Source organism: Oryctolagus cuniculus, chromosome 5 (genome assembly GCF_051225735.1).
Source record: "Oryctolagus cuniculus isolate XC-2025 breed Fujian yellow rabbit chromosome 5, ASM5122573v1, whole genome shotgun sequence".
Lineage (NCBI taxonomy): Eukaryota > Metazoa > Chordata > Mammalia > Lagomorpha > Leporidae > Oryctolagus > Oryctolagus cuniculus.
The window spans coordinates 136946368-137018456 of NC_142871.1; positions in this window are offsets into that span (position 1 = coordinate 136946368).

Genomic DNA, 72089 nt, shown 5'->3' on the forward strand with positions numbered 1-72089 from the left:
AAGGTTCAGAACCTAATACAAGCCTAACAAGTCCTTGTTCTCTGGAAGAAAGGCCTCAGGTCCCATTCAATTTTCAGGAACAATGTTTTTAAAGATTTAATATGAGATTTTCTCCTATTTTTGTTTTTAGTATTTTAGTTTTAGAGACTAGATTAGAAATTAGTTTAATTCCCCAGAAGGCAAATTTTTCACCTGCAGTATGAAAGAATTCACAAAAACCTCCTCTCCAAACTGGCATTCAAGCTTCAATTTGTGCTTAAAATACATTTCTATAAAAGTAAAATGTAACCTAGGTAAAGTGTGCCCATAGCAGTATAACTAGTTGTTAGATTTAACTGGCTTTATAATTTAAACATTTTAATATGTAAATATTTGCAGCTTGATTTTCTGCAGACAATGATTGTTTGAGCCTAGATTTCAACATTTACAAACCACCATCCACTCACATATTACACACACCATTTATCATAGAACTTTTTCCTGTGTCTTAAGAGAATCTTCCGTTTCTTTAAATATTTCGTCTCCCAATCATTTCCAAATTCAAACAAATGCTAACCCCAATGCCACTCTCAGATTTTTAACCAGCTTCCCAGTCACATGTCAGTGCTTGTCCTAATTGTTCATGTGTACTGACAAAACCTAAATCCTGAACCCCCTCAGAGAGCCAGATAACAGAACACTGGGAGAGGTGTAGTTCACATGAGGACTCCATGTTGATTAGTTTTTAATCCATTTTGATTTATGCTTGACAAAGTGAGGAATATAATAATAAAGTTTTTGAAATAGGATGTTACCAACGGATTTAATGACTACTCTCTTTTCAGATACATTCCTTGACATCACTAGTCTGCCTAGGACACATGATATGCTCTCCAGATGACCAATAAAGGCAACAGTCTTAGCCAGAATTCTATCACTTCTTATTATGGAAGTCTACGAATTCAGTGAACCTAGACCACATATTTTAAGTGTGTGTTACAGCATTTCATTTTATCATAACCTTTTCTGCATAAAATAATATCAATTCTTTTTTTAAAAAAATCAACTCCCATAGCTCAGTATTTTACCATAATTTGTTACTGTATAATCCTACAACTTAAAATAATAATAAACCCAATTAGTGTTTCTCCTGGGCAACTCTTCAAAATAGTGATTCTGAGAACCACAGCTTTTTTCAATCTTCTGCTCCTACTTTAATGGCATTTACTTTCAGCCTGTAGTCCTGGAGAATATTTGGAAATTATTACAATAGTAATGAGTATGAGAGAAACAACTCCCAAGGAACAGTAAAGCCTGGGACCTAGGAATTTGCAAGCATAATGTAGTGAGGAAGGGGAGGATTTGCACAAGGCCTGAGAATGGTTTCTGGGATGTCAAGTTTTGTAAGGGTGAATACTGGGCACTCACTTCTCCAGAAACACTGCTCACCCTAAAGGAACACACTGCCATGGTGTGTATTTTCTTAGAATCTAAGGATGGACGTGTCCCATTCTATAACATGACAGATAAATCTAATATTTACACTTTTCCTGAGACTCATTCGATAGGTCCCTGTACTCAGGACATTTGTCCATGTGTCCAGTGCCTGAATCAGCAGAGCTTGCAGATAACTCTCACCCTGATGCCATCCCAGTCCTGGAGAAATCATGTACCCTGCAAGTCAGTGAGGACTGAGGCCTACACCAGAGCAAATCAACTTTTATACTCTCTATGGTTCTTTACACCATGTAATTTCTCTAATAGATCTCCCCTGTCTCTCCTGTCACTACTTATAGTTTTGGAGCATGTTTCCCTAATGTCTTAATGTACAGTCCATAAATTTATCTCTTTATAGTACATCCTATGAGTTTCTACACATGTACACACTCATGTAGCCACCATTGGATATATAACCATTTCATTATTCACATAAATTTTCTAAACTATGCCTTGGTACTCATTCCTCACAAGAACCAACTTGTCAACAATTGATCGTTTTGTAACTATACGCTTCCATTTCTAAGGATATCTTATAAAATTTACAGAAATGAATACCTGTCTTTTTTTCATTCAGAACAAGGTCTTTGATAGTCATCAATGTTAGTGTGTATATTAATAGTACATTACCATGTTGGCTGAATAGTTGTACAATGAATGAATATACCACAGTTTGTCCTTTCACCAGTTGAAAAGCATGCATGTTGTTAATTTGGGTGATTTGTGATTAAAGCAGCTGTAAACATTCATGTATACATTTTTAGGAGGATGTTACTTTCAATTTTAAAATTATTTTTATTTTCATTTATTCATTTTTTGACAGAGTTAGACAGTGAGAGAGAGAGACAGAGAGAAAGTTCTTCCTTCTGTTGGTTCACCCCCTAAATGGCTGCTACGGCCGGCGTGCTGCGCCGATCCAAAGCCAGGAGCCAGGTGCTTCCTCCTGGTCTCCCATGCAGGTGCAGGCCCAAGCACTTGGGCCATCCTCCACTGCACTCCCAGGCCACAGCAGAGAGCTGGACTGGAAGAGGGGCAACCGGGACAGAATCCGGCGCCCCAACCAGGACTAGAACCTGGAGTGCCGGCGCCCCAGGTGGAGGATTAGCCTAGTGAGCCATGAGGCTGGCCTGGAAATTTATATTTATTAAATAAAAGTTGAAAAAAAATAATGCTTCTATTTTAAGTGTACAGCCCAAATAATTTTGATTTGATTCATCCTGAATAAATACTTTCCTAGCCAGGATGCATACCTTCATCATCTCAGAGAGTTCTCTCATGTCCCTTTGAGGCAATGTACCCATTTCTGAAGCTGGTCAGCTACAGTTATGATTTACAATGCTAATTTGATCTATTTTATAATTTTATGTATATGGAATCACTCTTTAAAAAACTTATTGTTTATAAATTTAAAGTGCACAACATTATATATAAAATATATCTGTATATGTAAATATGTATACTTCAAAAGTTTTGTGGAATGGGATTAGAAGAGTTTAGTTTAATTTGGTGCAAAATAATGCATAATGCACACTTTCTGTGCATTTTTGAAGTGCCTAATATACATGTGTATGATATATATATGCACAAACATGTATATGCATATATAGACGTATATATCTGTGTGTGACAATTCTCGTGCTTTATTGGTCACTCATGTTTCAACATTTTGGCTACTGTGAATAATGCTGCAATGAACATGAGAGCAAAAATATCTTTAAGAAGCTGATTTAATTCCCTTTGGCTGTATACTCCAGAGAGAATGCCATCTTGGCTCCACCCCCCTGAAAAGAATATATTGTTAAAATAGAATTTAATATCTGGTGAAAGTGCTCTTCAGAAAAATGATGGGTGAAGGTATTGGTGTGTAGTGGGTTATGCTTCTACCTGAGATACCTGCATCCCATACAGCAGTGCCAGTTTGAGTCCTGGCTCCTCCACTTCTGATTTAGCTTCCTGTTAAGGCATCTGGGAAGGCACCAGATGATGGCCCAAGTATTTGGGCTTCTGCCACCCATGTGGGAGATCTGGATGGAGTTTATGGCTCCTGATTACGCTTGGCCCTGCCCCGGTTGTGGGCATTTGGGGGCATAAGCCAATAGATGGGAGATTCTCTCTCTCTGCATGTATCTGTGTCTTTTTCCTGTCACTCTTTCAAATAAATAAATATTAAAAGAGCAAAAACTGGAGGAAAGGCATTTTCATTCCATTTGTAGAAAAGCAGAAAGAATTTAGCAGTACAAGATTTGTTATAAGAAATGCTACAATCAGGGGTGAGCATTTGGCATGTAGTTAAGATAAAACTCGGGATGCCTGCATCCTGTGTCTGAGTGTGTGACTTCAAGTCCCACTTTCACTTCATAGTCTATCTCCCTGACAGTATGCACCCTGGGAGAGCTACAGTACTTGGATCCCTACCATCCACATAGGAGACCTTCACTGAGTTCCAGACTCGTGAAAATCAGTTTAGATTATTTTAAAATGTTTATGATAAACTCCAAGTAAATCATGAAGCTTTTAAAATGTAAATTATATGCAAAATAATACAATAATTAGAATCCTAAAAAGTATAATATTAAAATAAGAAATGGTGAAAAATTATGGTGGAGGGACAAAAGACATGCAACAAATAGACAATTGTTATAAAAATTAACTTGGTTATGTAAAAGTCACTTTAAGTGTTAATGGTGCAAATGATCCAATCAATAGACAAAGGTTTATGGCATGGATAAAAAAGACACTACCTAACTGTATATTATTAGTAAGAAATTCACTTTAAATTAAAGGTCTCAGATAGTTCAAAGTGAAAAAAATGGACAAAGATGTGCCATACTAACACTAATCAAATGAAAGTTTAAGTAATGATGCTAATTTAAGACAAACAGAAGTCAGAATAAAAAGATAATCTATAATAAAATTGGGCAACTTATATGGTAAAGGAGTTAATTCGCTAAGATCTCACAGTCCTAAATCTGTTCGCACTTAAAAACAGGGTGTTAGAAAATTAAATAAAAACTGATAAAATTAAAAGGATAAATAGGCAAACCATTTTAGTTGGAATTTTAAGCACTCCTTGTATTAGTTTTATATTGTCACTCTTAAAATTCACCATAAATTTGTGGGTTAAAACCTTACAAAGTGTTCTATTAGAGTTCTGGATGTCAGAAGTCTTGGTGGGTTAAAATCAAGGTGTTGGAAGAATGTGTCCCTGGGTAGAATCTGTTGATTTTTCAACTTTTGGAGGCTGCTCACCTTTTTTGGCTCATGGTCCTCTTCCTCCATCTTTAAGCTAGAGCTGGCGGGTTGAGCCTTCTTACACTGAGTTCCTCCAACTCTTCCCTTGCATTCCTGTTCTACTTTCAAGGACCCTGGTCATTGTGCTGGGCCACCCAGGAAATTCTAGTGAATCTCCCATCTTGAAGTCAACTGATCAACATCTTACTTTTATCTCTACCTTGACCACCATTTTCCATGTAACGTACTTACAGATTCCAGAGAGTAGGATGTGAACTTCTCTGGGGAGTCACTATTCTGTCTGCCTCACTCCTCAAGCAGCAGCATATCAGTGAGGACATGATGACCTGAGCAGCATTAGCAACCAGTGCGATTTAATTTACATTGAAGCCAAAAAGTGACCCTTTATATATGTACATTTAAAAAATAACTTAGGAAGCTGGGAGATCCTCAAATGGAATGAGGACTGTGTTTATTGACTCTAACTGCACCACAAATGTACAGGACTTCAATTTCACTCCTACACATGACATTTTAGATACTCTATTAGTTACCACAGATCAGGGAAATTGACATTTTGAGATTCAATGATTGTTTACAGCCCTTGTATCTACTGTTGAGGAACAGTGTTTTATTTTCCCTCTTACTATTTGTTGAACTCTTTACTTAATGTAGGGTTAATCTTATGAGTGTAAAGGAAACTGAAAATAGATCTTTTTAAAAATTAAGAGTGAGAATAGAAGGAGGAGGAGGAAGAGGGTGGGACCGTGGATGGGAGGGAAGGTAGGATAGGAAGAATTGCTATGTTCCTAAATCTGTATATGTGAAATGCATGAAATTTGTGTGCTTTAAATTAAATTGAAAAAGTGAAGGGGACAACTGAAGGGTAACATAATAAAACTTAGGTTTTCATAAGGTGAAAAATAAAGTATCTGTGTATATCTCCTTTGATAAAGTGTTTGTTAAATATTTTACCTTTTTTTGCTTATTTTTTGTTTTTGAGTTTTGAGATTTTTTTTACAGAGTTAGTGAGAGAGAGAGAGAGAGAGAGAGAGAGAGAGAAAGGTCTTCCTTCCATTGGTTCACCCCTCAAGTGGCCGCCACAGCCAGCGCACTGCGCCGATACGAAGCCAGGGGCCAGGTGCTTCCTCCTGGTCTCCCATGCGGGTACAGGGCCCAAGCACTTGGACCATCCTCCACTGCCTTCCCAGGCCACAGCAGAGAGCTGGACTGGAAGAGGAGCAACCGGGACAGAATCTGGCGCCCCGACTTGGACGAGAACCCGGAGTGCTGGTGACGCAGGCAGAGTATTAGCTGAGTTTTGAGAACTTGTATATATTGTGGGTAGCAATGTTTTGTCAGATGTGTATTTTGCAAATGCAGTAGTATCTCAAAAGGATGTACAGAACAACTGTGCTGAAGAGGAAATGGTGTTGACCTACAGGGAATGAGTTCAAGGATCTTGGATTTGACCAAGGAAAAGATCTGTCTTGAAGTGCACACATGAGCTTTAGTTGGGAAATACCTTGGCAGATTTGTATATGGAAGTCGTCCCTAACTTCATGAGACAGTGCAGAGTGACCAGCATCCAGAAAGGGAGGAAGACAGGGGAACTCACGGAGCAGGTGGGAAAGGGGGCTTATGTGCACAGATACTATTGCTCAGTGGCAGGGCAGAGTGTCTGTGAGTTAGAAAGTCCTGAGGGCAGCAGTAGCTTGCATTATCTTTCTAATTTTCTGTTTTTGTGTGCAGTTCTGGGTTTTTGTGTTTATTTATGACTGGGCTAATATATGTTTATTGTCATTTAAAGTCTCTAAATTTTGAGGGTGTTCACATGATAGATAAATAGTAGCAATAATCAAAAAGCTATCTCTAGAACATAAAAAAGTGCTTCTTTTCATCAACTAGGTTAGTCTCAAATACATTTAACTAATTCTAATTGTTTTCCATTCCATAAAGGTTTTCCACATTTTTATTTTTATAAAGATTTTTATTTATATATTTGAAAGGCAGAGCTATAGGGGTGCAGAAACAGAGAGAGAGAGAGAGAGAGAGAGAGAAAGAGAGAGAGTCTTCCCTATGCTGGTTCGCTCCCCAGATGAATGCAATGGCTGGAGCTGGGCCGATCAGGAGCCAGGAGCCCCTCCTGGGTCTCCCATGTGGGTGCAGGGGCCCAAGGACTTGAACCATCTTCTACTGTTTTCCCAGGCCATAGTGGAGAGCTGGATCAGAAGTGGAGCAGCCAGGACTTGAAACAGCGGCCATATGGGATGCTGGCACTGAAGGCAGTGGCTTTATCCACTACAACACAGCACTGGCCCCTCTACATTTTTGTTAACGTGGAATAATTGTGCCCATTTATGGGATATAGTGGGTGTTTCAAAACATTCATTCAGCATAATGCACTGTTGATGGAAAGGTAAACTAATGCAGCTCTTATGGAAAGCAGTATGGCAGTTCCTCAAAAAGCCAAAAGTAGATCCACCACATGATCTTGCTATCACACTTGTTCATATTTATCCAGAGATACTTCTGTATTGTCTTGCTTATTGTGGCGTTGTTCACAATAGCCAATGTATGAATGCAATCCAGGTACCTGTTGACAGAAGGATAGATTAAAAAATGTGGTTTGTCTGCTTAATGAACTGTTCCTCAACCCTAAAGAATGGAATCCTGTCATTTGCAGGAAAATGGATGGGGCAGGAGGCCCTTAATTTAAGTGATTAAGTCAGGCATGAAACAACAAATATCCCATGTTCTCTCCCACAGATAGTAGCTTTAAAAACATTTATATGAATGTTTAATAAATGCTTACTGGAGGATGAGAAAGCCAGCAGGTGGGGGAGGGGTTAGAAGGCTGGCTTAGGGGCACAGTTAGAAGGAACAGGTTCCAATGCTCCACCTTCCCCTGACACCTGACATCCTAGGCGGAATAATACCCAAATAGTAGAAGGCACTCTTAGAACCAAATCTCATTTTCTCACACCATTCTCCAGTAAAGGAACCAGGACTCCATGAAGAAATTACTGATTCTATACCTGGAAAAGAAATATACAAGGCAGGCTTGGAGCATCACGTCATTGCCAGAATATAGGGAAGTGCTCAAATGACAAGGGCAAACCAATCAAAAGGACAAAACACAGAACCATGCTGAGATGGCAGGGGGACACAGGGACCCCTGAAGAACTTTTATGTTCTAAACTGTAACTATTTGAGCAAAGAAATAAATGTCAGTATTTGATGATAACTCAAAACATAAAATAAGTGCCATGAATTCATACTTATATAAACCAATGATCATTAACAAATTGGAAGGCTAAATAAATCTCCTATGTAGAAGAATTACAAGTGGTTTGTGTAGATACTATACCTATTTATTTATTTATTATATTTTAAAAAGAATTTATTTGAGAGAGAAGGAGGGCTCCCTTCCATTGGTTCGCTTCCCAAATATCCGCAAGGAAGCCTGCAGTTGGGAACTCAATCCAGGTCTCCCATATTGGTGGAAGGACCCTAAACCCTAATTACTTTAGCTGACACTGCTGCTTCCCAGGGTCTGCATTAGTAGGAAGCTGGAGTCAGGAGCCGAGAATTCAACCCAGGCACTCAAATGAGGATCAGGGGCATTTTAACTGCTAGGATAAGCACCATCTCCCCTCCCTCACCTCTTATATATTGGTTATACTTAATGATTTCTCCCCAAAGAGTGCAATTTGAAAGGGGGTATGGAGCAAACTTTTTGACTAAAACATGTGACTCTTGTTTAGCCACTTAAAGCAACTGAGACAAAGGCAAATTGAAGGACATTTTACTAAACCCCTTAGCAGAGGTCCTCAAATCTGTCAAACTCATCAAAGATAAGCAAAGTCTGAGAAACTGTCACAGTTCTACTTTCCACAGACTTTTTGAAGTACCCTCTTACACATTGTTTTAGGAAAATCTTAAATATAATACTCCAGAAAAATTAGAGCTCAAACCAAGAAAATGGATTTGATCCAGATGAATAGTGGAAAGAATGTCCATGCAATAAAGATCAGGAGATTTACAGAGAGAGTTAAACATTGAGGAAGCTGTGACTGAGTTTCAGGCTCCCGGTTTTGTCATGGCTCAGCCCTAGCTGTTGCAGGCATTTGGGGAATAAACCAGTAAATCTCTCTTTCTCTCCCTCTCTCCCTCTCTCCCTCTCTCCCCTCTGTCTGCCTTTCAAATAAATGAAAATAAATAAGTACGCATTAAGAATAGTAACTTATAAATTTCAAAATAGATGGTTGTGAATGGCCTCATCACAAATAAATGGTAAATGTCCAAAGTGATCTGATTATTATACAATGTATACTTTCATCAAAACATCATACCACTTACCACAAATTTGCACAATTATTATGTGTCAATTAAAAACAAAATAAAAATTAAAAATAAAAAACCTGGTATGTTTTCTATTGGATGCTGCTCTCCAATATTTTTTAGACTGTACTGCAAATAAGCTTAAGAGATAAAGCCGAGTCTATAAAAACAATTTCTGAAAACAGTTACAGAGAACTGACCCTGCTGTGGTCACATCACTCTGGAGAATATGCTGATGTTTTTTGAATCCTAACCAGCCCCATCTCATGTACAGTCTGGGAAGTTCCTAGTCTATACTTTGGGGGGTCTTCAGGCATGCATTCCACTGCCCAGAACAAAAGCCTACCTCAAGAAAGAGTAAAGGCTTCACATATGAAGAAGGTCATGTGGTACTTTGTAACCCTCAGATCCCAGCCAGCTCCCCAGGCTGGACTTGAAGTCTGTAGTTGACTGTGGAATTCTCCCTCCATTAAAGTTGCTGGTTTCGGGGTGCCATGGCAACTTTTTCCTCCCTTTTCTGGGGAAGACAGTGTTTCTCAGGCAGTAGTCAGCTGCATGGATGCAGAGTTTGCTAGTGGCATGGACAGCCACATTGACAGCTTGTGCTCTTTCCTCTGTATCCCATGCAGTTTCTGTTCTGTTCTGTCACTTCTCCCCTGAACATTTCTGTCAGTCTCCTGGGAATGTGATCCATCTTTTGCTTTTCTCTTCTATTTCTAATGGTCAGGTCAGTGTGGCTTCTCACTATCTAGCCATCTTGAATTCTCACCCCCTGTAACTTCTTGAAGTTGCGTATCTGTCTTCTTAACTTGGATATATTCAGGAGTGTTCATTTACAATGTTATCAGCTGTGCCTTATGCACCTGGAAGGACTGCAGAGCAGCTGGTGAGAACTGAAAAGCTTCCTGATGTCTGCATTATCTAAGGGCTCCAAATCACGTAGGTAGGAGAGGAAGTGAAGATGCTCCAGGTTACTTGAGATCCTTTCTATTCTATTTGATTATACCTTTATGTTAGAAATCCTTCTGACTATGCTAAGAAGCACATATACTCAGTATTCTAAGAAATGTATGTATTTAATTTGCAAGTAGCATGATGAACTGTACTTTTTAAAAACATTTTTTAATTATATTTTTAAAATTTATTTGACAGGTAGAGTTGGAGAGAGAGAGCGAGCGCGAGAGAGAAGTCTTCCTTCCATTGGTTCACTCCTCAAATGGCCGCCACGGCCAGAGCTGTGAAGATCCACAGCCAGGAGCCAGGTGCTTCCTCCTGATCTCTCATGCGGGTGCAGGGGCCCAAGAACCTGGGCCATCCTCCAGTGCCCTCCCAGGCCACAGCAGAGAGCTGGACTGGAAGATGAGCAACTGGGACTAGAACCAGTGCCCACATGTGATGCTGGTGCCACAGGCAAAGGATTAATCAAGTGAGCCACAGTGCCAGCCTTTTTAAATCTTTTTAAAAAGCAGTGGAGGGACCAGTGCTATGATGTACTGGAGTAAGCTGGCTCTGGCAACCCAAAAGGGCACTGTAATGTGTCCCAGCTCTGCCTCTTCCAATCCAGCTCTCTGCTGTGGCCTGGGAAAGCACTGGAAAATGGCCAAAGTGCTTGGGCCCCTGCATCCAACTGGGAGACCCAGAAGAAGCTCCTGGCTCCTGGCTTCAGATTGTCTTAGCTCTAGCTGTTGCAGCCATTTGGGGAGTGAACCAGCAGATGGAAGACCTTTCTCTCTGTCTCTCCCTCTCTCTGTCTGTAACTCTACCTCTCAAATAAATCTTAAAAAAAAAAAACAGTGGAAAATAACTTGCGGCAGAGAGTAAATGTGTCCCACAAGGCCTAAAATACTTCCCATTTTGCCCTTTATTCAGGCATGGAAAGCCAAGACACTCTGGAAAAAAAAAACCTAAATGAAAGATCTCCGCAAGTGAGATCCCAGTGGAAAGAACGGGTCATCAAAGAAGGAGGTACCTTTCTCTGAAGGGAGGAAAGAATTTCCACTTTGACCATGGCCTTGTCTAAAAATTATCAGAGTCAGTGAATTCAGGGGGCTTCCATAGCCTTGGCAGCTCATGACAAGAGCCTAGGGTGATTACTGATGCCATAAACAAGAGTGTCAATTTGTTAAGTCAACAACAGGAGTCACTGTGCACTTACGCCTCATGTAGGATCTCTGTCCTTATTGTGCTATACATTGTGATTTAATGCTATAACTAGTACTCAAACAGTATTTTTCACTTTATGTTTCTGTGTGGGAGCAAACTGTTGAAATCTTTACTTAATGTATGCTAAACTGATCTTCTGTATATAAAGAGAAACGAAAATGAATCTTGATATGAATGGAAGGGGAGAGGGAATGGGAAAGGGGAGGGTTGCGGGTGGGAGGGACGTTATGGGGGGGAAGCCATTGTAATCCATATTCTGTACTTTGGAAATTTATATTCATTAAATAAAAGTTAAAAAAAATAAGAAAAAGTTTGCTGAACCCTATTCATTAAAATTGACATCCTTAGGCCTGGCTATCTCTAGTGTTCTGTGCAGCTGTACAAACTACCCTAAGGGGTGAACATTTTATATTTTGCCTAAATAAGTTTCTTTCTTCAAATTTTTTTTAATAGTGTCTGTTCTGTATTAGCAACTCTTACCTCATCTGCATTATCTCCTGGTTTCTCTTTTAAAATGAATATCAATTATTTATAATAAGGGAAACCTAACCTACATTGTTGTCATTCATTCACTTTTGTGTATCATCTCTTCTTTCTCTTTTCTATGTAGCTAAAAGCTTTATTCAAAGAAGACTAAAAACAATGTTTTCTCATTATTCCTCCTGTCTATGGTGGAGTATATGCTATGATGGTTTGTACCCAAAGTAAAATACATAGATAAAAGGAATAGAAATGTGGCTATGAATGTTTTTGGTGATCTGCAACATATCAGGATACTAAGATTCTAGATTTGCCAGGTCTAAATGACTCCTCCTGACAACATGGGGCAGATAAATCATCTCAGCATGACTAAAATAAGTTCTTAAAAGAGAAAATATTAAGGAACTTGAAGCCCAACTCTCCAATCTCATAAATGGAACTAAAATGCAATAAACTGATATAAATTCTTGAGAGGTATGAGGCAGAAGAAATTTGTTTGAACCACTGTAAAAAGTAATGTTTTAACATTTCCCGTAAGTATGACACAGTGAATATACTTTCATATTCCAATTTTCATTTTACAGAACTGTATTATCTTATTCTATACTTTGGGAAAGAGTAAGTTTTATGACAGAGATTGCTTGCTAAAGAATTAAGTTAGAATCCAACTGTAACATATTAATTATCTGGTGGACTTTTATGCTACTCTTCTGATATATTTTACTTTTTTAACTAAGCAAGAATTCGTGTCAATTGGATCTTTATAAAGTTGTAAGTTCCTTACTTATGAGTAACACCTCCACAATAATAATCACTGTATATTCCTGAAATAATGGGAGATCTGGGAACAGTAGGGCTATTAACGGCCACTTTTAAATCAGGCATTTTAAAGAAAAGCGCTGGAGAATCCTTCAGTATTTGAGTAAAAGGATAAGAAGAAAGAGGCATTAGAATCCCTCTGTGGCAGCAATGTAAAGTCTCCATGAGAGCACACAGGAAAGGAGAAGCAATAGAACTTGGAAAGTACTGTTGTGGCCAAAGAAATAAGGTCTCTATTATACACTACGGTCAATGCTCAAGAAGAGTAGAGCAAGAATGCATCAACACTCCATAACTGATATTTTCCCACTCCTGTACCTTTAAATGAAAATGTGTTGTATTTGTCTACCCAGCATTTTCTAGATCTTTTTAGGGACCATGCCTCATTGTGCATGAAATTTGAGTAAGAACTATTGGTGAAATAGGTGACTAAGATCCAGTTAGTTCATGTACCAAGTATTCTTAGTCACAAGTAATTATTTCAGGAGTAAGAATCTTACTCAAGCTGATCCATTCAGAGGGAATCTGCATTTATGAGAGAACTACTAATATGAGAAAGCTCAACGCCTTTTGTTGGACTTAAGACAGAGCCTGCTACCACTATGTACCACCATACAGAGGCGCTGTACGTCTATACAAAGCCAACATGAAAGCCAACATGGCCTTCAGTTGGAGTTGTGGCCCTCGCATTAAGTCATATGGTGTATATTTTTTGTTCTTTCAGGGAAAATATTAAATTCAATTTTTAAAAAAAATTGATTATCTATCACCTTTATGGAGAAAATTCCTAACACACATATTGTTATTTTTTATTACTGCTATTGTTGAATACTTAGCATTTGGGAGAATGACTTTGCTAACTATAAGAATTTTCTTTCTGCCTTAAATTTTTGAGGCAGACTGTACCGCTGCTTATGGTAAATCTCTCCCAGAGATGTCATATAGACTTAAACTCTCTGAAGTCAGTTCTATTTTCAATATTCTGTATGCATGGTCTTCCCCGCAGTTCTTTTAAATTTTATATGCCAAGACTATAGGCTTTGCATATATAAGACATTACTAGCCTGATCAGAAGCAAGAGAGTTTCTCACTTCAATATACAAAGAACAGTAATTTTTTATACACCAAGGATGAACTAACTGAAAGAGAAATCAATAAATCCCATTTACAATAGCCACAAAAATCATATATTTAGGAATAAATTCAAGCAAAGAAATGAACGATCTCTACAAAGAAAATTATAAAACACTGATGAAGGAAATAATCAAAGACACAAAAAAAATGGGAAGATACTCCTTTGCTCATGGGTTGGAAGAATTAAAATCATTCAAATGTTTATATCACCCAGAGTAATTTACAGATTCAATGCAATCTCTGTCAAAACACCAATGGCATTCTTTATCGAATTAGAAAAAAAAAACCCTAAAATTCATAAGGAATCGCAAAAGACCCAGAATACCCAAAGTGATCCTGAGAGGAAAAAAAATCAAACTGGAAGAATCACAATACCTGACTTCAAAGTACACTAGAAAGCTGTGATTTCAACAGCCTGGTACTGGCATAAAAATTGACACATAGATCAATGGAACAGAAAAGAACCCAGAAATTTATCCATACATTTGGCCAACTGATTTCTTACAAAAGTGCCCCAAAATACATTGGAGAGAGAAAAATCTCTTCAATAAATGTGCTGGCCACACTGTATGCATTTATGTAGAAGAACAGAATTAGATTCCTACCTCTCACACTATACACAAATCAACTCAGAATGGATCAGAGACCTAAATTTAAGACCTGAGACTATGAAGTTGTTAGAAGGAAATGTAGGAGAAGTACTTAAAGACATTAATGTGGGTGATGGCTCCCTGGATAAGGCTTCTAAAACATAGGCATCAGAAGCAAAACTTAGACAAATGGGATTATATCTTTTTTTTTATAAAAAATCTCCATGAACTTACAGCAGACACAAAAAGACATTAAAACAATCTACAGATTATAAAAGTGTATTTCATAAAGCTCATGGAAAAATGGAATTAAAAGATAAGCTTGTTTTGGCAAAAATTTAATCTTAGTATTTTGCTTCATGGTATGCATTTCTCACAAACTTTTTAAGATTTATTTTATACTTCCACTTGGCTAAGACTTGTCTAACAGCAAGAAAAAAGTAGTTCAATCTTTAAAAGCCCACAATTTTGATACAGAGGTAAACTTAACTGTTATCAATGTATCTGAGATCATGTGAAGATTTTCATAAAGATTGCAAGATTAAAAATTAGATGTATGCAGTTTTCAAGTTAGAAACAATAGAAGTAGTAGGAAAGAGAAAAAGCTACTCCTAAAAGATTCCTCTAGGATTGGTTCATAAACTTACAAGCAAGAATGACACAATTCTCTATATTTATATGAAAATAGCACAGCAAAATGATAACAACTCTAATAATATAAGGAGCTTTATATTGGTTTCTCTCTATTTGGAAGATGACTGAAAATATAGTAACTGTAATCACAGAGTAGAGACCTATTTCTTCACAAGAAAGCTCTTATCCTTGCAATCTCGTTTCACAGACTACTCTTGTCTTATATATTCTTCAAAGAATATTCAAAAATGAGGAAAACAAGATGGAATGAAAGGATATTTCCTTAGCTTAGTCCAAGATCTATTATACTTATCCTCAATAATTTTAGAATCATATACTATGTTTTATGATTCATTTTATGATGAGGCACCACAGTATCAATATACCTAAAAAGATAATGAAATGGAGCATGAATGTATGGTAAAGGCAGTTAGAGTGAAACTCTTAATGATAACAGAGTTCAAAGAACACTAGTCGTTTCCCTTTGTGGCGTTGTGATAAGGCAGTCTTTGAACTATGAATTCCTGATATTCACTCCACCTTGGAAGACTTTGCTTGAGCTGATAGATAAGGTTCGGAGGCACAGAGCTGTCAGCACAGGCCCGTGCTTCTTGATCCTATGTGCACAGTATAATCTATTGAGCACAGTTGTGAAATCACTTATCTCTAGGTGGTTAGTCTCAGGTAGAAACTTGGCAGCACCACTTACAAAGCTTATCAGGTGACTCTGGTGATTAGTTGGATGACAATGAGAAAGGACAATAAGAAGGTTAATATTTTAAGCCAAGAGGAATTTCACACCACAGTTCGTTGTGCTTTATGACTCTGAATATGTATTTCTCAGAAAGAACAATGAGGGTTGGTACATGACTGGTTGGACGGTCAAAATTTCAAAGATGCTAATATCCCCCCTCCTAGAACTTGCGGTTAATTTTATATTTTTTGACGATTGTGTCATAGAGGAAATCTGCAGTTCTTTCCCTGACTCCCTTCCTCTGCCTGCCTACTTATTTTACCCAAAGTGAGTAAGAGATGTAATGAATTGGCCCAATTCAAGATCAGTAGGGACTGATCCTGCTAGGATTAGCCTTTGCCTTTTTAAAGATAAGGTTGGAAAAGTACAGAGATTGTAGAGCTGGCCTTACCTAAAGTTAGAAAGATAGCAAATTTGAAGAGAGTAAGGTTCCTATTGCCATTGCCTAAGAAGTACTGAAACAAGTAGCATAGATACGTTCTGCTGTAGGCTGTGGGTGAACATCCTTGGGGAACAACACTGGTAAGGATATTCTTTTTGGGATAAATTGTTTCTTGCTATCAACTTGTTGCATGAAGCAGAGCCAGAATTTCTCACCTTAGCAAAGACATCAAGAAAAAGGAGAAAAAGATTTCCATTCTCTCTCAAGTGTTATCAAAAGATTTCAAACACTTTCTATCATTTTGATTGTAATCTTAGATTTCAAACCATGGGACTATTCAGTTTCTAGGTGCGCAAAAAATTCATCTGTATGTGACATTTTTATTTCTTCTATTCCAGTATTTGGTGTGAGTCCTCAGCTGTGATATGTATCTTTTTTTATCTTTTTTTTACTAGTGTTTGTGATTGAAATATTGAGATTAACATATTCCTATTATTCTACAAGTTAGGAGATAAAATCAAAACTAGATTTGCCAATTGCTTAGATCCAGCTATCTTTGGCCAAGTGACACTTTTTCTTATTAGAACATGTCTATGCCATATAGGCTCAATACAGAGATCCTGAGACCTGAAGTAAAAGAAAATACACTTGCAAGTGTGGAGTGTGGATTTTAATCCTGTGCTTATAAAGTAAATTGAAAGTATGCTATTGCAAAAATTACAAGAACAAAAAAGAGAGAAAGGAAGGAGAGGAGATAGAGGGAGGGTAGTACGGTTATTTTATTAGAATTGTATCTATGAAATACATGAAATCTATTCTGTTTATATTAAGAAAAAATTTTAAAATAAATATCAAATAATTAAATAAATAGAAATTCCATCTTAAAAGTCAATGGGAACAGAAATATCTAGGGTGAAGTGTCTAAGGTTGGAATCTACTATAGTTAATGGACTTACACTCTTCTAATAAATTGCTATCTGCATAACTGACACTAAGAAGCCTGTGTTAATAAATCTCAATACAGTAAACACCTCTCGGACTTGGCATGCTCATGGTCTGTGACACCCCCTGCACCCTCACACCCTCCTAATCCTCCTGATTCCTTCATTGACTGCCCCTGGCCCACTGTCCTGCAGGCTGTGATGGGACCGCAACTAAACGGCTTAACTTCATTATTCGTCATCTTGAATTGATTCACATATTTCCAAAGGGGCACCACCTTGAGAGTTTCATGGTAAAAAAAAAAAAAAAATCTCACCATCCTCCTCAAAGTCCATGTCCTCCTCATCCTGCCTAGGCTCCAATATCTCAGGATCCAAAATGATAGAATTGTGATCTCCATCACCATTGTCTGATGTTTCTGTTTCTTCAGACAAGAGGGCGTTTCAAGAACCTTTCTGGGGCTGCTGCTGTGGCACAGCACATTAAAATCCCAGCCTAAAGCGCCAGCATCTTATATGGGCGCCATTTGCTCCTCTTCTGATCCAGCTCTCTGCTATGACCTGGGAAAGCAGAAGATGTTCCAAGTCCTTGGGTCACTGCACCTGTGTGGGAGACCTGGAATAAACTCCTGACTCCTGACTATAGATCTTCCCAGCTTCGGCCGTTGTGGTCATTTGGGGAGTGAACCAGTGGATGGAAGACCTCTTTCTTTCCTACTACCGCTCTCTGTACTTCTGTATTTCGAATAAATAAAAATAAATCTTTAAAAAAATAAAAAGAACCTTCTGAACCTGGTCTGTGTACTGTGTAGGTCTGAAATGCCAGGCTGAGATCAGCATTCTTAAGGATGTTCAACAAGGTGTCAGGGGTCTCTGAGCCACTGCTTATGGCTATTATTTTCACAGTACTTTGTTCCAGAACCACCTCTGTTGTCCTCTGCTGTTAAACTGAAAGTGAGTATGGATGGACTTTCCAAAGCTATCAGAGCAGTTCTAGGTACGTTTTTCTCCTACTGCTGCCTGGGAGGACTTGGTGAGCTGGCTTTCCTCAGATACACTGACTACTGCCTGATTCAAAAATCTAAAAAGCCATGAATTGTCATTCTTTTATTTTTAAAGTTAATACAGTGACTTTCTAGCTTCAAATTTGTAGGCAACTTTTCTTTAAGAGGATATCAAATACCATTATCTTCAAATGTTGCTGTTACATACATCTCACCAATTCACAATTTAATATCATATACATTGCATACTGAAAATTTCAGTGTTTCACAAAACATTAATAAACTATTAGGAAAACTAGACTACCACAACCAAAGATGTTATAGGTATCAGAACTGAAGTAGTGGCTTGATGATCGGGGGTGTCTGATGGACCAGGCTGCAGCAAACCTTCTCAAGTCACATGGAAGAGCTGTTGCAAATGAGGAAATCTTGCTAGAATATAATTAGTTCGTAGAATGTTCTAATAATTAGTTCATAGAAGGTATATTTGAAAGCAAAATGAAAAAAGAAGTTTCTGATATTTAAAATCATTAATATCACAGAATTTTTTAAAAAGTCTAGAACTCTTGTGAGTTTTTAACTCAAGGGAGAAAGTGCAGCAGAATGGGTATGAACTTGGTGCTTTGTAACCTAGTAGAACAGAAATGGGATGCTAGCTGCACCAATAACTATTTGCATGATTGTGAGAAATTACTTAACTTCTTTATGCTCCAGTTTTAACAACTATAAAATGAGGATAATAGTGCCTACCTAGGGGCTGGTGCTGTGGTGCAGGGCCCGCATCCCATATGGGCACCGGTTCGAGTCCTGGCTACTCCACTTCTGATCCAGCTCTCTCATATGGCCTTAGAAAGCAATATAAGATGGCTCAAATCCTTGGGCCCCTGGACCTATGTGGGAGACCTGGAAGAAGCTCCTGGCTCCTAGCTTCAGATCAGTGCAGTTCCGGCTGTTGCAGCCATCTGGGGAGTGAACCAGTGGATGGAAGACCTCTCTCTCTGTCTCTACCTCTCTCCGTAACTCTGTCTTTCAAATAAATAAAATAAATCTTTAGAAAAAAATAATGCCTACCTAATACGGGTGCCAACCTTAGACTCTACATAGCTCTTGTATTATTCATGGTGCTACAATCTGTGGTTTTGAATATGTAACTCTTTCTATATTCCCTAAAGCTTTGAGAATCTAAATATGCTTAATTATAGCATAAAATATAAACAAAATACACTTTGATTGTGATTTCTTTTCTAACAATTCCTCCTGCATACTCTATTCCTATTCACATTTCTTCTCATCTCTGGTTTTCAGACATTTTCTTTTTAAAAGGTTTATTTTATTTATTTGAAAGACATAGTTACAGAGAAAGGTAGAGCCGGAGGAGGGGGAGAGACAGACAGACAGACACACACACACAGACAGGTCTTCCATCAGCTGGTTCACTCTCCAGATGACTGCAATGGCCAGAGCTGAGTTGATCCGAAGCTAGGAGCCAGGAACTTCTTCCAGGTCTCCCGCATGGGTGCAGGGGCCCAAGGACTTGGGCCATCTTCTACCTCTCACAGGCCATAGCAGAGAGCTGGATCAGAAGTTGAGCAGCCGGTATTCAAGCCGGCACCCATATGGGACACTGTCACTGTAGGCTGGGGCTTTACTTCACTGAGCCATAGAACCAGCCCCCAGACATTTTCTTAGATACATACTTAATCCTTTCAACCCTTATATATTTGATATTCCAACCTCCATACTATCCTTTCTTTCAGGCCCAGACATTAGTAGTATCCTGGAGTCATCCCCTTAGCCGAAGGAAGGGAAAAATGAAAATTTCAACCGTATCTTACTACTTTAGCAGTTCATAAACTAGACAAAGTTACAATTGGTTATTGCCTAGGCCATTGTAATTATATTTTACACATTTTATTTTTTCCTTCCATTACTCTCTCTTTTTAACAGAGCAGCTATATTGATTGTTTTATGTCTTAATTCAGACATAAGGAGAGTATGCAATTTCTATAATAGATCCACAGTATTTCCTTATTTTACTAAAGTTAAAATCAAAGGCCTATCACATGTCATGGCTTACTACATATTACATGATATGCTGCCTTCATAACTTCTTGTATTGTTTTCTTGGGCTCATTTCATATCAGCCATGTTGATCCCTTAACAATCATTGGAAACAGCAGGCATATTCCTACCTCACAGCCTCTGCTGAAATTCTTTCCTCTGCATGGCAAACTCTTCACCCATAAATCCATTTAGATAACTCTCTTGCCTCCCCTACTCTTGGCTCAAGTATTAGTTTCTCTCAGAGGTATAACCATCTAACCTATTTTCTTCTTACTATTTATTGAATTATTTACTTAGTGGAGGGCCAATCTTATGATTGTGAAAGAAACAGAAAGTATGTCATTGTAAAAATTAAAATAAAGGATAAGAAATGGAGGAGGAGGTAGGGTGAGAGCATGGGCAGGTGGGAGAGTAGGGTGGGAAATAGCACCAGATTCAGTAGCATTGAAAGAAAATCACAGACCAATATCCCTGATGAACATAGATGCAAAAATGCTCAATAAAATTTTGGCCAATAGAATGCAACAACACATCAGAAAAATCATCCACCCAGACCAAGTAGGATTTATTCCTAGTATGCAGGGATAATTCAATGTTTGCAAATCAAACAATGTGATGCACCACATTAACAAACTGTGAAGGAAAACCATATGATTACCTCAATAGACACCAAGAAAGCATTTGATAAAATACAACACCCTTTCATGATGAAAACTCTAAGCAAATTGGGTATAGAAGGAACATTTCTCAACACAATCAAGGCAATTTATGAAAAACCCATGGGAAGCATCCTATTGAATGGGGAAAAGTTGGAAGCATTTCCACTGAGATCTGGTACCAGACAGGGATGCCCACTCTCACCACTGTATTCAATATAGTTCTGGAAGTTTTAGCCAGAGCCATTAGACAAGAAAAATAAATTAAAGTGATACAAATTGGGAAGGAAGAAGTCAAACTATCCCTCTTTGCAGATGATATGATACTTTATTTAGGGGATCCAAAGAACTCTACTAAGAGACTATTGAACTCATAGAAGAGTTTGGCAAAGTTTGGCAGGATATAAAATCAATGCACAAAAATCAACAGCCTTTGTATCCACAGGCAATGCCACGGCTGAGAAAGAACTGCTAAGATCAATCCCATTCACAATAGCTATAAAAACGATCAAATACCTTGTCATAAACTTAACCAAGGACATTAAAGATCTCTATGATATAAATAACAAAATCTTTTTTTTTTTTTGACAGCAAGAGTGGACAGTGAGAGAGAGAGACAGAGAGAAAGGTCTTCCTTTTGCCGTTGGTTCACCCTCCAATGGCCGCTGCGGCCAGCGCGCTGCGGCCGGCGCACCGCGCTGATCCGATGGCAGGAGCCAGGAGCCAGGTGCTTTTCCTGGTCTCCCATGGGGTGCAGGGCCCAAGCACCTGGGCCATCCTCCACTGCACTCCCTGGCCACAGCAGAGAGCTGGCCTGGAAGAGGGGCAACCGGGACAGAATCCGGCGCCCCAACCGGGACTAGAACCCGGTGTGCCAGCGCCGCTAGGCGGAGGATTAGCCTAGTGAGCCGCGGCGCCGGCCAAATAACAAAATCTTAAAGAAAGAAATAGAAGAGGTCCTTGGACCATCTGTTAAATGGGTTGTTTGTTTTCTTGTGGAGTTTCTTGATCTCTTTGTAGATTCTTGTTATTAATCCTTTATCTGTTGCATAGTTTGCAGATATTTTTTCCCATTCTGTCAGTTGCCTCTTTACTTTCCTGACTGTAAATAAACTTCTCAATTTGATGCAATCCCAGTTGTTAATTTTGGCTTTGACTGCATGTATCTCTGGGGTCTAGTCCATGAAGTCTTTGCCTGTTCAAAAATCTTACAGGATTTCTCCAATGTTCTCTAATAATCTGATGGTGTAGGGTAAATGCAAATGGCCAACAGACACATGAAAAAATGTTCAGGATCACTAGCAATCAGGGAAATTCAAATCAAAACCACAATGAGGTTTCATTTCATCCCGGTTAGAATGGCTCACATACAGAAACCTACCTACCAACAGCAGATGCTGGCGAGGATGTGGCAAAAAAGGGACACTAACCCATTGTTGGTGGGAAAGCAAACTGGTAAAGCCACTATGGAAGTCAGTCTGGAGATTCCTCAGAAACTTGAATATAACCCTACCATACAACCCAGCCATACCACTCCTTGGAATTTACCCAAAGGAAATTAAATTGGCAAACAACAAAGCGGTCTGCACCTTAATGTTTATTGCAGCTCAATTCACAATTGCTAAGACCTGGAATCAATCCAAATGCCCAACAACAGTAGACTCGATATAGAAATTATGGGACATATACTCTATAGAATATATACAGCAGTCAAAAACAATGAAATCCGGTCATTTGCAACAAGATGGAGGAATCTGGAACACATCATGCTGAGTGAAATAAGCCAGTCCCAAGGGGACAAATATCATATGTTCTCTCTGATCGGTGACAACTGACAGAGCACCAAAAAGGAAACCTGTTGAAGTGAAATGGATGCTATGAGAAACAATGACTTGATCAACCCTTGTCCTGACTGTTGATGAACAACTTAATACTTTATCCCTTTTTAGTATTTTTTTGTCCTACTTAATACTATTGGTTGAACTCTGTAATTAACACACAATTATTCTTGGGTGTTTAAATTTAACTGAAAAGTGATCTCTGCTAAATATAAGAGTAGGGAGGCTGGTGCCGCGGCTCACTAGGCTAATCCTCCGCTTGCAGCGCTGGCACCCAGGTTCTCGTCGTGGTTGGGGTGCCAGATTCTGTCCCGGTTGCTCCTCTTCCAGTCCAGCTCTCTGATGTGGCCTGGGAGGGCAGTGGAGGATGGCCCAAGTGCCTGGGCCCTGTACCTGCATGGGAGACCAGGAGGAAGTACCTGGCTCCTGGCTTTGGATCAATGCAGCACCAGCCGTTGCAGCCATTAGGGGGGTGAACAAACGGAAGGAAGACCTTTCTCTCGGTCTCTCTCTCTCACTGTCTAACTCTGCCTGTCAAAAAAATAAAATAAAAATAAGAGTGGGAATATGCAGGGAGGAGATGTACAATTTGGGACATGTTCTATCTGACTTGGCCCAAACAGTAGAGTTAGAAACGTTTCTGGGAATTCCAATTCAATCCCATCAAAGTGGCATGTATCTATGCCATCTCACTATTCCTATTGATCAATTTCAGTTCATAATTGATCATTATGTTAGGATTAAGAGTCAAAGGGATCACATAAACAAGATAGTGACTGCTAATACTAACTGATAGACTTAAAAAGGAGAGAATGATCCAACATGGGAAGCAGGATACATAGCAGACTCATAGAATGGCAGATGTCTTAAACAGCACTCTGGCCTCAGAATCAGCCCTTAAGCATTCAGATCATGCTAAAAAACCCATGAGAGTATTTCGGGCATGGAAAGCCAAGACACTCTGGCAAAAACAAAAAAAATGACCTAAATGAAAAATCTCTATGAGTGAGATCCCAATGGAAAGAACAGGCCATCAAAGAAGGTGGTACCTTTCTCTGAAGGGAGGAGAGAAATTGCACTTTGACTATGACATTGTCTAAATAAGAAATGAGTTGGCGAACTGAAAGGGCTTCCATAGCCTTAGCAACTCATGACAAGAACCTCGGGTGATTACTATCGCCATAAACAAGAATGTCAATTTGTTAAGTCAACAACAGGTGTCACTGTGCACTTACTCCCCATGTAGGATCTCTGTCCCTAATGTGTTGTACTATGTGAATTAATGGTATAACTAGTACTCAAACAGTATTTTACACTTTGTGTTTCTGTGTAGGTGCAAACTGTTTGATTCTTTACTTAGTATATACTAAGTTGATCTGTATATATAGATAATTAAAAATGACTCTTGATGTGAATGGGTGGGAGAGGGAGCAGGAGATGGTTGTGGGTGGGAGGGAGGTTGTGGGGGGAAAAGCCACTGTAATCCAAAAGCTGTATTTGGAAATTTATATTTATTAAATAAAAGTTAAAAAAAGAACAAGGGCAAATTAAACTTGGTTGTCTAGTGTGCATTAGTATTTTGAAATAATTTGAGCTCATAAAATCAAAGACCTCTGGCTCCTTTGTTAGGTGCAAATGCTTAAAAATAAAACTATAAGGCACACTAAAAATGCTATTTGATTTATTATTCATCAATGCTCTATACCTGAGAAGTTTATTAATTTCACTAGTAGTCCAAATTCGTCCTTGCTCTGTATGTGACTTTTCCCATTAAGAAGTATATAATCCCTTCCTCTTAATTTCAAATTTGATAATGTAAGTTTATTTATTAAGGCACGTCAGCAGTTACAACTTGTGCATTAAACGAACTTGCATGTTTCTCTTGTCTCTCACTCTTCTTTGACATTAAAAAAACACACCCAGACTGGACCACTGGAGGATGAGAAATATGTAGCAAAGGTAAGTTGATCTAGATGTTCTAGCTGAGGCCATCCTAGGTCAATCATGGCCGCAAGACTTCATGAGTAAGCCTAAATCATTCTCAGTAGATCATGAGCTAATGTTTACTTGTATCTACAATATATGAGAAACTCAACGATAACAAAACAAAACTCAACAGTAACAAAAGGCAACCAATCTAGTTAAGAAATGGGAAAAGGATCTCAATACCCAGTTCTCAAATGTTTGCCAAATATGAATTGGTCTTTGTGTGTACCTGTGATTATCTGTGCAAGTGTTCAAATGCAAACTTGTAACTGAAATGCTGTTTTACGATCCTATGGGTTCATGGTCCAGAGTCTCCTTACCTGCTTCTGAATTAATTCTAAGCTGCACCTGGCTGCAGACCTCAGGATCAAGAAACCTGGTTCATAGTCCTGAAGTTTCCCTCTGACTCGGTGATATTACCGGGGTGGTATTCTTTCCCAGTCTAGCTAGTGCAAAGAATTTCTGGGCTCCTACGAAAGCAGATTTGAGGAGACCTAGTAATTTCTCGTGGATCAGAAGTGTCACACGTGAAACGGACTCCATGCCTAGATGGCAACTCGGTCAGTGGAGCATGGGAGACATGAAGGTGAGTTTTGCTTTGTTACTGCTGTTACTGTTGATGTTACACACACACACACACACACACAGTCTGTGTGGCTAGTGCTTCTAAGGGAAATATTTTAGTTACAGTTACAAAGTGCAGGTCTAAGTTGGTCTAAGATATGATCAATTGACTTCTCATTTCTTTCTTTTCCTAAAGCTCCCTTAAGGAGTTCTCAACTCATTAACCTCATTTCCAATATACATTGTTTTCTCTTCCTTCTCCTTCTTCCTCATCACTCCCAGTGTACTTATTTATTTTTAGATGAAATAATGAATGATTTTTTAAACTATCACAGCTGTCTGAAAATAGAATAGAGACTTCTATAATGCAGCACAAGTTGCCTGACTCTGGATGCACAAGCAGGAAACCACGTGGCTACTTAGTAGGTCTATAAAAAATGATAGAAGTTTAAATTAAGCTGTAATAATCAAGTCCTTCTAATCTGATTAATTTTCTTTTTCATTTGTCTCAGAATCATTGGAATGTAGAGGTAAATTTATTCTTTTGTACAGAAGACCATATAAAAACTTTTTTTTTTTTTGACAGGCAGAGTGGACAGTGAGAGAGAGAGACAGAGAGAAAGGTCTTCCTTTGCTGTTGGTTCACCCTCCAATGGCCACCGTGGCCAGCGCGCTGTGGCTGGCGCACCGCGCTGATCCGATGACAGGAGCCAGGTACTTCTCCTGGTCTCCCATGGGGTGCAGGGCCCAAACACTTGGACCATCCTCCACTGCACTCCCTGGCCACAGCAGAGAGCTGGCCTGAAAGAGGGGCAACCGGGACAGAATGCGGCGCCCCAACTGGGACTAGAACCCAGTGTGACAGCGCCGCAAGGCAGAGGATTAGCCTAGTGAGCCACGGCGCCGGCCAAAAGCTATTTTAATGAATATATTTGAAATATAAATTTATGCGAATATAATAGGAAGCTAAATATAATTTTCATGTTATTTTCTTCAATGATAATGTATATTGTTTTTAATAAAAGTTATCTCATAATATTTAATGTCAAAATTATGTTTATATTCAGTAGTAGCAAAATATAAGGACAAAAAGGTAACAGAATAAGAATCAGATGGGTAAGAAGAAAATTCAGAAACAATTTTGTAATAGGAAAACAAATCACGTTATAGTCAAAGAAGAATAGAGTGGTAAATACAATATTTGCTCTAGAAAATTTAAGAACATTGAAAAATGAGCTCTGGTTTAGCAGGACTTTGCCAGATCATTTACAGTGTAACATTGCAGTTCATCAATAAGATTAGAACAGAAAGCAAAACGTTAAAGTTCTTATTTGGTTAAGTGTTAAACCTTTTTAATGTTATGTCATTTTAAAATATTTCACCTAAAAAAATTAAAAAAAGAGAGAGAGAAGGAAGTAGGGTGGGAGGGAGAAAGGGGGAGGAAAGGAGGAAAGAAAGGAATATCATTATGTTCTTAGAATTGTATCTACAAGTCATATTGAATCTGTTCAAAATTAATTAAAACTTAAAAAGTTTTTAAAAAAAGAAAAAAAAATACAACATAAAGGAAAAATAAGACCAGGATAGTGTCTGGAGACTTTTGGAGGAAGGTGATTAGAACTTTCAGAGCATAAATGGAACCTTCAAACAAAGGAACCAATCTGTGAGATGTCCATTCACTTAGGAGGACAACTAAACCAAGCTTTCCTTTCCATAGTACCGACAGTGAATAATGTAAATACTTGCAATTTTCAGGGCTGGTGCTGTGGTTCAGTGGGTTAAAGCCATGACCTGTAGGGCTGGCATCCAATGTGGGTGCTGGTTTGAGTGAATACCCGCTGCTCCAGTTCTGATCTAGCTCCCTGCTAGGGCACCTGGGAAAGCAGTGGAGGATGGCCCAAGTGCTTACACCCCTGCATCCACATGGGAGACCTGGAAGAATTTCCTGGCTCCTGGCTTTGGCCTGGCCCAGCCCTGGATGTTGCGGCCATTTGATGAGTGAACCAATGGATAGAAGATCTTTCTGTCTCTCACCCCTCTCTGTAACTCTGCCTTTCAAATAAATAAATAAATCTTGAAAAATGTCCAATTTTCCTCATCTGACATTTGACTAGAAAATAAATATAAAACAGTTGATCTGTAGTAAGAAAAAGGATGAAACTGAACAAAAGAAGTAGAAATTGAGTAAAATCACAGCCAGATTAAGGAAAGACACTTGTCAGTTGCTTAAAGTCTTGGAATTTATCTCAACTATTTAAATTAATGTTCTTTCACAAACAGTAACTAAATAATTTGAATGTCATGCAAGACCACATTATTGCTTTCAGAGATAAAAATCATTAAAATGTGTAGCATTTATTAAGGATATACAAATTTTTATGTAGACTTTGAAAGTAAAGATAAGATTTACAGGTAAAAAAGGTTTTTTTTTTGCTGTTGTTGATTGGTAATTTCTAATGTTTCTGTTATTTGTCAGCAAAATTTGATCCTCTTTTAAAACGTTTTATTGCATTGGCAAATTTCACATATTTTGTACCTCATTTATTTTGAAATAAATTTTTGGTTAATTCTTCTATAACAATTTTAACTGTTGACCAAATGATGATTTCCAACAAAAATGACCTAACTGCAGGAGGACAACAGAGGTGGAGGAAGTGGTGCATAATACTTCTATGGCAAATCCTCCAGAGAGAACACAGACATTAATTAATTAATTAATCATGTGCATTAAAGTGCACATGATTCAGCCATTAGAAAATCATTGGTGTTCTCTTACTGTAAGACTGTGCAATGCCCTTAAACTCTCTGTTCCTAGATTCAATCTCTGTGAAATGACTCCTGGCTCCAAAGACCTTATCTGTATTAAATGAGGCCAAGTATTTGAAGTACCCAGCCTTGTGTCTTAACACAAGATAATGAGCAGTTTTGTGAAGGAAATGTTAATGAAGATGATGATATTGAGCCTAGACTAGGATATGCAAGTTTATCTGCATTAATATATTAAGGTTGATCTTTCTTCATTTAAAATCAAAATTCTGAGTTTAGTAAGATTTTTACTAACCATTGCACTTTTGTCAGAAAAATATTTGCAACAACAAAATTAATTCATTCTTTACTTTAAAAATCTTCTTGGGAAAACCACAGTAAAAATATTTTGTCTTTATTCCTATGGTATTTCTATGAGTAAAATCTCGCTGTTTAAAACAAGAAGGGTTATATTAGCACACATCTGATGATTTGTTGCATGAAACATCTTTCCACTGTGCTCTCCCCCGAATCTCCTGTCTTTTCCACGCTCCAAGTTTTGTTGTTGTTGCTCTTGTTGCTCCATCTGTTCTATGTCCTTTGCATCTGTTGTGCACCCGCCAAAGCCAGTTTTCTAGGCAAAAGGTCTGCACTGCTACACCTGGCCTCATTCTGGAAGTTCCTGCTGAGCCCCGCAAACTTTATAACTCCTGCATCCATCCCACACCTTTTGCACTTCTCTCTACATTTTTCTGTTTAGTCTCGGATTCCCTGTCTCTTTTTCTTTTCTTGTCTCAGCCCTACAGTCTACTTTCTGCCATTGTGGCACACACTATAAATTCTTCCTGCAAATTAAAAAAAAGTGTTCCCCTTTCTTTTCTTTAATGTTTGTATCATATCATAGTTCTCCATAATTTCATTTTCCATCTACCCTATAATCATATTTGGAAGTAACTTTCTTGCAGATAGCATATAGTTTGGTAATCTTTCTAAATATTTGTTTTATTTATTTGAGAGGCAGAGTAACAGAAAGAGAGGGAGTGAGATAGAGTGACAGGGAGGGGGAGGGAGAAAGAGTGAGAGAGAGAGAGAGAGAGAGATTCTATCCATTGGTTCATTCCCCAAATGTTTGCAACAACAGGTTTGGGCCAGGCTGAAGCCAGGAACCAGGTATTTCTACCAGGTCTCCCAAGCGGGTGTCAGGCTCCCAAGAACTTGGGCTATCTTCTGTTGCTTTCTCAGGTGCATTACCAGGGGGATGGGTTGGAAGCAGAGCATCCCGGACTAGAAACAGCATTCTGATATGAAATGCCAGCATCACAAGTGGCCGTTTAACCTTCTGTGCCACAATGTCAGCCCCTCGCTAGGCAATATATATAGACATACATATACATGGATATATATATATATATATATATATATATATATATATATTTGTTTTCTGCTCAATCTCTACTTTTTCCTTGTATATTTTCTTTGTCTAGCCTTTCCCCGTGTTACATAAATACTTTTGGTATTTCCTTGGTTTCATCTATATTATGTTTCTGATACTTCTTTTTAAAATTTTTAAAACTTATTTGTAAGGTAGAGAAAGAGAGAGAGGGAGGGAGGGACCTCCCTATATAGAAGAGAGACCTGTTCTATATGCTAGTTTATTTTGCCATCAGGCTGAAGGCGGTATTCAATCTGGGTCTCCTGCATGGGTGGCAGGGATTCAAGCACTTGGTCCATCACTTTCCGTGTTGTAGGATTAGTGGGAAGATGGAATGGGAAGCAGAACCAGGACTCAAACCTAGGCACTGTGACATGAGATTTGGGCATCCCGAGTGATGTCTTAATCACTATGCGAAACACCAGCCCCTTTGCATCTCTTTGAAAATATTTATTAGTAGTTACTCTAACTACTACATTACACATAAATGCCTCATCACATTCTACTCATGTTGACATTTCACTAGTTTCAATATATTGTGAATACCTCCCTTTAGGTATTTTTATTCACCATTATTTATAGTTGTATTAAATATAGACTACTTACATCAGGTAACATTACAGAGTTCATTCAATGATTTCATAAAATTCAAAAAAGAAAAATCTATCACATTTGCCTATATTTGTATTTTTTCTCTGTTATGTCTTCTTTACTGATATTCCAAGATTCCTTATTTTAGCATAAGGTTCAATTTTAAGAAAATTAGCCATTCTTTTAAAGTGTCTTTTCTCCATTCATTTCTGAAGTATATTTTAATAGAGTATAAAATTCTGATTGGTAACACTTTTGTTCCACAAGTTTAAAAGTATTACCATCTCCTTCTGGTTTTCATGAATTCTGATTAGAAGTATTCTGGGAGAATATATTTGCTATAAAACCTAAGAAACTGCTCGAGACACCTGCATCCCATACCAGAGTGCCTACGTCCAAGTCCTATCTCTAATCCTGATTCTAGCTGCCTGCTAATGTGCAGCTTGGGAGGCAGCAAGTGGTGGTTCAAGTGTTTGGATCACTGCCATCGCATGAGGGCCTGGATTGGGTTCCAGCTTCAGGTTAGCCAAGTGTTAACTGCTGCAGGCATTTAGGGAGTGAATCAATGGAAAGCAGATCTCATTTTTAAATATTCTGTGGTTCAGATTTTAAAAGTATAATTTATCAGGCTATGTGCTGACACTGAGGAGGGCAGTGTCTTCTCAGTGGCTCTGCTGAGACCTCCACCCAGGAAGGCACCCCCTCCCCAGACCTCTCTGTGCTCACTGCGTCACCTCACCTTATATTCAGTGATGAAGTGAGAGCTGATATCTTGGGATGAGGTGAGAGGGGAGGAAGGTTATGGCTGAGGAACTGCAGTTGCTATCAAGACGATGAGGGTACTGACAACTGACTGAGAAACTGCAACACCAGCTCAATACTCTGTTGGAATAAGCTTGAAACTAGTTGAGTCTGCACACGCTAATTGTCTCAGAATTCCTGCACGGTTGAGGTAGTTTGAAGTAAAAACTCTTCAGTACACTCAACTTTTTTTACTTCAACATGGAAACATTTTCTCTAGTTGTGAATTTACTGGCCAAATTCCTGCTTAAGATGAAAGTACAGACCAAGCACCTTGGATGTGTCAGTCTGGGCTGCTTTTATTTGGCTGTAAAATCAATAGATGAGAAGAGGAGTAGCCCACGGGCAACTGACTTGATTGGAATAATTCAGTGTTAGGTTTATGGTAACAGACTTGATGAGAATGGAAAAACACGTACTGGAAAAGGTGTGTTGGAAAGTCAAAGCTACCATGGCCTTTCAGTTTCTACAACTCTATTATTCACTCATTCAAGAGAATTTTCTGTTTACAAGGAGAAATAGCCTTTATTTTGAAAGACTAGAAGCTCAACTTAAGACATGCCACTGCAAGGCCATATTTTATTTCTTTTTAAAAAAATTAAAAATTTTAAAAATTTTATATAAGGTGTACAAATTTCATGTATATCATATATACAGATTTAAGAATATAGTGATAATTGCCACTCTACCGTCCCTCCAACCCATGATCCCACCCTTTTCTCCTTCCTCTCTTATTCCCTGTCTTAATTTTTACAGTGATCTACTTTTAATTTCCTTTTTCTCATAAGATTAACTTGGGGTCGGCACTATGGCATAGTAGGATAAGCCTCAGCCTGCAGTGCTGGCATCCCATATGGGCATGGATTTGAGTCTCAGCTGCTTCACTTCCAATCCAACTCGCTGCTGATGGCCTGGGAAAGCAGTGGAGGATGGGCCAAGTGCTTGAGTCCTTGCAACCATGTGGGAGACACAGAAGCTCCTGGTTCAGGATAGGTCCAGGTCTGGCTCTTGTCACCATTTGAGGAGTGAAGCAGCAGATGGAAGATCTCTCTCTCTCTCTTTCTCTGTCTCTCACTCTATCTCTGTAACTCTGACTTTCAAATAAAACAAACAAATCTTTGAAAAAAAACAACTAGATTTAGCACTCCAGAAGTCTTTACTAAGCGTTTTTGTAAAGCTGCCACTGCTTCTAAGCTAGATCAGAATTTTATTTAAAAAGAAAAGAGTATACTTTCACTAATGCCCATCCTGCATCCTTTTTAAAAGATTTATTTATTTATTTGAAAGTCAGAGTTACACAGAGAGAAGGAGAGAGAGAGAGAGAGAGAGAGAGAGAGAGAGAGAGAGTTTTCCATCTGCTGGTTCACTCCCCAATTGGCCACAATGGCTGGAGCTGCGCCAATCCAAAGCTAGGAGCCAGGAGGTTCCTCCAGGTCCCCCACATGGGTGCAGGGGCCCAAGGTATTGGGCCATCTTCTACTGCTTTCCCAGGCCACAGCAGAGAGCTGGATCGGAAGTGGAGCAGCCGGGACCCAAACCAGTGCCCGTAGGAGATGCCAGCACTGCAGTCAGTGGCTTTACCTGCCATGCCATGTGCAGGGCCCATCCCTGCATTTTAAGGAAAGTAAGTAGACAGCTTCCGAAATAGATCACTGAGGCAGTATTCAATAAACCCTCTGCAGTCCACCAGTGAATGTAGGGAGATCTACAGTGTGATAGTGATGTGCATGGTTAACAGTAGTGTGTAGCCTGAGCTAATTTAGAGTGGCTGTTATCAATTTTGACATCATGCTGTTAATAAATACATAATGCAAAAGTAAAAATTAAAGAATCATAGCAGATATTATCCTTAAATTTTGTAAGCCATGTTTTACAGATAACTTCAGTTTTCCCAAAAGACTGCTGTGTTTTAACATTTGAATACACCAATGTCAATTCTGAGCTGCAGAGGTAACCTAAACAAACATTATATTTGGTACTAAGTAACATACCTTTGAATATAGTTATTAAAATGCAAAAGAAGTGTTATCAACTTTTATGATTTTTTATTTTGTTTTTAGTTTTCAGAAATTTTATTAGGATATGTCTTGAATTTATTTGACTTTATCCTATTTGTAGATTACTCAGCTTCTTAAATCTGTAGGTTAACATATTTTGCCAAATTTGGAAAATTTTCAGTCATTGCCTTTTCAAATACTTCATCTGCACACTCTTGTTTGTCTCCTTTAATTTTCATGCCATTAGCATTAGCTCTTTATTATAGCCCAGAGAACCCAGAGTTTCAATTTATTTCAGCCTATCTTTTCTCTGTTGTCCAAATTGGATAATTAGTATTGTTCTATAATAAATTCACTGATTGATTCTTCTATCAATTCTGGTCTCTCTTAAGCCCATGCAGTGGGTATTTTATGTTAAATTTTGTTCATCTATTTTTACTTCATTTGAAAGGCAGACACAAACACACACACACACACACACACACACATGCACCCAGAAAGAGAGAGTGAGTGAGAGGGGTAGAGAGAAAGAGAGAGAGAGGAAGAGAGAGAGAGAGAGAAGAAAGAGAGAGAGAGAGAGAGAGAGAGAGAGAGAGAGATATCTTCCATCTACTGGTTCACTCCCCAAGTGCCTGAACGCATTTGATCTTCTATGTTGGTGGCAGGGATCCAAGTATTTGAGCCATCATCTGCTCTCTTACAGGGTGTGTTTTGTCAGGAATCTGGTTGAAAGCAAAGAAACAGACTTGAACCCGGCACTCCAATATGTGATGCAGGCATCCTAAGCAGCAACTTAACCGCTAAGCCAAATGTCTATCCCTATTATGGATACTGCATTTTTTCAATTGTTAAATTTCTGTTTGGTTCTCTTTTATAACTTCTATTTCCTTGTTAAGACTTTTTTTTTATCTTTTACAAGTGTTGTCCTAATTGCTTAATTTTATTATGGCCACTTTAAGGTCTTTGTCAGATAACTCAAACATCTTAGTCATTTTGGCATCAGTGCTTCTTGATTATCTTCATTCAAGTTGATGTATTCCTGGTTCTCCCAAGTATGAAGTGTGATTTTCAATCCTACACATGCTGAGTATTTATTATGAGATTCTGGATTTTATTTAAATCTTCATAGGAGAAGGAAGACATCACCTTGTTAATGCTAAACTGAGTATAAAGCTACAGGTTCTCCACTGGAGACACTTTCTACTGCCGTGTAGTGCTGATGGTTCAGATTCCCTCCACCCATCCCCACCTCCATCACTTCTCCACTGATCCCTCCACACTAGTAGAGTGGGAGCCACCTTATTAGTGTTTTCCATGTGGTCTCCGGTCAAGTGTAGTAATGATGATGAGATTGGCCTCACTACTGCTAAGTTAAAGTAGAAGTTCCAGCTCTCCATTTCGGCCTCACCATCACCACCCCAGGAGGTAAAGTGTATTAGTGATGCAAAGATGAATATCTAGGTTCCTTGCTTAGTCATTGCTGAAGAGAGAGATTGCAGCTACAGTTGTAGAAGAAATTTTATCTAAGAGTTTCTGTTTTACTAGGCTACTAGAAAAATGTGGATTTTCCTTGATTATTTTATGTTTTTCCATTGGCATTTCTGGGTCACTGGCTTCTTTAAAACACACTGGGGATGTATTAGGCAAAATCACAGGCCTCCCAAAAATATACATAATCTTGCTTTGGGCCAAGCGCTATATAGTTTGCAAATCCCTGCCCTCTATTATCCTTTTATTTTTTAGAAAAATTTTATTTTTTTTATTTGACAGGTAGAGTTAGAGAGAGAGAGAGAGAGAGAGAGAGAGAAAGAGAGAGAGAGAAAGAGAGAGAGAAAGAAAGAGAGAAAAGTCTTCCTTCTGTTGGTTCACTTCCCAGATGGCCGCCACGGCTGGTGCTGTGCTGTTCCAAAAACAGGAGCCAGGTGCTTCTTCCTGGTCTCCCATGCGGGTGTAGGGGCCCAAAAATTGGGTCATCCTCCACTGCCCTCCCAGGCCACAGCAGAGAGCTTGACTGGAAGAGGAGCAACCGGGACTAGAACCAGGCACCCATATGGGATGCTGGTGCTGCAGGTGGAGGATTAACCAAGTGAGCCATGGCGCCGGCCCTTAGAAAACTTTTATTTAATAAATATAAATTTCAAAAGCACAACTTTTGGCTTAAATGCAATTTTTGCCCCCATAACCACCCTCCCACCCGCAAACCATCCCATCTTCTACTCCCTCTCCCATCCCTTTCTTCATCAAGTTTCATTTTCAATTATCTTTATATACAGAAGATCAATTTAGTATATATTAAGTAAAGATTTCAACAGATTGCACCCACACAGACACACAAAGTAGAAAGTACTGTTTGAAGACAAGTTTTACCATTAATTCACATAGTAATGCACATTAAGGACAGAGATCCTACATGGGGAGTAAGTGCACAGTGACTCCTGTTGTTGACTTAACAATTGACACTCCTATTTATGATGCCAGTAATCACCAGAGGCTCTTGTCATGAGCTGCCAAGGCTATGAAAGCCTCTTGTGTTCACAAACTCTGACCTTATTTAGACAAGGCCATAATCAAAGTGGAAGTTCTTGCCTCCCTTCAGAAAACGGTACCTCCTTCTTTGATGGCCCCTTCTTTCCATTGGGATCTCACTCACAGAGATCTTTCATTTAAGTCATTTTTTGCCAATGTCTTGACTTTCCATGCCTGAGAAACTCTCATGGGCTTTTTAGCTGGATCCGAATGCCTTAAGGGCAGATTCTGAGGCCAGAGTGCTGTTTAGGACATCTGCCATTCTATGAGCCTGCTGTGTATTCTGCTTCCTGTGTTGGATCGCTATCTCCTTTTTAATTCTATCAATTATTATAAGGAGCCACTGGTCTCATTTATGTGATCCCTGGGGCCGGCGCCATGGCTCACTTGATTAATCCTCTGCCTGCAGCACCAGCATCCCATATGGGCACTGGTTCTTGTCCCGGTTGCTCCTCTACCAGTACAGCTCTCTGCTGTGGCCTGGGAGAGCAGCGGAGGATGACCAAAGTGCTTGGGCCCCTACACCCACATGGGAGACCAGGAAGAAGCACCTGGCTCCTGGCTATGGATTGTTGGCCATTTGGAGATTGAACCAATGGAAGGAAGACCTTTCTCTCTGTCTCTGTCTCTCTCTCTTTTTTTTTTTTTTTGACAGGCAGAGTGGACAGTGAGAGAGAGAGAGACAGAGAGAAAGGTCTTCCTTTGCCGTTGGTTCACCCTCCAATGGCCGCCGCGGCCAGCGTGCTGCGGCCGGCGCACCGCGCTGATCCGATGGCAGGAGCCAGGAGCCAGGTGCTATTCCTGGTCTCCCATGGGGTGCAGGGCCCAAGCACCTGGGCCATCCTCCACTGCACTCCCGGGCCACAGCAGAGAGCTGGCCTGGAAGAGGGGCAACCGGGACAGAATCCGATGCCCCGACCGGGACTAGAACCCGGTGTGCCGGCACCGCAAGATGGAGGATTAGCCTAGTGAGCCACGACGCCGGCCTGTCTCTGTCTCTCTAACTCTACCTGCCAAATAAAAAAAAATTATTTATGTGATCCCTTTGACACTTACTTCTATCTTTTATGATCAATTATGAAGTTACTGATCACTTTGACTAGTGAGATGGCATTGGAAACTGCCATCTTAATGGGATTTGGAGTCCCATGGCAGGTTTCTAGCTCTACCATTAGGGTGAAGTTCGAGGGAGCGTGTGCAGAACTGTACATCTCCTCCCTTTCTTATTCACACTCCTATTTTTAACAGGATTAATTTTCAGTCAAATTTAAACACATAAGAATAATTGTCAGCTGGCGCTGCGGCTCACTAGGCTAATCCTCTGCCTAGCGGCGTTGGCACACTGGGTTCTAGTCCCGGTTGGGGCGCCGGATTCTGTCCCGGTTGCCCCTCTTCCAGGCCAGCTCTCTGCTATGGCCTGGGAGTGCAGTGGAGGATGGCCCAAGTGCTTGGGCCCTGCACCCCATGGGAGACCAGGAGAAGCACCTGGCTCCTGCCTTTGGATCAGCGCAGTACGCTGGCCGCAGTGCGCTGGCTGCGGCAGACATTGGAGGGTGAACCAACGGCAAAGGAAGACCTTTGTCTCTTTCTCTCGCTGTCCACTTTGCCTGTCAAAAAAAAAAAAAAAAGAATAATTGTGTGTTAATTAAAGAGTTGGTATTTGGCAAAAAAAGAAAATATAAAAAGAATAAAATAGTATGCTGCTTCTTGACAGGACAAGGGTTGATTAAGTCATTGTTTATCATAGTGTCAGTTTCATTTCTACAGATTTCCTTTTAGGTGTTCAGTTAGTTGTCACAGATCAGGGAGAACATATGCAATTTTTCCATTTCGGACTAGGTTATTTCACTCAGCGTGATGTTTTCCAGATTCTCCCATTTTGTTGCAAATGACCAGATTTCATTTTTTTTTTTTACCGCTGTGTAGGATTCTATAGAATACATATCCCATAATTTGCTTATCCAGTCTTATGTTGATGGCATTTAGGTTTATTCCATGTCTTAGCTGTTGTGAATTGAGCTGTAATAAACATTGATGTGCAGATAACTCTTTTATTTGGCAATTTAATTTCCCTTGGGTAAATTCTGAGGAGTGGGATGGCTGGGTCATGTGGTAGGGCTATATTCAAGTTTCTGAGAAATCTCCAAACTGTCTTCTATAGTGGCTTTACCAGTTTGTATTCCACCAACAGTGGGTTAGTATGCCTTTTCACCCATATCCTTGCCAGCATCTGTTGTTAGTATATTTCTGTATGTAAGCCATTCTAACTAGGTTGAGGTGAAACCAAATTGAGGTTTTCATATGCATTTCCCTGATTGCTAGTGATCCTGAACCTTTTTTCATGTGTCTGTTGGCTGTTTGGATTTCTTCTTTTGAAAAATATCTAGGCTGGCACTGTGGCTTTTTTTTTTAATCTTTTATTTAATGAATATAAATTTCCAAAGTACGACTTATGGATTACAATGGCTTCCCCCCCATACCGTCCCTCCCACCCACAACCCTCCCCTTTCCCACTCCCTCTCCCCTTCCATTCACATCAAGATTCATTTCTGATTATCTTAATATACAGAAGATCAGCTTAGTATACATTAAGTAAGGATTTCAACAGTTTGCTCCCACACAGAAACATAAAGTGAAAAATAATAGATGATTTTTTTAAAATGATGATGAAATCAGATCAGACCTATTGTCATGTTTAATCCCAGTGAGAGTCAAGTTGGGAATTGATAATTTCTTCTTCTTTTTTTTAACAGAAGATCAGTTTAGTATACATTAAGTAAAGATTTCAACAGTTTGCACCCCCATAGAAACACAAAGTGAAATATACTGTTTGAGTACTCGTTATAGCATTAAGCCTCAATGTACAGCACATTAAGGACAGAGATCCTACATGAGGAGTAAGTGCACAGTGACTCCTGTTGTTGACTTTACAAATTGACACTCCTGTTTATGGCATCAGTAATCTCCCTATGCACCAGTCATGAGTTTCCAAGGCTATGGAAGCCCCTTGAGTTCTCCGACTCTTATCTTGTTTAGACAAGGTCATAGTCAAAGTGGAGGTTCTCTCCTCCCTTCAGAGAAAGGTACCTCCTTCTTTGAAGACCTGTTCTTTCCACTGGGATCTCACTCACAGAGATCTTTTTGCCAGAGTGTATTGGCTTTCCATGCCTGAAATACTCTCATGGGCTTTTCAGCCAGATCCGAATGCCTTTAGGGCTGATTCTGAGGCCAGAGTGCTATTTAGGACATCCGCCATTCTATGAGTCTGCTGAGTATCTCACTTCCCATGTTGGATCACTCTCCCCTTTATTTATTCTATCGGTTAGTGTTAGCAGGTACTAGACTTGTTTGTGTGCTCCCTTTGACTCTTAGTCCTTTCATTATGATCAACTGTGAACTGAAATTGATCACTTGCAATAGTGAGATGGCATTGGTACATGCCACCTTGATGGGATTGAATTGGAATCCCCTGGTATGTTTCTAACTCTACCAATTGGGGCAAGTCAGCTTGAGCATGTCCCAAATTATACATCTCTTCCCTCTCTTATTCCCACTCTTATGTTTAACAGGGATCACATTTCAGTTAATTTTCAACACTTAAGAATAACTGTGTGATAATTACAGAATTAAACCAGTCATATTAAGTAGAACAGACAAAAAAAATACTAAGAGGGATAATGTATTAAGTTGTTCATTAACAGTCAGGGCTATGCTGATCAAGTCACCATTTCTCACAGTGTCCATTTCACTTCAGGAGGTTTCCTTTTTGGTGTTCAGTCAGTTGTCACCGATCAGGGAGAACATATGGTATTTGTCCCTTTGGGACTGGCTTATTTCACTCAGCATGATGTGTTCCAGATTCCTCCATTTTGTTGCAAATGACTGGATTTCGTTGTTTCTTACTGCGGTATAGTATTCTAAAGAGTACATATCCCATAATTTCTTTATCCAGTCTACCGTTGATGGGCATTTAGGTTGGTTCCAGGTCTTAGCTATTGTGAATTGTGCTGCAATAAACATTAGGGTGCAGACTGCTTTTTTTTTTGCCAATTTAAATTCCTTTGGGTAAATCCCAAGGAGTGGGATGGCTGGGTCGAACGGTAGGGTTATCTTCAGGTTTCTGAGGAATCTCCAGACTGACTTCCATAGTGGCTTGACCAGTTTGCATTCCCACCAACAGTGGGTTAGTGTCCCTTTTTCCCCACATCCTCGCCAGCATCTGTTGTTGGTAGATTTCTGCATGTGAGCCATTCTAACCGGGGTGAGGTAAAACCTCATTGTGGTTTTGATTTGCATTTCCCTGATTGCTAGCGACCTTGAACATTTTTCCATGTGCCTGTTGGCCATTTGGATTTCCTCTTTTGAAAAATGTCTATTGAGGTCCTTGGCCCATCTCTTAAGTGGGTTGTTGGTTTTGTTGTTGTGGAGTTTCTTGATCTCTTTGTAGATTCTGGTTATTAACCCTTTATCTGTTGCATAGTTTGCAAATATTTTTTCCCATTCTGTCGGTTGTCTCTTCACTCTCCTGACTGTTTCTTTTGCAGTACAGAAACTTCTCAATTTGATGCAATCCCAATAGTTGATTTTGGCTTTGACTGCCTGTGCCTCCCGGGTCTTTTCCAGAAATTCTTTGCCTGTGCCAATATCTTGAAGGGTTTCTCCAATGTTCTCTAATAACTTGATGGTGTCAGATCATAGATTTAGGTCTTTAATCCATGTTGAGTGGATTTTTGTGTAAGGTGTAAGGTAGGGGTCTTGCTTCATGCTTCTGCACGTGGAAATCCAGTTTTCCCAGCACCATTAATTGAATAGACTGTCCTTGCTCCAGGAATTGGTTTTAGATCCTTGATCAAATATAAGTTGGCTGTAGATGTTTGGGTCGATTTCTGGTGTTTCAATTCTGTTCCATTGGTCTAGCCATCTGTTTCTGTACCAGTACCATGCTGTTTTGATTACAACTGCCCTGTAGTATGTCCTGAAATCTGGTATTGTGATGCCTCCGGCTTTGTTTTTGTTGTACAAGATTGCTTTAGCTATTCGAGGTCTCTTGTGCCTCCATATGAATTTCAGCATCATTTTTTCTAGATCTGAGAAGAATGTGGTTGGTATCTTGATTAGGATTGCATTGAATCTATAAATTGCTTTTGGGATAATGGACATTTTGATGATGTTGGTTCTTCCAATCCATGAGCATGGAAGATTTTTCCATTTTTTGGTATCCTCTTCTATTTCTTTCTTTAAGGTTTTGTAATTTTCATCGTAGAGATCTTCAATGTCCTTGGTTAAGTTTATTCCAAGGTATTTGATTGTTTTTGTAGGTATTGTGAATGGGATTGATCTTAGCAGTTCTTTCTCAGTCATGGCATTGCTTGTGTATACAAAGGCTGTTGATTTTTGTGCATTGATTTTATATCCTGCCACTTTGCCAAACTCCTCTATGTGTTCCAATAGTCTCTTAGTAGAGTTCTTTGGATCCTCTAAGTACAGAATCATATCGGCTGCAAAGAGAGATAGTTTGACTTCTTCCTTCTCAATTTGTATTCCTTTGATTTCTTTTTCTTGTCTGATGGCTCTGGCTAAAACTTCCAGAACTATGTTAAATAGCAGTGGTGAGAGTGGGCATCCCTGCCTGGTGCCAGATTTCAGTGGAAATGCTTCCAACTTTTCCCCATTCAATAGGATGCTGGCTGTGGGTTTTTCATAGATTGCTTTGATTGTATTGAGGAATGTCCCTTCCAAACCCAATTTGCTTAGAGTTTTCATCATGAAAGGGTGTTGAATTTTATCAAATTCTTTCTCTGCATCAATTGAGATAATCATATGGTTTTTCTTTTGCAGTCTGTTAATGTGGTGAATCACATTGATTGATTTGCGAATGTTGAAACATCCCTGCATACCAGGGATGAATCCCACTTGGTTTGGGTGGATGATTTTCCTGATGTGTTGTTGTACTCTATTGGCCAGAATTTTATTGAGGATTTTTGCGTCTATGTTCATCAGGGATATTGGTCTGTAATTTTCTTTCAGTGCTGCATCTTTCTCTGGCTTAGGGATTAAGGTGATGTTGGCTTCATAGAAAGAATTTGGGAGGATTCCCTCTTTTTCGATTGTTCTGAATAGTTTGAGAAGAAATGGGATTAGTTCTTCTTTAAATGTCTGGTAGAATTCAGCAGTGAATCCATCTGGTCCTGGGCTTTTCTTTGTTGGGAGGGCCTTAATTACTGTTTCAATTTCTGTTTCAGTTATGGGTCTATTTAGGTTTTCTATGTCTTCATGGTTCAATTTTGGTAGATTGCATGTGTCCAGGAATCTATCCATTTCTGATAGATTTTCCTGTTTGCTGGCATACAGGTCCTTGTAGTAATTTCTGATGATTCTTTTTATTTCTGTGGTGTCTGTTGTTACGTTTCCTTTTTCATCTCTGATTTTATTGATTTGGGTCTTTTCTCTTCTTTTTTTAGTTAGTTGGGCCAATGGAGTGTCAATTTTGTTTATTTTTTCAAAAAACCAGCTTCTCGCTTGGCTGATTTTTTGTAGTGTTTTTTTGGATTCAATCCTGTTAATTTCTTCTCTGGTTTTAATTATTTCTCTTCTCCTACTAGATTTGGGTTTGGTTTGCTGCAGTTTTTCTAGGTCCTTGAGATGCGCTGAAAGCTCATTTATTTGGTACCTTTCTAATTTCTTGATATAGGCACCTATTGATATAAACTTTCCTCTTAACACTGCTTTTGCTTTATCCCATAAGTTTTGATATGCTGTGTTGTTGTCTTCATTTACTTCCAGAAAGTTTTTGATTTCTCTTTTGATTTCTTGAATGACCCAGTGTTCATTCAGGAGCATGTTGTTCAGTCTCCATATGTTTGCATACTTTCTGGGGTTTTCTGAGTTGCCATTTTCCAGCTTCATTCCACTGTGGTCTGAGAAGCTGCATGGTATGATTCTAATTCTTTTAAATTTGCTGAGACTTGCTTTATGGCCTAGTATGTGATCAATCCTAGAGAAGGTTCCATGCGCTGCTGAGAAGAATGTGAAGTCTGTAGATATAGGGTTGAAAGTTCTGTAGATATCTGTTAGATCCATTTGGGCAATAGTGTCAATTAAATCTGCTGTTTCCTTGTTGATCTTTTGTCCGGATGATCTGTCTATTTCTGAGAGTGGAGTATTGAAGTCCCCCAGTACTATTGTATTGGAATCTAAATCTCCCTTTATGTCCCTTAACATATCTTTTAAATAGACCGGTGCCCTGTAATTAGGTGCATATACATTTATAATAGTTACATCTTCCTGTTGAATTGAACCCTTAATCATTATATAGTGTCCCTCTTTGTCTCTCTTAACAGTTTTTGTATTAAAGTTTATTTTGTCTGATATTAATATGGCTACACCTGCTTTTTTTTGGTTTCTGTTGGCATGGAATATTTTTCCAACCTTTCACTTTCAGTCTGCATGCCTCTTTGTTAGAGAGATGTGTTTCTTGTAGGCAACAAATAGTTGGGTGTTGTTCGTTAAGCCAGTCAGCCAAACGGTGTCTTTTAACTGGAGAATTCAGACCATTAATGTTCAAAGTGACTATTGATACGTAGTGACTTTGCCCTGCCATTTTCCCGGAAATATTTTCTAGTATATGCTTTGAGCTTCCCATGCTCTTTTACTGGTAGGTGTTCTTCCTTTCCCTTCTTTCATATTGATGGCCATGTTTCTGTGTTTCTGAGTGTAGCACATCTTTAAGTATCTTTTGCAGGGCCGGACGAGTGGCCACAAAGTCTTTCAATTTCTGTTTGCTATGAAAGGTCTTTATTTCACCTTCATTCACAAATGAGAGCTTGGCAGGATATAATATTCTGGGCTGGCAATTTTTCTCTCTTAGCGCCTGTGCTATGTCTCGCCATTCCCTCCTAGCCTGTAGTGTTTCTGATGAGAAGTCTGCTGTGAGTCTGATTGGAGATCCTCTGAGAGTAATCTGACGTTTCTCTCTTGCACATTTTAGGATCTTTTCTTTATGTTTCACTGTGGTAAGTTTAATTGCCATGTGTCGTGAGGATCTCTTTTGGTCACGTTTATTGGGGGTTCTGTGAGCTTCCTGTACTAGGATGTCTCTGTCCTTCTCCAAACCTGGAAAGTTCTCTGCTAGTATCTCACTAAAAAGGCCTTCTAATCCTTTCTCTCTCTCCATGCCTTCAGGAACTCCTAGAACTCGAATGTTGGTTTTTTTAATAGTATCCTGTAGATTCCCAACAATATTTTTTAGATTTCTAATTTCCTCTTCTTTTCTTTGGTTTGACTGTATGTTTTCCTGTGCTCTATCTTCTAAGTCCTATATTCTCTCTTCTGCTTCACCCATTCTGTTTTTAAGGCTTTCTAATGTGTTTGTCATTTGATCTATTGAGCTCTTCATTTCATTTTGATTTCTCTTCACTATCACACTTTCCTGTTCTACTAGTTTCTGAGTTTCATTTTGATTCTTCCTTAAAATTTCATTTTCATGAGAGAGATTTTCAATCTTGTCCAATAAGGATTTCTGTAGTTCAAGGATTTGCTTTTGAATACTTCTAAATGTTCTTATCATAAATTTTTTGAAATCCGTATCTTGCATTTCTTCTATCTCATCATCTTCATAATCTTGGTTTGGGGTGTTTTGTTTATTTGGAGGCATCATAGTGTCATCATTGATCTTGTTCCCTCGATTTCTGTGTTTGTTACTTGGCATAGTTAATTCTTCTTGCGTCACTGTGCGTTTTTTTTTTTTTTTTTTCATTTTATACTATGTCCGTGTTAAGTGGACTGCCTCCTGTTGGGGGAGCCTTGGAGGCTTGAGATGGGTGCGGCCTGAGAGCTCTGCTTGGTTCTTCCTGGTTAAGGGTGTGCAAAGGTGACACCCTCAGGTTATGCGTGGTAAATCTCTCTCTTTTTATTTATTTATTTATTTTATTTATTCAGGGGGTAAGTAACACCGCATGGCACGGCTGTGCAGAATTGATGATATTTAGCTTCCAGTCTCTGGCTTCTACCCACAGAGTCCGTTTAGGCTCCTCTGGACTCCCACTGGGTTGCCTAGGCTACTGAATTGTAGTGACTCAGTTCCTTAGCTCTCCCCCGTTGATATGTAAATCCAGAGAGGGGGCCTGCTCTTTGTCTCTTGGGAATTCTTCAAGCCTTGCAGCCTTGCAACCTTTGCAAGGTTAGGGGGCAGAGAAACCCCAAAGCTTTTTTTTTCCTTCTTTCCGGTAGTGAGTTTGCTGCACTTCCCGGCCCCCCTCTAGATTCTGACCCCCGTTTCCCTACCAATGTCTCGGGTTATTGAGCTCACCTCCCCTTCCAGTGCCGATGTGTGGACTCGGAGCCCTGGAAGTCCCAAGTCTCCCCGCTGTTGTCTGTGTGGCATGCACTCCCCTTCGAGCACTGGTGCGCAGACCCTGCGGCTTCTGGGGCTCGGTCCCGCGGCTCGGCTTCCACGCGGTGGGCGACCTTGTTCTCCCAGTAGGTCCTCCGATTCACAGCCACTCAATCCAGAAGAGTTTCCTCTGCAATATTTTCCTGGTTCTTTTTTCTGAGGCTACTGTAACTCCCCTTTTATTAAACTAAATTTTCCCGGACTATCGGTGCGCGCCCTCACTATTCCGCCATCTTGGCTCTGCCGCCTGGCGCTGTGGCTTAATAGGCTAATCCTCAGCCTTGCAGAATCGGCACACCGGGTTCTAGTCTCGGTCGGGGCGCTGGATTCTGTCCCGGTTGCCCCTCTTCCAGGCCAGCTCTCTGTTGTGGCCTGGGAGTGCAGTGGAGGATGGCCCAAGTGCTTGGGCCCTGCACCCCATGGGAGACCAGGAGAAGTACCTGGCTCCTGCCTTTGGATCAGCGCAGTGCGCTGGCCACAGTTTGCTGGCCGCGGTGGACATTGGAGGGTGAAACAACGGCAAAGGAAGACCTCTCTCTCTCTCTCTCACTGTCAACTCTGCCTGTAAAAAATAAAAAAAAAATCAAAAAAAAGAAAAAAGGAAAAGTATCCATTTATTATCCTTGGTCCATCTCTTAAGTGGTTGTTTTGTTGTGGAGTTTCTTGATCTCTTTGTAGATTCTGGTTACTAATCCTTTATCAGTTGCATAAGTCTTCTATGATTTCCAATAGTCTCTGGAGTTCTTTAGATCCCCTAAATAAAGAATCATATCGTCTGCAAAGAGGAATAGTTTGACTTATTCCTTGACAAATTGTATCACATTAATTTCTTTTTCATGCCAATGGCTCTGGCTAAAACTTCCTGTACTATATTGAACAGCAGTGGTGAGAGTGGGCATCCCTGTCTGGTACCAGATCTCAGTGGAAATGCTTCCAACTTTTCCCCATTCAATAGGATGCTGGCCATGGGTTTTCATAAATTGCTTTGATTGTATTGAGGAATGTTCCTTCTATACCCAATTTGCTTAGAGTTTTCATCATGAAAGGGTGTTGTATTTTATAAACTGCTTTCTCTGTATCTATTGAGATAATCATATGGTGTGTGTTACCTGATCTCAGTTTAAATGCTTCCAACTTTCCGTCATTCAATATGAAGCTAGATATAGGTTTTTATAAACTGCCTTGATTGTGTTAAGGAATGTTCATTCTATACCCAATTTGCTTAGAGTTTTCATCATGAAAGGGTGTTGTATTTTATAAACTGCTTTCTCTGCCTCTATTGAGATAATCATATGGTCTTTATTCTGCAATTTTTGATGTGGTGTATCACATTTATTTTTTCAAACATTGAACCATCCGTGTATACCAGAGATATATCCTACTTGGTCTGGGTGGATGATCTCTTTGATATGTTGTTGAATTCTATTGGCCTAAACTTTATTGAGGATTTTTGCACCTATGTTTAGATCTGAAAAATTGGTCTGTAATTCTCTGTCTCTGCTGCATCTTTTTCAGGTTTAGGAATTAAGGTGATGCTGGCTTTGTAGGAGGAATTTGGGATGATTCTCTCTCTTTCAGTTGTTTTAAATAGTTTGAGAAGAATTAGAGTTAGTTCTTTAAATGTCTGGAAGAATTCAGCAGTGAATCCTACCGGTCCTGGGCTTTTCTTTGTTGGGAGGGACTTTATTACTGATTTGATTTCTGTGTTGGTAATGTGTCAGTTTAGGTCTTCTATGTCTTCGTAATTCAATTTAGTTAGATTGTATATGTCCAGGAATCCACCCATTTCTGATAGATTTCCCTGTTTGCTGGCATACAACTTTTTGTAGTAATTTCTGATGATTCTTTTTATTTCTGTGGTGTCTTTTGTTACATTCCCTTTTTCATCTCTAATTTTATTGATTCGGATCTTCTCTCCTTTTTTTTTGAAGAATTAGGCCAATGGTGTGTCAATTTTGTTTATTTTTTTCAACTGATTTTTTTGTAATTTTTTTGGATTCAATTTTGTTGATTACTTCTCTAATCTTAATTATTTCTCTGCTACTAGTTTTGGATTTGATTTGCTGTATCTTTTTTTAGATCCTTGAACTGTATTGATAACACAGTTTTTGATGCCTTTTCAATTTCTTGATATAGGCACCAATTGCTATAAACTTTCCTCTTAACTCTGCTTTTACTGTATCCCATAAAAACCAATAAGTTTTTGATTTCTCTTTTTATTTCTTCTACGATCCACTGTTCATTCAGGAGCATATTTTTCTGTCTCCATGTGTTTGCATATGCTCTAGAGATTCCTGAATTGATTTCAGCTTCATTCCACTGTGGCCTGAGAAGCTGCATGGTATGATTCTAATTCTTTTAAATTTGCTGAGACTTGCTTTATGGCCTAGTATGTGGTCAATTCTAGAGAAAGTTCCATGCATTGCTGAGAAGAATGTGTATTCTTCAACTGTAGGATGAAATGTTTTGTAGATAACTATTAGATCCATTTGGTTTATAGTGTCGATTCAGCCTGCTGTTTCCTTGTTGGTTTTCTTGATGTAGGCACCAACTGCTATAAACTTTCCTCTTGGGGCAGGCTCTGTGGTGCAGTAGTAGTCCTGCTGTGCTGGACTCCCATATGCATGCCAGTTCTAGTCCCAGCTGCTCCTCTTCCCATCCAGCTCTCTGCTATGGCCTGGGAAAGCAGTAGATGATGGCCAACATCCTTGGGCCCCTGTACCCGTGTGGAAGACCTGGAGGAAGCTCTTAGCTACTGGCTTCAGATCAGCAGAGCTCCAGCTGTTGCGGCCATTTGGGGAGTGAACCAGTGGATGGAAGACCTTTCTCTCTATATTTCCTTCTCACTGTCTGTAACTCTACCTCTCAAATAAATAAAATCTTTAAAAAAACCTTTCCTCTTAACAGTGCCTTTGCTGTTTCCCATAAGTTTTGATATGTTGTATTGTTATCTTCATTTGCTTCTAGAAAGTTTTTGATTTCTCCTAAGGCCCACTGTCATTCATGAGCATATTGTTCAGTCTCCATGTGTTTGCAAATGCTTTAGGAATTCCTGAGTTACTAATTTCCAGCTTCATTCCATTGTGGTCTGAGAAGATGCATGGTATGATTTCGATACTTCTGAATTTGCTGAGACTTGGCTTTATTTGAGACTTGCTTTATGGCCTAGTATGTGGTCAATCCTAGACAAAGTTCCATGCAGTGCTGAAAAGAATGTGTATTCTTCAACTGTAGGATGAAAAGTTCTGTAGATATCTGTTAGATCCATTTGGTTTATAGTGTCAATTACATCTGCTGTTTCCTTGTTGATTTTCTGTCTAGTTGATCTGTCCATTGCTGAAAGTGGACTATTGAAATCCCTCAATACTATTGTATTGGAGTCTAAGTCTCCCTTTAAGTCCTTTATCATATCTTTTAAATAGCTCGGTGCCCTGTAATTAGGTGCATATACATATATAATAGTTACATCTCCCTGTTGAATTGATCCTTTAATCATTAAATAGTGCCCATATTTGTGTCTTTTAAGAGTTTTTGTGTTAAAGTTTATTGTTTATTTTTTCTGATATTAACATGTCTATGCCTGCTCTTTTTGTTTTTTGTTGGCATGCAATATCTTTTTTCAACCTTTCACTTTCAGTCTGCTTGCACCTTTGTTGGAAAGATATGATTCTTGTATGCAGCAAATAGATGTTTTTTTTTAAACTTTTATTTAATGAATATAAATTTCCAAAGTACGACTTATGGATTACAATGGTTTCCCCCATACCGTCCTTCCCACGCACAACCCTCCCCTTTCCCACTCCCTCTCCCCTTCCATTCACATCAAGATTCATTTTCGATTATCTTAATATACAGAAGATCAGCTTAGTATACATTAAGTATGGATTTCAACAGTTTGCTCCCACACAGAAACATAAAGTGAAAAATAATAGATGATTTTTTTAAAATGATGATGAAATCAGAGCAGACCTATTGTCATGTTTAATCCCAGTGAGAGTCAAGTTGGGAATTGATAATTTCTTTTTTTTTTTTTTTTACAGAGGATCAGTTTAGTATGCATTAAGTAAGGATTTCAACAGTTTGCACCCCCATAGAAACACAAAGTGAAATATATTGTTTGAGTACTCGTTATAGCATTAAATCTCAATGTACAGCACATTAAGGATAGAGATCCTACATGAGGAGTAAGTGCACAGTGACTCCTGTTGTTGACTTTACCAATTGACACTCCTGTCTATGGCATCAGTAATCTCCCTATGCTCCAGTCATGAGTTTCCAAGGCTATGGAAGCCCTCTGAGCTCTCCGACTCTTATCTTGTTTAGACAAGGTCATAGTCAAAGTGGAGGTTCTCTCCTCCCTTCAGAGAAAGGTACCTCCTTCTTTGAAGACCTGTTCTTTCCACTGGGATCTCACTCACAGAGATCTTTTGCCAGAGTGTCTTGGCTTTCCATGCCTGAAATACTCTCATGAGCTTTTCAGCCAGCTCCGAATGCCTCTAGGGCTGATTCTGAGGCCAGAGTGCTATTTAGGACATCTGCCATTCTATGAGTCTGCTGAGTATCTCACTTCCCATGTTGGATCACTCTCCCCTTTATTTACTCCATCGGTTAGCGTTAGCAGGTACTAGACTTGTCTATGTGCTCCCTTTGACTCCCAGTCCCTCCACCATGACCAACTGTGAACTGAAATTGATCACCTGGAACAGTGAGATGGCATTGGTACATGCCACCTCGATGGAATTGAATTGGAATCCCCTGGTATGCTTCCAACTCCACCACTTGGGGCAAGTCAGCCTGAGCATGTCCCAAATTATACATCTCTTCCCTCTCCCATTCCCACTCCCATGTTCAACAGGGATCACATTTCAGTTAATTTTCAACACTTAAGAATAACTGTGCATCAATTACAGAACTAAACCAGTCATATTAAGTAGAACAGATAAAAAAACTACTAAGAGAGATAATGTATTAAGTTGTTCATTAACAGTCAGGGCTATGCTGATCAAGCCACTGTTTTGTTTTTTAATCCATTCAGCCAGTCTGTGCCTTTTAACTGGAGAGTTGAGGCCATTTATATTCAATGTGACTATTGATAAGTAGTAAATTTGCCCTGCTCTTTTCCCAAAAATATTTCTAATATATGCTTTGAACTTCCTGTGATCTTTTACTGGGAGGCTTTCTTCCTTTACCTTCTTTCATATTGATGACCATGTTTCTGTATTTCTTTGTGTAACACATCTTTAAGCATCTTTTGCAGGGCTGGACCAGTGGTGACAAATTCTTTCAATTTGTCTTAGTCATGAAAAGTCTTTATTTCACCTTCATGCACAAATGATAGCTTTGCAGGATATAATATTCTGGGACAGAAATTTTTTTTTCTTAGGACTTGGGTTATATCTTGCCAAACCTGGGAATTTTTCTGCTAGCATCTCACGAAAAAAGGCCTTCTAACTCTTTCTTTCTCTCCATGGCTTCATGAACTCCTAGAACCCAAATGTTGGTTTTTTAAATAGTATCCTGTAGATTCCCAACAATATTTTTTAGATTTCTAATTTCCTCTTCTTGTCTTTGGTTTGACTGTATACTTTCCTGTGCTCTGTCTTCTAAGTCTGAGATTCTCTCTTCTACTTCACTGATTCTGTTTTTAAGGCTCTCAACTGCATTTTTATTTGTTCTATTCAATTCTTCATTTCATTTTGATTCCTCCCTAAGTTTTCATTTTCAAGAGAGAAATTTTCTTTCATGTCCTGCATGGGTTTCAGTAGTTTGTGCATTTTTATTTGATTACTTCTAAGTATTCTTAATCATCAATTTTTTGAGTTCCATTTCTTGCATTTCTTCTATCTCATCATCTTCATAATCTTGTATTGAAGTGTCATGTTCTTTTGGGAGCATCATGTTGTCTTCCTTATTCTTGTTTCTTGCATTGTTGCAGTTGTGGTTTGACATATTGGAAATACTCATTGGTCTCTTTTTTCCCTCTGTGATGCCTTTTATCGTTGTACTATGACTCTGTAAATAAGTGGACTTTCTGCTCTCACTGAATCTCTAGAAGCTTGTGGTGGGTGTGGCTAGAAAGCTCTGTTCAGTTATTCAGGGTTAAGGGTGTGCCTAAGGTGACACCCCCAGGTTTGGTGTCCTGAGTGTCTCTCTCTCTCTCTTTTAATCAAAAGGGAAGTAATTCCACTTAGCTGAGCTCTTCTCTTCCATGGCAATCAGTGTCTGAGTGCTAGCCCCAGTGGGTATAATAATCATATGCTCTGTCCAAAGGACCACACAAAGGATCTGTGCAGTCCTCACTGTAAGTTCAAATTCCCCTGCATTATCTCTCACCAGGTAGCCAGGACCGCCTGAGCTTGTGTGGTCTCCCATTGAGACTACTCAAAGTTCAGAAACATTACGAGTTCTCCACACACCTTCAGTTTTTTTTTTTTTTTTCCACAGTCCCGGTTCAGAAGCTACACAGTCACTAGGTCTTAGCCTCCTGTTATCACTCTCCACTAGAGTCAGGTTTCTCCACTTGACTGACTGTTGTGTGCAGACACGAGCTGGTGCAGCTGTTACGTATGTCCAGAACGGTGCTTGCTCTGCTAGCCCGTATGTCTTTGTAAGGTGATTGGAGAGAGAGAATCATGTCCGTATTGTCCCTTTTATTTTTTCTCTCCTCTAGTTATGCCTGTGTACTTCCCCCCATGGGGCTTTAAGCCTCGTTCCTTTTAGACTCTTCCTGCCACTTTTTCTGCCAGTGTTTCGGGCTACTGCAGTCTTGCTCACCTCACTTTCTAGCACTGATGCGGAGGCTCTCGGCTGCTGGAGTCCCGAGCTGTGGGCGCCCTTGCTCTTTATGTAGGTCTATCTTGTCCCTCTAATTACGGAAGAGTTTCCTTTGCCATTTTTTCCCTAAATCTTTCCTGAGACTACACTATCTCCACTTTTATTAAACGATCTTCTCCTGGACTAGATCAATAAGCTCCCTCCCTATTCTGCCATCTTGGAACCTCACCTGCCCTCTATTATCTTTGACTTCAAAGGGGACAGGAGAGTGATGTGGGCAGTTCTGCAGCTTTGCAAGGATTCCTTCATTTACAGTGGAGTGTCTACACCCAGCAATTCCTCACAATCCATGCAAGAAGTATCTTTCTTATACTTGACTATTTGACAAATATTCTATTCAGTATTGTCCTCTGAGTGACTGGTGCAATTTACTACTATGTAGTAGTCAGGGACAATGGCGTCCCTCAATTCTATTTACGAAGAGTGAAACTTGGTCATAAATTTAAAATATGCTTGAATTGTTGAATAAATTCTAATTATAGAAATTGTATTAAGGATGATCTGGATGTTATTAAGGAAGGTATTTGGCATTTATTTTTCAGAACTGCTACCTGAAGTACACAACGTAGACACCAACACTGCAGCTATCCTTCTCCGATTGTTAATGATATTATGTATTATTTGTATGTGGATAAAGAAATGTTGTAAGTGTGGTAAGTTACCAAGTACATAAAGTCATGATATGTCAAGGAACTAACCACTAATCTGACAGATTTTGACATGGTTGCTGAATGGTGATGAACAGTGATGAGTAACATTTGACCTTCCCATAATAGAAGCAAAACTGGAAGCAAAGATGTGACAGTCTCACACTAGCGCTTACTGTTCACTTCTGATAGGACTCATATTTTAGTTCCCTTTTTATATTTTATTTAAGTTATGCAATTTTCATATATTTAAAATATACGGATTTAGGAACTTAGGGGTACTTCCCTCTCCCCCCTTTCCTGCCACCCAAGCTTCAATACTCATCCATTTAGTTATAGGAATATATTTTAAGAGAGAGACTGACAAACTGAAATTTACCAATTTTGAATTCTCAATGTCCTGGAAAACACTATCTTAGAAATACTAGTATAGATAGACGATGTATTTAGCAGATGATTTGAGGTGCTTTTTAAACATTTTTAACTCTATATATTTACTCACTGAGAGAAGATTGCCTATCATTTATCTATAAGCTACCTATTTCTTTTTCTACCTATCATCTGAATTATTTCTGCTATTAAGGTTATAAATAACTGGTTCTCAATACACTAAATTATCTTAATGTTGATATTTGTCTCAATATTTAATATTTTTGAGAAAATAAGCTCATGAGTTCACTATCATTGAAAATTTAATCAAAATCGTAATGTCCAGATAGAGGAATTATTTTCCATATACTACAGAATATGTTGCTAAGTTTTTAATAAGTTTTATTATGTATATTTGAATTTTACAATATAATATATGGGTACATACATGTAATAGAATATTGCTATAGTGAAGCAAATTATCATATGTGTATTATTTCATGTAGTTACCTTTTTTGTACAAAGAACAACAAATAGTCATCTAACAAAAATATCAAGTAAAACACAATTTTTGGGCAAGCATTGTGGCATAGCAGGTAAAGCCATCATCTGTGATGCTGACATCCATTTCCAATTCAGCTCTCTTCTAATGGCTTGAGAAAAGCAAAGGAAGATGGCCCAAGTACTTGTGCCCCTGCCACTCATGTGCAAGCTCTGGATAAACCTCGTGGCTTCTGGATTGGCCAGGTTCAATCTTGACTGTTGTGGCCAATTGGGGAGTGAACTAGCAGATGGAAGATCTCTCTCTTGCTCTCTGGATGCTGACTTTCAAATATGTAAATAAATCTTTTTAAAATTTTTTTAACTTTTATTTAATGAATATAAATTTCCAAAGTACAGCTTTGGAAATGGCTCCCCCCCAATAACTTTCCTCCCACCCGCAACTCTCCCCTCTCCCGCACCCTCTCTCCTTCCATTCACATCAGGATTCATTTTTCAATTATCTTTATATACAGAAGATCAATTTAGCATACATTAAGTAAATCTTTCAACAGTTTGCACCCACACAGAAACACAAAGTGTAAAGTACTGTTTGTGTACTAGTTATAACATTAAATCACAATGTACAGCACATTAAGGACAGAGATCCTACATGAGGAGTAAGTGCACAGTGACTCCTGTTGTTGACTTAACAAATTGACACTCTTGTTTATGGCGTCAGTAATCACCCTAGGCTCTTGTCATGAGTTTCCAAGGTTATAGAGGCCTTTTGAGTTCGTTGACTCTGATCATATTTAGACAATGTCATAGTCAAAGTGGAAGTTCTCTCCTCCCTTCAGAGAAAGGTACCTACTTCTTTGATGACCTGTTCTTTCCACTGGGATCTCACTCGCAGAGATCTTTCATTTAGGTCTTTTTTTTGCAGAGTTTCTTGGCTTCCCATGCCTGAGAATCTCTCATGGGCTTTTCAGCTGGATCTGAATGCCTTAAGTGCTGATTCTGAGGCCAGAGTGCTGTTTAGGACATCTGCCATTCTTTGAGTCTGCTGTGTATCCTGCTTCCCAAGTTGGGTCATTCTCTCCCTTTTTTATTCTATCAGTTAGTATTTGTAGACACTAGTCTTGTTTATATGATCCCTTTGACTCTTAGACCTATCAATGTGATCAATTGTGAACTGAAATTGATTACTTGGACTAGTGAGATGGCATTGGTACATGCCACCTTGATTGATTGATTTGGAATCCCCTGGTATGTTTCTAACTCTACCTTTTGGGGCAAGTCCAATTGAGCATGTCCCAAACTGTACATCTCTTCCCTCTCTTATTCCCAATCTTATATTTAACAGGAATCACTTTTCCATTAAAATTTTAACACCTAAGAATAATTGTGTATTAATTACAGAGTTCAACCAATAGTATTAAGTAGAACAAACAAACAAAAATTCTAAAAGGGATAAAGTATTAAGTTGTTCATCAATAGTCAGGGCAAGGGCTGATCAAGTCACCGTTTCTTAACCTGCTGTGCCACAGCGCCAGCCCCCAGGTACAATTTTTAAATTATGACATATGTTTTGCTTTAGATCTATAGATTTGATTATTCTACATGTGTGCTACTTTGTGTCTGTTGAGTTCTATCTTCCTATTTCTCCTTTATCTTCCTCTTCCTGAAATCACTGTTTTATTTCTCTCTATGTATGTTTTACCTGTTGTTCTTTTAAATTCCATATGTAAATGGGATTATGCAATATTTTTCCTCCTTTGTGTGGCTTATTTCATTTAGCAAAATGTCTTGGTTTTATATAGTACAGTTTATTTGTTTTTGCCTTTAGAGCCTTTGGTGTGACATTCAAAATAATTGTTGCTAAGGCCAATGTTACTGGGAATATAGATTGAAAAGACCTTATGAAAAATAGTAGGGAGGCTTTAAAATACATTAAAAATAGCACCATGTGACTCAGAAACCCACTTTTGATGAATGCATAAAACAGACAAAAGCACCACCTCATACAGATAATGTCCAGTTATGGAGAGTAGGTGTAAGTGTCCACTGATAGATAAAAAATGGGATTTTACACACACACACACACACACACACACACACGGTCTTCAAAAAACTCATAGAAATTTCCAATACCTTTTAAAAAACAAATTTATGAATATTTTGAAAGTCAGAGAGGGGGTGAGAAAAACCAAGACAAAAACAGTGTCCATAATGACCACAATGCCTCACATGAGGGGTCAAAGCCTGGAGCCAAGAACATTCAGGTAATCTTCTTTAGCAGCAAGCACAGAAGCTAACACATGAACACACACACACACACACACACCATTTTCAAACAAAGGAAAATACATCGGTGAAAGGCATTTAAGGAAATCTCTGATGAACCACTAACTGACCAATAAGCTAACTGATCAGGGGCTTCCATGGCTACATACTCCAGAGAATGCAGACATCACAGAATCAATCCAGAAAAGTCACTAAGTGAAGGACAGCCTCTACACGCCTTGAAGACAGAAAGGGAAAAGACCTGAAAGAACATTTGCCACTTTGCTTTTTGAAAACCTCCAGTGTTCAATTTTTTCATGAACTTCCACACTATTTTCACGACTGTGCTTATTTACACTGGCAACTGCAGTGTTCTTCTTTTTATTATTTTTTAAAGATTTTTAAAGTTTATTTGAGAGGCAGAGTAACAGAGATGGAGAGAAAAGATTTTCCATCCACTAGTTCATTCCCTACGTGCTGCAACAGCTGGAGCTGGACCAGGGGGAATCTAGGAGCCTGGAATACCTCTGGGCCTCCTTTTGAATAGGTGGAGCCAAGTATTGGGGGCATTTTCTACTGCTTCTCCAGGCACATTAAACTGCAGTATTCTTCCAAGAGTTCCAAATTTTCCATATTCACACCAACATTTATTCTTTTTGTCGTTTTTTCAGGAGTTATCTCATAATTTTGTCTTGATTTTCCCCAAGATTAGTGATTTTGAGCACTTTTTAATGCATCCATTGGCTATTCATATGTTTCTTATTGAGAAATGTCAGTTCAGGTTATTTATCCATTTTAAATTCAGACTTTGCTTTTCTGTTATTAAATTCTTTGTATATTCTGGATATTAACCACTTATCAGGTGTATTGCACTGAATTTTGTCTGTTCTATTGGCCATCTCTTCACTCCATTGGTTGATTTAAATTAAAGGGTAAAAAATAACCAGCAAAATGCAAGCAAAGTAAATTCAAAGAAAACTAGATGCATCACAATCACGATTCTTAAAAACAAAATGGGGCCAATGCTGTGGTGTAGTAGTTTAAGCCTCCATCTGCGGCATCCTGTATGGGTGCCAGGTTGAATCCTGGCTGCTCTAATTTTGATCCAGCTCTCTGCTAATGGCCTAGGAATCAGTGGAAGATGGCTCCAGAACATGGGCTCCTGTGAAAATGTGGGAGACCCAGAAGAAGCTCCTGGCTTACGTATTGGCCCAGCTGTGGCCATTGTGGCCATTTGGGGAGTTAATCCGCAGGTGGAAGACTCTCTCTGTCTCTCCTTCTCTCTGTCTGTAATAACTCTTCCTCTCAAACAAATAAATAAATATTAAAAAACAAATAAAAGATAATCCTGAAAGCATGTAAAAATACCCCGTAAATCATTCAAAACCATGTGATTTCACATTAAAAGTCATAGCAGTATTTACACAAAAAAACAACATCAATAAATGCTTAAAGAAAATATGGCCAAAATGGTACTCTTCTTTATTTTTGTATTTTTTTAAAAACTTTACTTATAGAAAGAGAACAAATTTCATGTATCTCATATATACAGTTTTAAGAATATAATGATATATACCACTCTTTATACTTCTTCCTTATTTTTATTTTAATTTTTACAATGACATACTTTTAAATTACTTTATAATCACAACCTTGATCCTCCATTAAACAAAGAATTCAACAAGGAGTAAGTAGAAAAACACTGTTCTCCAGGAGTTTAGACAAGGACTATAAACAATAATTAAATGTCAATTTCACTCATATACATTTTTTGTACTCTGTATATTACCACAAATAAGGGAAAAATATGATGTATCTCTTTTGGGAACTGGCTTGTTTCACTAAGCCTGATGGTTTCTGACTGCATCCATTTTGTTGCAAAAGACAAGATTTCATTTTTTTTTTATGGATGAGTAGTATTCCATCATGCATATTTACCACAATATTTTTATCCAGTCATCAATTGATGAACATTTGGGTTGATTCCATATCTTAGCTATATTCAACACAGCAGCAATAAACATGGGAGAACATAATACTCTTTCATATACTAATTTAATTTCTTTTGGATAAATTTCCCGGAGTGGGATGGCAGGGTCATGTGGTGGATCTGCTTGTAGATTTTTGAGGAAACTCCGCTCTGTTTTCAATAATTGTACATGTTTACATTCCTACCCACAGTGTATTAGGCACCTTTTCTTCACATGCTTGCCAGCATATTATTTTTTAGTTTTGGATGATAACTATTCTAACTGGAGTGAAGTGAAACTTCATTGTGTTTTCTTTTAAAAAAGATTTATTTTATTTATTTGAGAGGCAGAGTTACAGACAAAGGGAAAGACAGAGAGAGATGCCTTCCATCTGGTGGTTCACACCCTGGGTGATCACAGTGGCTGGGCTGGGCTAATCTGAAGCTAGGAGCCAGGAGCCAGGACCTTCTTCCAAGTCTCCCACGTTGGTGTAGGAGCCCAAGCACTTGGGCCGTCTTCCACTGCTTTCTGAGGCACAGTAAAATAGAGCTGGGTCAAAAGTGGAGCAACAGGGAATTGAACTGCTGTCCATATGGGATGTCAGCACCACAAGAGGATGCCCAACCTACGAAACCACAATGCCAGCCCCCTCTAATTGTGGTTTTTGTTTGCATTTCCCAGGTGGTAGTGGTTCTGAGCATTGTTTCATGATTCTGATGGCAATTAGAATTCCAGTCTTTGAAAAATGACTGTTCATGTCCTTTGCCTATTTCTTAACTGGATTGCTTGCTTTGTTTTTGATGAATTTCTTGAGCCCCTGATACAATCATTTATCAGATGTATAGTTTGCAAATATTAAAATCTAGTTCTGTGGGTTGCCTCTTCACCTTGTTGAGTATTTCCTTTGTTGTACAGAAACTTCTTAGCTATAAGTAATCCCGTTTGTCTATTTTGGCTTTGATTGCCTGTGCATCTGAAGTTTTTTCAAAGAAGTCTTTGCTTATGCCAAAGTCTTGGAGAGTTTCCCCAATGTTTTCCTCTAGTAATTTAATCGTATCCGGTTGTAGATTTAGATCTTTGATTCATTTTGAGTTGCTTTTTGTATAAGATGTATCATTGGGGTCTTATTTCATACTTCTGCATGTGGACATTCAATTTTCAAATACAATTTGCTGAAGAGACTGCCCTTTCTCCAGGGAGTGATTTTAGCTTTTTTTTTTTTGTCAAAGATTAGTTGGTTGTAGAAGCAGAGATCAATTTCTAGGGTCTCTAATATGTTCCATATTAGATCATATGTCTATTTCTGTGCCTGTACTAGGGTGTTTTGGTTGTAATTCCCTGTAATATATGTTGAAACATGGTGTTGTGATAACTCCAGCTTTGTTTTTATTTTTTAAGACTTTTTTTTTTACAGGCAGAGTGGACAGGGAGAGAGAGAGACAGAGAGTAAAGGTCTTCCTTTGCCGTTGGTTCACCCTCCAATGGCCGCTGCGGCTGGCACGCTGTGGCCGGCGCACCGCGCTGATCCGATGGCAGGAGCCAGGTGCTTCTCCTGGTCTCCCATGGGGTGCAGGGCCCATGCACTTGGGCCATCCTCCACTGCACTCCCGGGCCACAGCAGAGAGCTCAGGGTTTCTTGTGTTTCCATATAGATTTTAGGGTCATTTCTTTTTCTTTTTAACTTTTATTTAATGGATATGAATTTCCAAAGTACAGCTTATGGATTACAATGGCTTCTTCTCCCCCATAACCTCCTTCCCACCTGCATCCCTCCTCTCTCCCGCTCCCTCTCTCCTTCTATTCGCATCAGGATTCATTTTTCAATTATCTTTATATACAGAAGATCAATTTAGCATACATTAAGTAAATCTTTCAACAGTTTGCACCCACACAGAAACACAAAGTGTAAAGTACTGTTTGTGTACTAGTTATAACATTAAATCACAATGTACAGCACATTAAGGACAGAGATCCTACTTGAGGAGTAAGTGCACAGTGACTCCTGTTGTTGACTTAACAAATTGACACTCTTGTTTATGACATCAGTAATCTCCCTAGGCTCTTGTCATGAGTTACCAAGGCTATAGAAGCCTTTTGAGTTCACCGACTCTGATCTTATTTAGACAATGTCATAGTCAAAGTGGAAGTTCTCTCCTCCCTTCAGAGAAAGGTACCTACTTCTTTGATGACCTGTTCTTTCCACTGGGATCTCACTCGCAGAGATCTTTCATTTAGGTCTTTTTTTTGCAGAGTTTCTTGGCTTTCCATGCCTAAAATACTCTCATGAGCTCTTCAGCCGGATATGAATGCCTTAAGGGCTGATTCTGAGGCCAGAGTGCTGTTTAGGACATCTGTCATTCTATGAGTCTGCTGTGTATCCTGCTTCCCATGTTGGATTGTTCTCTCCCTTTTTTATTCTATTGGTTAGTATTAGCACTAGTCTTGTTTATGTGATCCCTTTGACTCTTGTGAACAGAAATTGATCACTTGGCATTGGGTTCATTTCTATAGATCTGAGTAGAATGTCTTTGGTATTTTTATTTGGATCACATTGAATCTGTAAATTGCATATGTAATACTGACATTTTAATGATATTAATATTTCCAAACAATGAATATGGAAAATTCTTCATTTTTTGTGTCTTCTATTTATTTCCTTAATGTTTTATAATTTCCATTGTAGAGCTCTTTCACATCCTTGGTTAAATTTATCATAAGGTTTTTATAAATTTTTGTAGTTATCATTAATGGAGCTCATTTTTCAAATTCTTTTTCACCATGTCACTGTTTGTGTAAACAAATAATATTGTTTTTTGTGCATTGATTTTATATCCTTCTAATTTCATAAACTCTCTGATGAGTCCTAATCATCTCTTATTGGAGTCTTATGGTTCCCCTATGTACAAGATCATGTCATCTGCAAATGGGAATAATTTGACTTCCTCTTTCCTGTTTCTATCCCTTTGATTTTTTTCTTTTTAAAAATGTTTTATTGGCTGGCGCCACGGCTCACTAGGCTAATCCTCCGCCTTGTGGTGCCAGCACACCGGGTTCTAGTCCCGGTCGGGGCAGATTCTGTCCCAGTTGCCCCTCTTCCAGGCCAGCTCTCTGCTGTGGCCAGGGAGTGCAGTGGAGGATGGCCCATGTCCTTGGGCCCTGCACCCCATGGGAGACCAGGATAAGTACCGGTCTCCTGCCATCGGATCAGCGTGGTGTGCCGGCTGGCGCTGCGGCCGCGGCGGGTATTGGAGGGTGAACCAACGGCAAAGGAAAACCTTTCTCTCTGTCTCTCTCTCTCACTGTCCACTCTGCCTGTCCCAAAAAAATGTTTTATTAATATAAAGAGAACAGATTAATGTATTTCACAGGTATAGTTTTAATGATAACCATATATCCCTGTCTTTCCCTCTCCCTCCCTCAATATCTCTTCTTTCTTCCTTTTCTTTTTCTTTAATTTTTGCAGCGAAATAATTTCAATTCTTGCTGTAATCACAGGCTTAATTCACCACTTACTATCATATTCAACAGGTAAAAAGTATATAAGGAGTACAAAAGTATAACAGCAGTATAAAAAAGGGATAAAAACAACAATCATATCATAAGGTGTCCATTTCATTCTTGTACTTTTTGGTACATTGTCGCTCCCCGTCTTCGTGGAGGAACGACACAGGACCCTGCGCTGTTCTTTTGTCTGCTCGGCCCTCCCCGGGTTTGCTGCTGGTTCTTCCCGGGTTGGCTACCATCCCTTCCACCTCCGTGGAAGGGCGGTTCCCCCTGCCACTTTCCCCACTTCTGCGGGGGAGCGGCACACCGCCGGCGGGCTCTCTCGGGGGCTGCACAGGTGTTCCTTCAGATAGATGTTCCTGGTGCATGTTGTCTCTCTCCTCCTTTATAGTCCTCTTCCGCCAATCCCAACTCTGCTACCCACACACCAAGTACGCTGCTCTCCTGCAATCAGGAGCAGGTCCTACAGTTTATTGGTTGAACTGGAGGCAGCTGAGTAGAAGCTGTTTCCTCCTCTCCCAGCGCCATATTGTGGGAGAGCAGATGCATAGAATAAGTCTTAATTCCAGTAACAGTCTAATCTGAGTTGCTCCCCACAGTACATCATATTTGATTTTTTGGGGGGTGTCTGGATTATTGCATAAAACATAATGATTTCTAGTTGCATTAATTTTGCTACAAAAACAGAATTCCATTCATTTTTATGGCTGAAAAGTATTCCATAGTGTGTGTGTATGTGTGTGTGTGTATGTGTGTATCACATTTTCTTTATCTTGTCATCAGTTGATGGACAACTGAGTTGATTCCATATCTTAGCTAATGGTCAAATTTGCTTAAAGGCTTTTTTTTTAATTATGAAAAGTGTTGTATTTTGGTTTTAAAAATGTTATTCAAGGTATACATTTCATGTATACAGATTTAGGAACATAGTGCTACTTCCCATCCTACCTTCATCCCACACATGTTCCTACCCTTCTTCCTACCCTTTTTCCTCTTTCCTCTCTCATTCCCTCTCTTAATTTTTACAATGATCTACTTTCAATTTACTTGATAGTCATAAGATTAATGATACACTAAGTAAAATAGTTAAAAAAAAGTATAAAAAAACATTGTTCCTCTACAGAAGAGACAAGGGCTAAAAACATTCATTGAAGATCAAAATGTTACTTTTACTTCTACACATTACATTTTTGGTACTCAATAGAGTAACTAATAAGTTACCACAGATCAGAGTAAACATATGATACTTGTCTTTGGGGGACTGGTCTATTTCACCTAAATAATGGTTTCCAGTTGCATCTATTTTGTTGCAAAAGACAGGATTTCATTGTTTCTATGGCTGATTAGTATTCCGTAGTAATGTACCATAGTTTGTTTATCCAGTCAACAGTTGATGGACATCTGGGTTGATTCGATATCTTAGCTATTGTCAATTGATCTGCAATGAACACAGGGATACAGATCATTCTTTCATAAGCTCATCTTATTTTTTTAACTTTTATTTAATAAATATAAATTTCCAAACTACAGCTTTTGGATTACAGTGGCTTTTCCTCCCCATAACTTCCCTCCCACCCGCAACCCTCCCATCTCCCACTCCCTCTCCCATTCCATTCATATCAAGATTCATTTTCAGTTATCTTTATATACAAAAGATCAATTTAGCATATATTAAGTAAAAATTTCAACAGTTTGCACTCACACAGAAACACAAAGTGTAAAGTACTGTTTGAAGACAAGTTTTACCGTTAATCTACATAGTATTGCACATTAAGGACAGGGATCCGACATGGGGAGTAAGTGCACAGTGACTCCTGTTGTTGACTTAACAATTGACACTCTTGTTTATAAGGTCAGTAATCACCCTAGGCTCTTGTCATGAGTTGCCAAGGCTATGGAAGCCTTTTGATTTTGCCAACTCTGATCTTATTTAGACAAGGTCATAGTTAAAGTGGATGTTCTCTCCTCCCTTCAGAAAACGGTACCTCCTTCTTTGATGGCCCGTTCTTTCCACTGGTATCTCACTCAGAGATCTTTCATTTTGGTCCTCTTTTTTTTTGCCAGTGTTTTGGTCTTCCATGCCTAAAATACTCTCATGGGCTCTTCAGCCAGATCTGAATGCCTTAAGAGCTGATTCTGAAATTCTGGCTAATAGAATGCAAAACCACATCAGAAGGATCATCCAATCAGACCAAGTGGGATTTTTCCCTGCTTTGCAGGATGGTTCAATGTTTGCAAATCAATCAATGTGATACACCGCATTAACAAACTGCAGAAGGAAAACCATATGATTATCTCAATAGACACAGAGAAATCATTGCTAAAATTCGATAAAATGCAACACTCTTTCATGATGAAAACTCTAAGCAAATTGGGTATAGAAGGAACATTTCTCAACACAATCAAGGCAATTTATGAAAAACCCATGGCCAGCATCCTATTGAATGGGGAAAATTTGGAAGCATTTCCACTGAGATCTGGTACCAGACAGGGATGCCCACTCTCACCACTGCTATTCAATATAGTTCTCAAAGTTTTAGCCAGAGCTATTAGGCAAGAAAAAGAAATTAAAGGGATATAAATTGGGAAGGAAGAAGTCAAACTATCCCTCTTTGCAGATGATATGATTCTTTATTTAGCAGATCCGAAGAACTCTACTGAGAGACTATTGAAACTCATAGAAGAGTTTGGCAAAGTAGCAGGATACAAAATCAATGCACAAAAATCAACAGCCTTTGTATACACAGGCAATTCCATGGCTGAGAAAGAACTTTCAAGATCAATCCCATAAATAATAACTGCAAAAACAATCAAATAGCTTGGCATAAACTTAACCAAGGACGTTAAAGATCTCTACGATGAAAATTACAAAACTTTAAAGAAAGAAATAGAAGAGGATACCAAAACATGGAAAAATCTTCCATGCTCTTGAATTGGAGGAATCAGTATCATCAAAATGTCCATTCTCCCAAAAGCAATTTTTAGATTCAGTGTGATTCCAATGAAAATACCACAGACATTCTTCTCAGATCTGGAAAAATTGATGCTGAAATTCATATGGAGATGCAAGAGCCCTCGAATAGCTAAAGCAATCTTGTACAACAAAAATAAAAACGGAGGCATCACAATACCAGTTTTCAGGACATACTACAGGGCAGTTGTAATCAAAACAGCATGGGGCTGGTACATAAGCTGATTTTAATCCTTTGGGTAAATTCCCAGGGGTTGGATGACTGGGTCATATGGTAGATCTATATCCAGATTTTTGAGGTATCTCCATATGGTCTTTAACAGTGGCTGTATTAGTTTATATTCCCACCAACAGTGGATTAGGGTACCTTTTCACCCACAACTTCGACAGCATTCATTGATTGTTTATTTCTGTATGAGAGCCATTCTAACTGGGGTGAGGTGAAACCTCATTGTGGTTTAGATTTGCCTTTCATTGATGGACAGTGATCATGAGCATTTTTTCATGCATGTGTTGGCCATTTGGATTTTCTCTTTTAAAAAGTGCCTGTTTAAGTACTTTGTCCATTTCTTTTTTAATTATTTTTTTCTTTTATTTAATAAATATAAATTTCCAAAGTACAAATTTTGGATTATAATGGCTTCCCCCCCCCATAACCTCCCTCCTACCCTCAACCATCCTATCTCCCGCTCCCTCTGCCATCCCATTCTTCATCAGGATTCATTCACAATTATCTTTATATACAGAAGATCTACTTAGTATTTACTAGGTAAAGATTTCGACAAACTACACCCACACAGACACACAAAGTACAGAGTACTGTTTTAGTAGTAGTTTTACTGTTAATTCACATAGTACAACACATTAAGGACAGAGATCCTACATGGGGAGTAAATGCACAGTGACGGCTGTTGCTGATTTAACAATTGACACTCTTATTTATGATGTCAGTAATCACCCGAGGCTCTTGTCATGAGTTGCCAAGGCTATGAAAGCCTCTTGAGTTCACAAAGTCCAACATTATTTAGACAAGGCCGTAGTCAAAGTGGAAGTTCTCTCCTCCCTTCCCATTTTGGATTGTTCTCCTTTTTTAAGCCATTCCCAAAGGGACAAATATCATTTGTTCGCCCTGACAACTAAGTGAGCACCTAAAAGGAAATCTGTTAAACTGAAATGGACACTTCAAAAAAGAGAAACAATGACTTGATCAGCCCTTTTTCCTGACTGTTGAGGAACAATTTACTGTTTTATTCCTTTTAGTATTTTTGTTCTACTTAATACCATTGGTTGAACTCTAATTAACACATAATTATTCTTAGGTGTTTAAATTTAACTGAAAAGTGATCTCTATTAAATATAAGAGTGGGAATAAGAGAGGGAGGAGATGTACAGTTCTGAACATGCTCACTTGGACTTACTCTTAATATTGGAGTTAGAAACATGCCAGTGGATTTCAATTCAATCCCATCAAGGTGGAATGTACTAATGCCATCTCACTAGTCAAAGTGATCAGTTTTGGTTCATAATTGATCATAATGATAGGATTAAGCATCAAATGGATCACATAAACAAGACTGCTGTCTGCTAATACTTTGTTCATTTCTTAACTTGATTGATTGGTTGGTTGCTGTTGAGTTTCTGGAGCACTTTATAGTTTCTAAATATTAATATTTTATCAGTTTCATACCGTGCACATATTTTCTCCCAATCTGTTGGTTGTTTCTTCACTTTGCTGAGTGTTTCTATGGCAATGTAGAAGCTTCTCAGCTTTATGTCATCCCATTTGTCAATTATTTGTCAATTTTAGCTTTTTTTTTTTTTTGACAGGCAGAGTGAACCGTGAGAGAGAGAGAGAGAGAAAGGTCTCTCTTTTCTGTTGGTTTATCCCCCAATGGCATCTGTGGCCAGCGTGCTGTGGTCGGCGCACCATGCTGATCCGAAGACAGGAGCCAGGTGCCTCCTCCTGGTCTCCCATGCGGGTGTAGGGCCCAAGCACTTGGGCCATCCTTCACTGCACTCCTGGGCCACAGCAGAGAGCTGGCCTGGAAGAGGAGCAACCGGGACAGAATCCGGCGCCCCAAATGGGACTAGAACCTGGGGTGTCAGCGCCGCAGGCGGAGGATTAGCCTAGTGAGCCATGGTGCTGGCCAATTTTAGATTTGATTGCCTGTGCTTCTGGGGGTCTTTTCCAAGAAGTCTTTGCCTGTGGCAATATCTTACAGAATTTTCCTGATAATAATAATAATTTTCTCTACGAATTTGATGCCATTAGGTTGTAGATTTAGGTCCTTGATCATTTTGAGTGGATTTTTGTATAAAGTTTAACATAGGAGTCTTGTTTCCTACTTCTGCATTTGGAGATCCAGTTTTCCCAGCATCATTTGTTTTGGAGACTGTCCTTGCTCCACATATTGAGTTTAGCTCCTCTGCCAAAGATAAGTTGATTATAGATGTGTGGCTTGATTTCTGGAGTTTCTATTCTTTTCTGTTGGTCTGTACATCTATTTTTTTTGGCAGTACCGGATTGTTTTGATTATAACTTCCCTGTAGTATGCCTTGAAATCTGCTATTGTGATGCCTCTGGCTTTCTTTTTGTTGTATAAGATTGCTTTAGCTACTCCAGGTCTCTTACTTTTTTTGTAGATCTGAGAAGAATGTCATTGTTGCTTTCAATGGGATTACATTGAATCTGTAAATTCCTTTGGATAATATAGACATTTTGATAACAATAATTCTTCCAATATATGAACATGGAAGATTTTTCCATTTTTTGAGTCTTTTTCTATTTCTTTCTTTAATGGTTTGTCATTTTCATTATAGAGATTTTGATCTCCTTGTTTAGATTTATTCTAAGGTATTTAATTTTTTTGTAGCTATTGTGAATGGGATTGATCTTAGACTGATCTTAGTGGTTTTTCTCAGCCATATCATTATCTGTGTATACAAAAGCTATTGATTTTTGTATGTTGATTTTATATTCTGTCACTGCACCAACTCTTTCATGAGTTCCTGTAATCTCTTAGTGGAGTCTTTTGGATCCCCTGTATATATAATCATCATCTGCACATAGGGATAGTTTGACTTCCTCCTTTCCAATTTGAATCCCTTTGATTTCTTTTTCTTGCCTAATGGCTCTGTAAACTTCTAGGACTATACTAAATAGCAATGCTGAGAGTGGGCATCCTTGTCTGGTTCCAGATCTTAGTGAGAATGCTTTCAACTTTTCCCCATTCCATAAGATGCTGGCTGTGGGTTTGTTATAAATTGTTTCGATTGTGCTGAATATTTTCCTTCTATACCCAATTTGCTTAAGGTTTTCATCATGAAAGAATGTTGTTTTTTTTATCAATTACTTTCTTGGAATCTATTGAAAGAATCATATGGTTTTTATGGTTTTATTCTTCAGTTTGCTAATATGATGTATCACATTTATTGATTTGTGAATGCTGAATCAAGCATGTTCCAGGGATAAATCCCATTTGATTCAGGAGAATGATCTTTTTAATGTGTTGTTAGTTTTGCTTATCTAGTATTTTGTTGAAGATTTTTGCATCTACATTATTCAGGGATATTGGTCTATATTTATCTTTCTTTGTTGTATCTTTTGGTAGTTTTGGAATTAAGTTGATGCTGACATCATAGAAGAAATTTGCAAGAATTCACTCCATTTAAATTATTTTGAATAATTGAAGAAGAATTGAGAATACGTCTCCTTTAAAAATCTTGTAGAATTTAGCAGTAAAGCTATTTGGTCCTAGGCTTTTATTTGTTGTGAAAGTCTTTATATTTATAAATCTCCAATTCATTAATTGTTGATTTAGGTTTTCTATGTGTTCAGGCCTCAGTTTTGCCAAATTTTAAGTTTCCAGAAATCTATCCATTCCTTTTAGAGTTTGCATTTTGTTACCATATAGGCTGTTTGTATTAGTTCCTGATGATTCTTTTTATTTCTGTGATAATCTCCTTTCTAATCTCTGATTTCCTTAATTTGATCTTCCTTTTTTTGGTTATTTGAGCCAATGATTTATCTGTTTTGTTTCTCTTCAAACAGCTCTTCATTTCACCAATCTTATTTTTTTAATTTTTATTTAATGAATATAATTTTCAAAGTACAGCTTATGGATTATAATGGTCTCCCCCTAAACTTCCCTCCCGCCCCCCGCTCTCTCTCCCCTTCCATTCACATCAAGACCCGTTTTCAATTCTCTTTATATGCAGAAGATCAGTTTAGTATATACTAAGTAAAGATTTCAACAGTTTGCAGCACACAGAAACACAAAGTGAAAAATACTGTTTGAGTACTAGTTATAGCATTAAATCACAATGTACAGCACATTAAGGACATTAAAATTTTATTCTTTTGTTCTCCATTTTTAATTCTTTCCTCCTAGTAATTTTGCTTTTGGTTTGCTCTTGTTTTTATAGATCCTTTGAGATGCAATATTAATTAACTTCTCTGATGCCTTTCCAATTTCATTTTCTAAAGAGTCAGAGTTACAGACAGAGAGGAGGAGAGACTGGAAATAGAATTTTCTCTCTGATGGTTTATTCCCCAAATGGCATAATGGATGGAGCTTGGCTGATCTGAAGCCAGGAGCTAGGGCCTTCTTCCTGGGCTCCCACATGTTTGCAGGGGCCCAAGTACATGGCCCATCTTCCACAGCTTTTTAAGGCCATTAGCAGATAGTTAGATTGGAAATAGAGCATCCAGGGCTAGCACCAGCTCCCGTATGGGATGCCAGCTCTGCAGGTGGAGGCTTAACCTATTATGTCACAGAGCCAGCCCCTTCAATTTATTTTTTAAAAATGATTTCCTTATTTATTTGAAAGTTGCCTTACAGAGAGAGGGAGAGACATACAGCAAGATCTTCCAGCTGCTGGTTTCCTGCCCAGATGACTGAGAAAGGGCTGGGAAAGGCTGAAGTCAGGGGCTTCATCTGGGGCTACCACATGGATTAGAGAGGGCCATCTCTGTGGCTTCTTGTGGGTCATTATCAGGGAGCTGGATCAGAAATGGAACAGCTGGGACTCTAACCAAGGTCCATCCGGGATGCTGGCATTGTAGGCAGTAATTTTATCAGTTATGCCACCACCCTGGCTGTGTCTTTCAACCTTTTTGATGTAGGTACTAATTGCTATGAATTTTCCTCTTAACATGGCTTTTGCTGATGTTTTGATATGTTGTGTTGTCATCTTCATTCATTTCTAGGATCTTATTTCCTTTTTTTCTTCTGTGACCCCCTGTTAAATTAGGAGTTCAGTCTGTGACCTACTGTTAATACAGGAGCGTGTTGTTCAGTCTCTATATTTTCACATATTTCCTAGAGTTCCTTTGAGTGGATAAAGCTTCATTTCCGTGTGATCAGAAAAGATATATCACACAGTTTCAGTATTTTTTAATTTGTTGAGATTGTTTTATAGTAAAATGCATGATCTATTCTAGAAAAGTCCACACACTCATGAAAAGAATGTGTATTCTGAAGCTGCAGAATGAAATGCTCTGTAAATATCAGCTATCCATTTGGTCATCAGTATAGATTAGCTCTGTTGTTTCTTTGCGGATTTTTGTCTAGTTGTGGATGTTTCCCATTACTATTGTATTGAAGCTTATATCTACTTTTACATCAATTAACATTTTTTAAATAGCCAGGTGCCCTAGGATAGGGTGCATATACATTTACCATAGTAACATTTTCTTATCGAAATGCACACTTAATCATTACATAATGCCCTTGTCTCTTTTAATAGTTTTTGCCTTAAAATCTATTTTGTCTGATATTAGGGTAGCTGGTTCTGTTGACTTTTTATTTCTGCTGGCATAGAGTATCTTTTTATATCCTTTCATTTTCAATCTATGTATCTTTGTTGGTGTGGTATGTTTCTTGCAAGCAGCGAATAGATGGGTCTTTTAATAATCCACTCAGCTTATCTGTATCTTTTAATTGGAGAATTTAGGCCAATACATCCAAGTTTCTTTTGATAAGTAATGACTTGGTTCTGTCATTTTATCCCTACTGTTTATTTTGGATTGCTTTTGTACTTTTACTAGGAAGTTTTCTGTTTTTCATGTTCTTTCATGATGCTATCTTTCTCTGTTTCTTTGTGTAGCACACACTGAAGTATCATTTGTAAAGCCTAATGGGTGGTAACAAATTCTTTCAATATCTTTTTTTTGGGGGAAGGCCTTTATTTTACATTCATGTAAAAATGGAAGCTTCACTGGGTATACTATTCTGGATTCAATCTTTTTTTTTTTTTTTTTTTGACTTGGATTATGTGTCCCTATTCTCTCCTGCCTGTAGGGTTCCTGATGAGAAATTATCTGTGAACCTAATTGGAGACACTCTGAATGTAATTTGGAATTTATCTCTTGCACATTTTAGAATCTTTTCTTTATGTTGTACCTTTTAAGGTTTGACTATAATGTGTCATGGTGAAGCTCTTTTCTGAGAATGTTTATTAAGAATTTCCAAGACATGGCTGGCGATGCAGCTCACTAGGCTAATCCTCCACCTGCGGCGCTAGCACCCCAGGTTCTAGTCCCAGTCGTGGTACCGGATTCTGTCGTGGTTGTTCCTCTTCCAGTCTAGCTCTCTGCTGTGGCCCCCGGAAGGCAGTGGAGGATGACCCAAGTGCTTGGTCCTTGCACCTGCATAGGAGACCAGGAGGAAATATCTGGCTCCCGGCTTCGGATTGGTGCAGTGCACCGGCCGTAGTGGCCATTTGGCGGTGAACCAACGGAAGGAAGACCTTTCTCTCTGTCTCTCTCTCTCACTGTCTATAACCCTCTCTCTCTCACTGTCTAACTCTGCCTGGCAAAAAAAAAAATAATTTCTAGACATGTATATTATTTGTTGTTGTTCCATAAATCTAAAACAGTATTTTTGTTTTTCTAATTTTTTCTTCTTGTTTTTCATTTGACTGAGATATTTCCAAAACTTTGTCTTCTAGCGCAGATAATCTTTCTTCTGCATCATCAAATCTCTTTCACCAAGGCTTTCTATTGTGTTTTATATTTGACATATTAAACTTTTTATTTCTGATTTTTAAAAAAATATTATTTTATTTATTTATTTTTTTAACTTTCATTTAGTAAATATAAATTTCCAAAGTACAGTTTATGGGTTACAATGGCTTCCCCTCCATAACTTCCCTCCCACTCGCACCCCTCCCATATCCCACTCCCTCTCCCATTCCATTCACATCAAGATTCATTTTCAATTATCTTTATATACAGATCGATTTAATATATATTAAGTAAAGATTTCATCAGTTTGAACCCACACTGAACATAAAGTGTAAAATACTGTTTCAGTACTAGTTATAGCATTACTTCACATTGGACAACACATTAAGGACAGATCCCACATAAGGAGTAAGTACACAGTGACTCCTGTTGTTGACTTAACAATTTGACACTCTTGCTTATGGCATCAGTAATCACTCTAGGCTCTTGTCATGAGCTGCCAAGGCTATGGAAGACTTTTGAGTTTGCCAACTCCAATCTTATTTAGACAAGGTCATAGCCAAAGTGGAAGTTCTCTCCTCCCTTCAGAGAAAGGTACCTCCTTCTTTGATGGCCTGTTCTTTCCACTGGGATCTCACTGACAGAGATCTTCCATTTAGGTCTTTTTTTTTTTTTTTTTTGCCAGAGTGTCTTGGTCTTCCATGCCTAAAATACTCTCATGGACTTTTTAGCCTGATCCGAATGCCTTAAGGGCCAATTCTGAGGTCAGAGTGCTGTTTAGGACTTCTGCCATTCTATGAGTCTGCTGTGTATCCCACTTCGCATGTTGGATCGTTCTCTCCCTTTTTATTTTATTTATTTCAAAGACAGAGTTACAGATTGAGGCAGAGACAGAGAGAGAGGTCTTCCATCCGCGGGTTCACTCTCCAGGTGGCCTCAGTGGCTGGAGCTATGCTGATCCGAAGCCAGGAGCCAGGAGCTTCTTCTGGGTCTCCCACATGGGTGCAGGGGCCCAAGGACTTGGGCCATCTTCCACTGCTTCCCCAGGCCACAACAGAGAGCTGGATCGGAAGTGGAGCAGCCAGGACCAGAACCGGCATCCATATGGGATGCCAGAGCCCCAGGCCAGGGCTTTAACCTGCTGTGCCACAGTGCTGACCCCCTCTAATATTTTAGTTTGATTGTTTTTTAGTATCTCTTGCCACTGGCAAGATTTCTCATCCACATCATTGATTTCTTTGACTCATGGATTTGCTTCTCTGTGTTTTTTTGAGTAAAATTATGATTCTTTTGAATTCCTTTTCAGGTATTTCAATAATCTCTTTATCTTGTTCTAATATGAAAGTGTATTGTGATCCTTTTGTGGAGTCATATTGCCTTCCCTGTTCATTTGCTTGTACTTTATATTTAAGCATGAATAGAATCCTTTTAGGTTTTTCCTCTGACTGTGAGGACATTGTTCCTCGAAATGCGCCTTATGGCTTAGGGGAGCATCTAGTTCTTCACCAGATATCTAGAA